At 47.3% G+C, this 72,089-nt stretch overlaps 3 protein-coding genes across 3 annotated transcripts; all 3 read right to left on the minus strand.

Annotated features, from left to right (window-relative positions):
• Positions 1-20,921: 20,921 nt before the first annotated feature.
• LOC125538223 (G-type lectin S-receptor-like serine/threonine-protein kinase At2g19130) lies at positions 20,922-25,655 on the minus strand. The gene is made up of 3 exons (XM_048701497.1): positions 25,509-25,655; positions 24,382-24,787; positions 20,922-23,827 (listed from the first exon to the last, which is right to left on the minus strand). Exon 3 carries the CDS (start codon positions 23,594-23,596, stop codon positions 21,155-21,157), a length of 2,442 nt encoding a protein of 813 aa, XP_048557454.1. The 5' UTR covers positions 23,597-23,827; positions 24,382-24,787; positions 25,509-25,655; the 3' UTR covers positions 20,922-21,154.
• An 18,625-nt stretch (positions 25,656-44,280) lies between these two features.
• Positions 44,281-46,933, minus strand: LOC125538224 (G-type lectin S-receptor-like serine/threonine-protein kinase At2g19130). The gene is made up of 2 exons (XM_048701498.1): positions 46,762-46,933; positions 44,281-46,474 (listed from the first exon to the last, which is right to left on the minus strand). The coding sequence occupies exons 1-2, from the start codon at positions 46,795-46,797 to the stop codon at positions 44,489-44,491; spliced, it is 2,022 nt and encodes a 673-aa protein (XP_048557455.1). The 5' UTR covers positions 46,798-46,933; the 3' UTR covers positions 44,281-44,488.
• A 2,315-nt stretch (positions 46,934-49,248) lies between these two features.
• Positions 49,249-50,036, minus strand: LOC125541724 (chemocyanin-like). The gene is made up of 2 exons (XM_048705070.1): positions 49,787-50,036; positions 49,249-49,661 (listed from the first exon to the last, which is right to left on the minus strand). The coding sequence occupies exons 1-2, from the start codon at positions 49,986-49,988 to the stop codon at positions 49,453-49,455; spliced, it is 411 nt and encodes a 136-aa protein (XP_048561027.1). The 5' UTR covers positions 49,989-50,036; the 3' UTR covers positions 49,249-49,452.
• Between the last annotated feature and the right edge of the window lie 22,053 nt (positions 50,037-72,089).

A 72,089-nucleotide genomic window follows, 5' to 3' on the forward strand; every position in this document is an offset into this window, starting at 1 on the left:
TCCGTCCTTCTCCTGGCAATCTTCGCCTATTACTGTGAGGCTCACGTTGGGGTGCATCCCTCAGTGGCCTTGCTGCGCCACTACTTCTACCTCCGGACCTCTCGCGGTCCTACTTCCGCGTGCGCGAGCTTCAACGCGTACGGTGGCGCCATTGCCATTTCGAACCCCGGGAAAAGGATTGAGGGCTTCAGGAGCAAGTGGGTCTTGGCAGATGTTGGGCGCATCCTGTTGGAAATATGCCCTAGAGGCAATAATAAATTGGTTATTATTATATTTCCTTGTTCATGATAATCGTTTATTATCCATGCTATAATTGTATTGATAGGAAACTCAGATACATGTGTGGATACATAGACAACACCATGTCCCTAGTAAGCCTCTAGTTGACTAGCTCGTTGATCAATAGATGGTTACGGTTTCCTGACCATGGACATTGAATGTCATTGATAACGGGATCACATCATTAGGAGAATGATGTGATGGACAAGACCCAATCGTAAGCCTAGCACAAAGATCGTGTAGTTCGTATGCTGAAGCTTTTCTAATGTCAAGTATCATTTCCTTAGACCATGAGATTGTGCAACTCCCGGTACCGTAGGAATGCTTTGGGTGTATCAAACGTCACAACGTAACTGGGTGACTATAAAGGTGCATTACAGGTATCTCCGAAAGTATCTGTTGGGTTGGCACGAATCGAGACTGGGATTTGTCACTCCGTGTAAACGGAGAGGTATCTCTGGGCCCACTCGGTAGGACATCATCATATGCGCAATGTGACCAAGGAGTTGATCACGGGATGATGTGTTACGGAACGAGTAAAGAGACTTGCCGGTAACGAGATTGAACAAGGTATCGGATACCGACGATCGAATCTCGGGCAAGTACAAATACCGCTGGACAAAGGGAATTGTATACGGGATTGATTAAGTCCTTGACATCGTGGTTCATCCGATGAGATCATCGTAGAACATGTGGGAGCCAACATGGGTATCCAGATCCCGCTATTGGTTATTGACCGGGGAACGTCTCGGTCATGTCTGCACGTCTCCCGAACCCGTAGGGTCTACACACTTAAGGTTCGATGATGCTAGGGTTATAAAGGAAGTTTGTATGTGGTTACTGAATGTTGTTCGGAGTCCCGGATGAGATCCCGGACGTCACGAGGAGTTCCGGAATGGTCCGGAGGTAAATATTTATATATAGGAAGTCCTGTTTCGGCCATCGGGACAAGTTTCGGGGTCATCGGTATTGTACCGGGACCACCGGAAGGGTCCCGGGGGCCCACCGGGTGGGGCCACCTACCCCGGGGGCCACATGGGCTGTAGGGGGTGCGCCTTGGCCTACATGGGCCAAGGGCACCAGCCCCAAGAGGCCCATGCGCCTGGGGAAACCCTAAAGGAAGAGTCCCAGCAGGGGAAGGCACCTCCTAGGTGCCTTGGGGGGGGGAGGACTCCTCCCCTGGCCGCCGCCCCCTTGGAGATTGGATCTCCTAAGGGCTGGCGCACCCCCCCCTTGGGATCCCTATATATAGTGGGGTAGGAGGGCCTCTCAAACACACCTTTTGCCTTTGGTGCAGCCCCTCCCTCTCTCCCAAGTTCTTCTCCTCTTCTGCGGTGCTTGGCGAAGCCCTGCAGGATTGCCATGCTCCTCCATCACCACCACGCCGTTGTGCTGCTGCTGGATGGAGTCTTCCTCAACCTCTCCCTCTCCCTTGCTGGATCAAGGCATGGGAGACGTCACCGGGCTGTACGTGTGTTGAACGCGGAGGTGCCGTCTGTTCGGCACTAGGATCATCGGTGATTTGAATCACGACGAGTACGACTCCATCAACCCCGTTCACTTGAACGCTTCCGCTTAGCGATCTACAAGGGTATGTAGATGCACTCTCCTTCCCCTCGTTGCTGGTTTCTCCATAGATAGATCTTGGTGATACGTAGGAAAATTTTGAATTTCTGCTACGTTCCCCAACACATCCACCCTCGGCTAATCTTTCCCATGGAGCAACCCACGAGCTCCAGCGATTGGGGTCGAGCGGAGCTCGCGGACCCCCGCGCGAAGCTGGAGTTGGAGAAGATGGATGCGGATCTGAGGTCGGCCAACATGGCGGCGGCGAAGCTGACCGACGCGTCGCTGTTGAGGGAATTCCTGGAGCACCAGCTGGCTCCGCTTTGGCAGTACTCACTTCCGATGTGGAGGCCCCATCCGAGCCCCGCGGCCTTGGCCGACGAAGATCTGGCTGCGGTCCTCCAATCTCTGGTCGGGGGCGATGTGGCGAGGTTGGAGGGCGCTCCTACGCCATTGTTCCTCCGCGACGACTGGGAGCAGGTAGTGGAGTCCATGCCCGTCTTCAACGGGGACGGGCCCGTGCCCATGGAAACTCCCGGGGAATCGGTGGACATGTCCTCCGACGACTCCAGCAAAGGGGAGGAAGGAGGGGAGCGAGAAAAAGGGCCTGACTCCGAGGCGACTGACAGAGAGTCGAGGGCTCCCCTCCCCCGGAGCAGGTCCTGCGCTCTCCGCCTCTGTCCGAACGATGATGACGAGGATGATGATGAGCAGGGCGGCGGGAGCTTGCCCCCGAACCCGAAGAAGGACAGGACCGGGCTGATCTCCCGCGGGTCTGCCCTGGCCTCGAGGAAGACCGCAGACGCGCCTTCCGCTCCCGAGCTTCCCAAGGTTGACCCTTCCAGCCGGCTTTCAAGCTTCAAATTTGGCCGGAGACTTCCTGAGCTCACTGGCGATGACTCATAAGCGCTTGATTCTTGTCTTTATTTCTTGTTCTGCTGCTGAGGCTTGACGTCCACATCTTTTGGACAGGCTGGCGCCCGCAGCAAAGAAGCCGAAGGGAGCTCCTGAGGTTCCATCCGTGGCAGCGCCTCTGCCCGCAGAGGAAGGTGACCGCGACGCACGGGCTTCTCCTTCCCGGTCGTCCTCGCGAGGCCTGGCTGAGCCGGTTGGGGCGAGCTCAGCCCCCATGGCCCAAGTGACTCCCGAGGTGCTTTTGCCTGCTGCCGCCACTACAGCCGTTGGGGCACAGCAGGCTCTGCCTCAGGATGCTGTGGTCGCGCTGCCGCCTTCTCCTCCTACTCCACCGACTGTTGTTTCTCTGACTCCTCCTGCCGTTCTGGATCGTGCTGCTGCTGAGCTGGACCGGCTGCGGCAGGATCTTCTTGGCGCCGACCCTCGCTTGGTGGCCGGGCGCTTGGAGCTGGCTTCAGGATGGATTCGCTCCGACGCTTCGATTCGGGCGGCGCTGGTCTAGGCCTCGACGGCTTGCAATGAGGAGAGGCAGGCCGTCCTTGAGGCGAAGGCTGCTCGTGACGCAGCCCTGGGGGAGGTGGTCGACGTCCGTGGTCGCTGCAAGGCGCTGGAGGACGAGCTGCAAGTCCTGTGGGACCAGCTCGCGAAAGAGGCCCGCCTTCACCAGGAGCAGGAAGAAGGCGTGAAGGCTCGCGAGGCGGCCGTCAAGGAGAGGGAGGTCAAGCTCAGGAGGCGCCATGACCGCCTAGGCACGCTGGAGCAGGAGTTGGGGGCGAGGAAGGTCGAGCTAGACGACAAGGCCCAGGTTCTTGCCGAGGACCGCGTGGCCTTCACGGAGATGGAGGCGAAGGCTCGCTCCTTGCTGAGGACGCTTTACAACAGCGGCCTGGAGAGCCCGCTGGCTGGCGCCGAGGACGGCCCTGCCAAGCTGCTTCCCTTCCTGATTCGCGCTCTTGAAGATGTCGCCCTTGTCCTTGGCCCCACGGCCGAGGCCGAGGCGTGTGTCCTGTCTTCTGCAGCGCTGACGCGGGTCCTCACCCACATCTACCTTCGCGATCCTGGCGTCGACCTCGACAGCCTGCTGGAGCCAGTAAGCGGCGAGCGTGCCGCTGCCGCTGCCGAGGCCGTGAAGGGTCGCGCAGAGGCTCTGCTGGGGAAGTTCCGGGCCTTCAGCACCAAGCCGAAGCAAGGCGTTGCCGACCCCGCTGCTCCATGAGGCGAACCCACTCCGCGCTGCTCCACCACCGACAAGTGACTCCGTTGTGGCTCCTGTCCTGCCTTTAATTCCTGCACATGTATCATGCCTTGGGGAGGCGTTTAAACTTGCGTTTGTCATTGAGATAACAGTGTGGACTTTAATATTTGCTTTTGAATTCCTTGAAATTTATGCTTTTCCTTCCTACTTGCTTATGTTCTACGCCGGCAGAGCCCGGCCCCGCGCATACCTCAGCCGCCGTTAGCCCCGACCGGAAACTAGGGCGGGACCAAGGAGTGAGGGGCTACGTGACAAGTTAGGCTCCTGAGTCGCGATGCTCAGGAGTCCCCCTTGGCGCACGAACAGCAAGTAGGGAGGTGTGATGTAGGTGGATCTACCGTTCTACATCTACAGAGCCCGGCCGCGCGCATACCTCAACCGCCGTTAGCCTTTCGGAACTAAGGAGTGAGGGGCTACGTGACCAGTTAGGCTCCTGAGTCGCGATGCTCAGGAGTCCCCCTTGACGCTCAAACGGCCTTCGTACCTTGGCTCCGCTCGGGGAGAGACGCGCGATGAACCAGGCCCGGGGGGCCTGGCTAGGTGGCGTGCGTCTGGGCGTGACCCAGGCGCAGCCCTCGTGCCCAGCCCCCTCGCGCGGCACTCCCGAGGGGAGGCATTACAATGAGGCTAGACACTGAGCTCTGGGCTCCCTGAGGTTGATGCGGCCCGGGGGGCGCCCTCAGTTGTTTATCACCAGCGCGGAGCATAGCGCTTTCGTATGTGTACGGGCATAGCCGCTCCTCGGCAGTGTCGTCAGCCAGCGCGGAGCATGGTGCTTCCACTGGTACGTGGGAGGGGGCTCCCCTCTGGGAGGAGCCCCCGAGGCGTGTACAACCCCGCCCTGACACGTGGCTGGCACGGTAGGGCATGGCGAGGTGTATCTGGGCACCCGTGAGCCAGCGCGGGACTCACGGGGCCCTACCTCTAGGCGGGTTGCGCCTGGCACTGGGCCTTATCTTGTGATGTGTCCCTGCAAATTTGGTTAGATGCCGGCACTCTACGTCCTCGGGTCCTGGCCCTCGAGCTGGTCTCAGCCGTCGCTGGTATGCCAGGTCGCGATGCCGTGGACAAGGCCAGAGGGTGAGGGCTAGAGAGCCAGTAAGAGCCCTGAGTCGCGATGCTCAGGTACCCCCCCCCCTTTAACGTGCAAGTGGTCGGCATGGAGAAGAAGAGGTGCCGTGGACAGGCATCAAATAATCAAGCATGCTGGGTCGAACGCATAGCCGGAAATAAACGCAAAAGGGGATACATGCCGCCGGGTCTGTCCCGAGCGACTTGGGGGATGATGCAGCCCGAGGGGCGCCCCCAACAAGGTAAGCTAACAACATAAAATAAAAGGGATACATGCCGCAGGGACGGACCCACGCGGCCTGGGAATAATGCAGCCCTGGGGGGCGCTCCCAGCTGGAAATGAAACTTGAAAGATGACACCTGATGATGTTGAGGATGAAGGAGTGTTGGCGTAGCAGACTCGGTGGGCTGCGGAAGCCGATCCTCACGCCCCCGGGCCCAGGGGCCTCGGGAGGCTCTGGAGGCGCTGGTGGCTCCTCGTGAACCATCTCCATCTCTGCCAGGGCTGTGGAACGCCTGGCCTCTTGAGCCTCCATGATGCCCCTCATGAGGCGCTGGTACGTGGCAGCCGCGTTCGGCAAGCCGTAAGGCATGCGAACGTAGCTGTGGGGTGGACCTTCGCAGCGCCCCACTCGCGAGGGCCAGAGGCGCTCCAGAGAGGCGACTCGATTGAGCCCTGGTATGTCGATGCAGACGCGCAGCCCACCATCCTCGCCTAGATGGGGAGCCACGGCTGGTAGACGGCGGCCGCCTCTCATGACTCTTGACTCCTGTAGCTCCTGAATGGCCTTGCTGACGAACTCCTGAGGGTCTGGCCCTCCTTGCCTTACTCCTTATTGAGGGAAACGTGCTTCGAAACACGCCTCCATGTGGTGCCCAAGCGCCTCCCTCGTGACCTTAGCCAGGTCGGTGGCCCTCCAGGGGAGAGCCCCCGAGCCCTGCCCGAGGAGGGCGTCGGGCGCACTTTCCTATGTGATGGAAGGAGGTTCCCCCTGGGCAGGCGCGGGCCCTGAGGGGCCTGCCTCCTGAGGGGCCGGGCCGGACGATGTCTTCTTCTTCTTGGGGGCGGTCTCGGGAAGCCTCCTGCTTCCGCGATCCGGGTCTTCCAGCGATGCGGCCTGAAAGGCTCGTTCCAGGGAACACACCGCGTCCTTCTCTTCATAGGGCACCGTGATGACTCCGCCACTTCCTGGCATCTTGAGGACGTTGTAGCCGTGGTGAGTTATGGCCATGAACTTGGCCAGCGCTGGGTACCCAAGGATGGCGTTGTACGGCAGGCGAATGTAAGTGACGTCGAAGTCGATGAGCTCGGTGCGGTAGTTGTCGCGTGCCCCGAAGGTGACAGGGAGGTGGACCTGCCCAATTGGGACCGTGGAGCCGTCGGTGACTCCGGAGAAAGGCTTGGTTGGCTGAAGCTGGTTGTAGGGCACTTGGAGATTGTTGAATGTTTCCACGGACAGGACGTTGAGCCCTGCCCCGCCATCGATGAGGGTCCTGGTGACCACCAGTTGCTGATGATTGGGGAACAAAGCATCGGGAGGACTCCGGCTGTGGACGCACACTTGAGCTGAACGTGATGGCGCACGCCGACCACCTGAGAGGGCGCGTGGCTTCGAGCTTGGGGAGGACTGCATTCACTTCGCGGGTGAACTGCTTGAAGATGCGTTGAGAGGCTGGGGCTTGAGCCCCGCCCAGGATGTAGGCGATCGCGTGCGGCTCCTGGAAGCCCCCAGCCCCCTCGTCCTGATGGCGGTCCTCGTTTCTCCTTGGCTGCAGCGGCAGCAGAGGGAGGCCTGCGTTGCCTGGCGGGCGATCCTCATGAGGCTGATCCCTCTAGTCTCCCTCACGAGGCGGGTCTTGCCAGCGATCCTCGCGAGGTCGATCGCGCCACCCGTGGCACGGGCAGCAGTCTTCCCAGCGTCCTGCGTTCCTTCCTCCTCCTCGACCGTAGCCCCGGTCACCGCGGTCGGGGCGACGGCCGATCCTTCCTTCTCGCACGGCTCGGAGCTCTTGACATTCGTTGGTGTTGTGGGTGTGGAGGTCGTGGTACACACAGTACCGACTGCCCTTGGAAGATTTGGGCTGATCTCTGCCCCGCTTGGTGTCTGGTTCTGCGCGAGCACGGCAGCCCCCTTGCGCTTCACATCCTTGGTCTTGGGCTTCTTCTCTTCTGGGTCCGCGGCAGGCAGCTCGAGGAGGGAGAGACGCCTTTCTTCATCCCTGGCGCACTTGGTTGCCAAGTTGAACAACTCCAAGGAAGTGCACAGGTCTTCATGCATCGCCAGCTCCTCCTTCATCTTGACGTCGCGCACGCCGTCGGAGAAGGCTGAGATGATGGCCTCCTAGGTCACCTTGGGAATCTTGAGGCGTGCGTTGTTGAAGCGCTGGATGTACTTCTGCAATGTCTCTCCAGGTTGTTGCTTGATGCGGCGCATGTCGCTCACGGCGGGTGGCCGGTCGCGAGTACCTTGGAAGTTGGCGATGAAGCAGGTGCGCATCTCGTCCCAGGAGGACATCGTGCCTGGAGCCAGGTAAAGGAGCCAGGTGCCGGCCCCGTCCTTGAGCGCCATGGGAAACCAGTTCGCCATGACCTTCTCGTCTCCGTTGGCAGCTTCGATGCCCAGCTCATAGAGCTGGAGAAACTCCGCAGGGTTGGCCGTGCCGTCGTAACGAGGAGGCAGGTCTGGCTTGAACTTGCCGGGCCACGCGATGCTGCGTAGCTCGGTGGTGAAGGCACGGTAGCCTGCTGTGGCCACGGGAGGCCTTGGGTGACGGAGAGCTTGGTCTTGCATGTCCCCATGCGCTGCGGCTGGGAGCAGCGCGGGGTATTGACGTGCGGGAGCAGGAACATGGTCGCGACGTGCTGGAGCAGGGAGCGTCCGGGCAGCTTCTTGCATGCGAGGGACTTCTTGGCAGCTCTGCTCTTGCCGCGCTGGCACCTGATGGAGCCGGTTCCGCCCAGGGGCCATGCGCCTTGGAGCCATGGTGCCTTCTTGAGGAGGAGGCGGCTGGGGCGCCCCCGGAGCTTCGTCGCCCGCACGGGGCGGGGTGCGGTGCAGCGGAACGGACGGCGCAGGAAACCCCCCCTGCGGCGCGGACGAGCTCGGCGACGCGGTCGAGCCATTCTTCGTAGACGTCGTCGACGGGACGGTAGTGCAGGAGCTCGTTTGCCGTGATGAGCGCAGCTCGAGCCTCCATGGGTGGGCAGAGCGCGCGGGACGAAGAACCAGCTGGGGTGAGCGAGGGAGTAGCGGTGCGGCCGTCTTGCCACACGGACGGATGCTGAGACGACGCTTGCTGCTCGTCCCCCGCCGGGCCGGTGGCGGCGTTGATGGCAGGTGACGGGGAACGGCGAGGACGCCCGCCGACAGGAGCCGTCTGGGCGATGCGGGAAGCGAGAGCGGCCCGGCGCTCGGCGCGGGCCCGATGAGCGTCAGACATGGACGCGATGGTCAGAGGAGAACGGGGTGGTGGAAGACGAATTCCGGCACACCCCTACCTGGCGTGCCAAATGTTGGATTTTGGGTTCCGGCAGACCCTTGAGGTTCGAACACTGAGGTGCGCGCAGAGATTTCGCCTTCTACCTACCTGCACCCCTCCGCCTCGCTAAGATCTAAGCTATGGAAAGAACAGCACAAGAGACACAGGGTTTATACTGGTTCGGGCCACCGTTGTGGTGTAATACCCTACTCCAGTGTGTGGTGTGGTGGATTGCCTCTTGGGCTGATGGTGATGAGCAATACAAGGAAGAACAGCCTCGCGAGGGTCTGTTCTTGGCTGGGGCAATGAACTGCTGGGAGGAGTTCAATCACCCTTCTCTCTCTCTCTCTCTCTCTCTCTCTCTCTTCTTGATTCTCTCTCCGATTTCGATCCGATCTCCGATCTCCCTCTACCCTGTGGGTGGCTTGTCCTATTTATAGGCAAAGGCCCTGGGCCTCTTCCCAAATATTGAGCGGGAAGGGCGCCAACAATTGGCCATTTTGAAGGGGAACATCTGGTACACTTATCCTGACTAAAGTTGGTCCTCGCCTGCCAAAGGCTCTGGTGGTGACGCTGGCTTGGGCTCCACAATGACTTCCTCCCTGCCGTTGGACTGGTCTTGGTCTCGTTGCACCGAAATGGGTGCCTTTGCTTGATGCTCTCACATGCGCTTGCTCCCTTTGCACCAAAGAGGAAAGGAGGACACTACGCGGCTGGCGCCTTTGGTCGTCATGGCTTGCGTCACGGGCACCTCGTGAGGTACCCCGCCTTGATCTCTCCGCCTCCTCGCAAGCCAGCCTGATGAGGCCGTGCCTGAGGAAGATCCGTGTCGTCCGCCCCGCGAGGCTTGGCCCCTCGCGAGGGTCTTGGGTCTGTGTTGATGAAGATGGGCCGTGCTGGGCCCCCTTTTGAGCCACGCCGCGGGCCGCAGGCAGGCAAGTCTGGGGACCCCCGTTCCCAGAACGCCGACACTCCGTTCTCCGAAACAATGGAGCGAGCAACAGAGTTATTGGAAATCATACATACTGATGTATGTGGTCCAATGAACATTGAGGCTCGCGGTGGATATCATTATTTTCTCACCTTCACAGATGATTTGAGCAGATATGGTTATATCTACTTAATGGAACATAAGTCTGAAACATTTGAAAAGTTCAAAGAATTTCAGAGTGAAGTGGAAAATCATCGTAACAAGAAAATAAAGTTTCTACGATCTGATTGTGGAGGAGAATATTTGAGTTACGAGTTTGGTCTTCATTTGAAACAATGTGGAATAGTTTCGCAACTCACGCCACCTGGAACACCACAGCGTAATGGTGTGTCCGAACATCGTAATTGTACTTTACTAGATATGGTGCGATCTATGATGTCTCTTACTGATTTACCGCTATCGTTTTGGGGTTACCCTTTAGAGACAGCTGCATTCACATTAAATAGGGAACCATCTAAATCCGTTGAGACAACACCTTATGAACTGTGGTTTGGCAAGAAAACCAAGTTGTCGTTTCTTAAAGTTTGGGGTTGTGATGCTTATGTGACAAAACTTCAACCTGATAAGCTCGAACCCAAATCGGAGAAATGTGTCTTCATAGGATACCCAAAGGAGACTGTTGGGTACACCTTCTATCATAGATCCGAAGGCAAGATATTCGTTGCTAAGAATGGATCCTTTCTAGAGAAGGAGTTTCTCTCGAAAGAAGTGAGTGGGAGGAAAGTAGAACTTGATGAGGTAATTGTACCTGCTCCCTTATTGGAAAGTAGTTCATCACTGAAAACAGTTCCAATGATTCCTACACCAGTAAGTGAGGAAGCTAATGATGACGATCATGAAACTTCTGATCAAGTTACTACCGAACCTCGTAGGTCAACCAGAGTGAGATCTGCACCAGAGTGGTACAGTAATCCTGTTCTAGAGGTCATGTTACTTGACCATGACAAACCTACGAACTATGAGGAAGCGATGATGAGTCCAGATTCCGCAAAATGGCTAGAGGCCATGAAATCTGAGATGGGATCCATGTATGAGAACAAAGTGTGGACTTTGGTTGACTTGCCCGATGATCGGCGGGCCATAGAGCATAAATGTATCTTCAAGAAGAAGGCTGACGCTGATGGTAATGTTACTGTCTACAAAGCTCGACTTGTTGCAAAAGGTTTTTGACAAGTTCAAGGAGTTTACTACGACGAGACCTTCTCACCCGTCGCGATGCTTAAGTCCATCCAAATTATGTTAGCAATTGACGCATTTTATGATTATGAAATTTGGCAAATGGATGTCAAAACTGCATTCCTTAATGGATATCTTAAAGAAGAGTTGTATATGATGCAACCAAAAGGTTTTGTCGATCCAAAAGGTGCTAAAAAAGTGTGCAAGCTCCAGGGATCCGTTTATGGACTGGTGCAAGCCTCTTGGAGTTGGAATATACGCTTTGATAGTGTGATCAAAGCATATGGTTTTATACAGACTTTTGGAGAAGCCTGTATTTATAAGAAAGTGAGTGGGAGCTCTGTAGCATTTCTGATATTATATGTAGATGACATATTGTTGATCGGAAATGATACTAAATTTCTGAATAGCATAAAAGGATACTTGAATAAGAATTTTTCAATGAAAGACCTCAGTGAAGCTGCTTATATATTGGGCATCAAGATCTATAGAGATAGATCAAGACGCTTAATTCGACTTTCACAAAGCACATACCTTGATAAAGTTTTGAAGAAGTTCAAAATGGATCAGGCAAAGAAAGGGTTCTTGCCTGTGTTACAAGGTGTGAAATTGAGTCAGACTCAATGCCCGACCACTGCAGAAGATAGAGTTCTGTCATTCCCTATGCTTCATCCATAGGTTCTGTCATGTATGCAATGATGTGTACCAGACCTGATGTGTGCCTTGCTATTAGTTTAGCAGGGAGGTACCAAAGTAATCCAGGAGTGGATCATTGGAAAGCGGTCAAGAACATCCTGAAATACCTGAAAAGGACTAAGGATATGTTTCTCGTATATGGAGGTGACAAAGAGCTCGTCGTGAACGGTTACGTCGATGCAAGCTTTGACACTGATCCGGATGACTCTAAGTCACAAACCGGATACATGTTTTTATTAAATGGTGGAGCTGTCAGTTGGTGCAGTTCCAAGCAGAGCGTCGTGGCAGGATCTACATGTGAAGCGGAGTACATAGCTGCTTCAGAAGTAGCAAATGAAGGAGTCTGGGTGAAGGAGTTCATATCCAATCTAGGTGTCATACCTAGTGCATCGGGTCCAATGAAAATCTTTTGTGACAATACTGGTGCAATTGCCTTGGCAAAGGAATCCAGATTTCACAAGAGAACCAAGCACATCAAGAGATGCTTCAATTCCATCCACGATCAAGTCAAGGAGGGAGACATGGAGATTTGCAAGATACATATGGATCTAAATGTTGCAGACCCATTGACTAAGCCTCTCTCATGAGCAAAACATGATCAGCACCAAGACTCCATGGGTGTTAGAATCATTACAATGTAATCTAGATTATTGACTCTAGTGCAAGTGGGAGACTGAAGGAAATATGCCCTAGAGGCAATGATAAAGTTGTTATTTATATTTCCTTATATCATGATAAATGTTTATTATTCATGCTAGAATTGTATTAACCGGAAACTTAGTACATGTGTGAATACATAGACAAACAGAATGTCACTAGTATGCCTCTACTTGACTAGCTCGTTGAATCAATGATGGTTATGTTTCCTAACCATAGACATGAGTTGTCATTTGATTAATGGGATCACATCATTAGAGAATGATGTGATTAACTTGACCCATCAGTTATCTTATCACGATGATCGTTTAGTTTGTTGTTATTGCTTTCTCCATAACTTATACATGTTCCTATGACTATGAGATCATGCAACTCCCAAATACCGAAGGAACACTTAGTGTGCTATCAAACGTCACAACGTAACTGGGTGACTACAAAGATGCTCTACAGGTGTCTCTGATGGTGTTTGTTGAGTTGGCATAGATCAAGATTAGGATTTGTCACTCCAAGTATCAGAGAGGTATCTCTGGGCCCTCTCGGTAATGCACATCACTATAAGCCTTGCAAGAAAGTGACTAATGAGTTAGTTGCAGAATGATGCATTACGGAACGAGTAAAGAGACTTGTCGGTAACGATATTGAACTAGGTATTGAGATACCGACGATCGAATCTCGGGCAAGTAACATACCAATGACAAGGGAACAACGTATATCGTTATGCGGTTTGACCGATAAAGATCTTCGTAGAATATGTGGGAGCCAATATGAACATCCAAGTTCCGCTATTGGTTATTGACCGGAGACGTGTCTCGGTCATGTCTACATAGTTCTCGAACCCGTAGGGTCCACACGCTTAACGTTCGGTGACGGTCGGTATTATGAGTTTATGTGTTTTGATGTACCGAAGGTAGTTCGGAGTTCCGGATATGATCACGGACATGATGAGGAGTCTCGAAATGGTCGAGACATAAAGATTGATATATTGTATGGCTATAGTCGGACACTGGAAGTGTTCCGGGTGATCTAATGGGCCAACATGGTCCTTGTGAGAGAGAGGAAGGGGCCATACGGCTGCCCCCCCCTTGGGAGTCCGAATTGGACAAGGAGGGGGCGGCGCCCCTCTTTCTCTCCCTCTCTCCCTCTCCTTCCTCCCCCTTCCTCCTCCTAGTTGGACTAGGAAATGGGGAGTCCTGCTCCTACTAGGAGGAGGACTCCTCCCCTCCTTGGCGCGCCCCAAGGGCCGGCCGGCCTCCCCCTTTCTCCTTTATATACGGGGGCAAGGGGCACCCTAGGACACACAAGTTGATCATTGATCCCTTAGCTGTGTGCGGTGCCCCCCTCCACCATAATCCATCTCGGTCATATCGTCGTAGTGCTTAGGCGAAGCCCTGCGCCGGTAGCTTCATCATCACCGTCATCACGCCGTCGTGCTGAAGAAGCTCTCCCTCGACACTCAGCTGGATCGAGAATTCGTGGGATGTCACCGAGCCGAACATGTGCAGATCACGGAGGTGTCGTACTTTCGGTAGTAGATCGATCAGATCGTGAAGACGTACGACTACATCAACCGCGTTGTCATAACTCTTCCGCTTACGGTCTACGAGGGTACATGGACAACACTCTTCCCCTCTCGTTGCTATGCATCACCATGATAGATCTTGCGTGTGCATAGGAAATTTTTTGAAATTACTGTGTTCCCCAACACGTTACTCCTGGCGGGATCTAGACTGGCCCCACAGATCAATACTAGTCTTTTCTGCGCACTTTGTCCTCACTCGTGCGCAACCAGGAGCAACTTCCCAATCGGTCACCCATCCTGAAACTATTCCAAGCTGAGCACGCTTAACTTTGGAGTTCTATCCAAATGGGCTGCCGGAAAAGAAGGAATTCCTTATTGATATGAGTAGTCTATCATCCCTAATAAGCCAGGCTATCACACAAGGCCAGATTGGTTGTGAAAGGTTTCAGTCGGAAAAAGGGCATCGATTATGATGAGATATTCTCTCTAGTGGTCAAGATTTCTTTGATCCGAGTTGTGCTTGGCATGGCTGCCACCATGGATTTGGAAATTGAACAACTTGATGTGAATACAACATTCTTGCATGGTGAACTAGAGGAGGAAGATATATATGGAGCAGCCAGAGGGTTTCATGGTTGCAGGCAAGGAGCACTTAGTTTGCAAATTGAAGAAGAGCTTGTATGGCTTGAATCAAGCTCCTCGGCAGTGGTACAAGAAGTTTGAGTCTTTTATGATTGGGCTTGGTTACAATAAAGCACAACCTGATCATTGTGTCTTTATGAAGAGGTACCCCGAGGGTGACTTCATTATTCTCTTACTATATGTTGATGATATGTTGATTGTTTGGAAATGGCACACAGAGGATTGCTATCCTCAAGAAGGCATTGAGTAAATCATTTGCCATGAAGGATTTAGGACCAACTAAGCAAATACTTGGCATGAAGATCTCCCGTGATAGATCAAAGAAGCTACTTTGGCTCTCAAGGGAAAGATACATCAAGAAGGTACTTGAAAGTTTCAATATGAAAGATGCAAAATCTGTTATCTCTCCACTTGCAGGCCATCAAAAATTGAATTCAAAACAATGTCCTACAAGCAAGAAGGAGAAAGAAGAAATGAGGAAAGTACCTTACCAATCTGTTGTGGGAAGATTGATGTATGCTATGGTATGCACTAGGCCTGACATTCCCTATGCAGTTGGATTTGTTAGCCGGTTCATGACAAATCCAGGTAAAGCTTACTGGGAAGTAGTGAAAGTGGATTCTCGGGTATCTCAATGGTACTTCTACATTTGTTTATGCTTTCGAAACGATGATCCGGCATTGCAGGGCTATACAGATGTAGATTATGCAGGTGACAAGGATCGTAGGAAGTCCACATGTGGATACCTGATGATTTATGCAGGGGGAGCAGTGTCATGGTAATCAAGATTGCAGAAATGTGTTTCTATGTCGACTACAAAAGCTGAGTACATAGCAGCAGTTGATGCTGGCAAGGAAGTTTTGTGGATGAATAACTTCTTGCAAGAGCTCGGCTGAAGTAAGAGAAGTATGCTCTATTTTGTGACAGTCAAAGTGCTATTCATCTTGCCAAGAATTCAAGCTATCACTCTTGAACCAAGCACAATGATGTGAGGTATCATTGGATTCGAGATGTTGTGAGTTCCAAGTTGTTGAAACTCGAGAAGATCCATACTGACGATAATGGTTCGGATATGATGAGCAAGATATTGCCAAATGAGAAGCTACAAGCATGTTGCAAGGTAGCGGGCATGGCCCTATCATGAGTCGGAGGGGGAGATTTGTTGGGATATCCTCCTCGATTGTGAGGAGATGACCATTTGAAGCCTTTTAGGCAGCCTAAAGAGGTGCAGAAGTCTACTACCCATTAGGGTTATGACCTAGGGTCATTTTGGACTTTGCACGTGAGTGGATGGGGATACTTTACCCTCCATCTAGCAGCCACCACCAAGAGTGAAAAAATCGGTTCATCCTCCATGGGAGAACAAAGAAAAACTAGAGAGAGAGAGAGAGAGAGGGGGGGAGAAGAGGAAGATTGAAGGAAGAAGCAAAGGGAGCTCCTCCCCAAGGTTGTGATGATCCAGATCCACTACCTTGTCTTCTTCAAGCTCTGCTTCCACCAACTTTGGTGAGATTATTCCAATCCCTAGCTCTTGAGCCCCAAATCTTGTTGTGTTTATCCAAGATTCAGAAATCTTGATGTATGAGATCCTCTAGTGCTATCTAGAGAACTTGTTGTATCCCATATTTGATAATAGCATGCCCTTTTCTCCTACTCCTCTAAGTCTTGTGTGATTTCTAAGTGTGAGAGGAGTTCGTCCCCTTGGATGGTTTCAGTCCTCCCCTTATATAGTGTTGGGGCACCACAATGGCCGTCCTTACTCGTGTGAACACACATAAAAATGGGTGGGCTTGGAACCCATATGACGTCTTTGACTAAGCGAACCACAGTGGCCGTCCTTACTCGTGTGAACACACACAAAAATGGGTGGGCTTGGAACCCGTATGATGTATTTGCAAGTGTTATCTTGATATGCTTCATATCTTATCATCAATGCCACATCATATTTTCACCGTCTAGAGCCCATAGGCCTGCGGTGGCCTACTACCAATAGCCTGAGACCGCATTTAATGTTAGGTCACAGGCGTGGCCATACCTGCTGTCCTTGGTGCCCGGCATGAGCAGTGATCGTGCTTGTGCATGCCTTGCTCAGGAAGCGAGCACCCTTCTCCTAACGTCATGGGCGGCGTTTCCCTCCCTCGGAGTTGGATCTTTGACAAAGATCTGTGTGCTGATGGGCGGCACACTGGAGAGTAGACTCCTTCTCGATGTTGTAGTAATTTTAGCACATTTTATCTCATAATTGGAGATCAGCGTGACCCTTGGGCTGGGACGTGTGGTGTGGGGGAAGTATCAAGTGATACAACCCATAAATACTCCCATGCTACCAACTTAAAAATTCAAATTTAGGCGTTTTAAAAAATTCTGAAAAATGTCATGGATGTTCACAACATATATGTAGACATCCCTAAAAAATTCAGATCCAAATTCAAAACATACACCGAGAAACAAAAAGGACAAAATCTTCAATGAATATTGTCAAAAGAAGACAAAAGCAAAAATGACACTATTCACATTTGATTTTGTCATTTTTGTTTCTTTATGTGTATTTTGAATTTTGATCTGAATTTTTTAGGGGATGTTTACTTATGTTTTGTGAACCTCCATGATTTTTGTGAAAGGTTTAAATTTGGATATTTTAAGTTGGTATCATGGGAGCATGTGAAGGCTGGTATCACTGCATATTTTTTCGTGTGGTGTGCTTGAGATACCCCCTTTCCCGTTACATCGACATCGGAAAACCATAGATGACGCTCTTTGTGTCCAATTGTCGACCGAATGCACAGGGCAATACCCCGCATCGCTAGATATGGGCCGGCCCATTGTAACAGAGCTAGCCAGCCAGTTTTAGGAACCTTTTAGAAGGTTCCCTAAACCGTTTTTTCCTGTTTCTTTTTTGGTTTTTTCCGTTTTTCTGTTTCGTTTTCTTCTTTCTTTTCCTTTTTTCTCTGTTTTCTATTTGTTTTTTTGTTTCTTTCAAAAATTGGTTGGAAAGTTCAAAATTTTGTTTGTGTTTCTCAAAAATGTTCGTGTTTACAAAAAATGTTAACAAATTCAAAAAATGTTCGGGCATTTCAAAAAATGTTCTTGTTTTACAAAAATTGTTTGGAATGTTTTTGTTCAAATTTTCACAATTTTTAAAAATGTTCCCATTTCAAAAATTGTTCATGTTTTCATTTTTTTCAGGAGTTTCAAAAAATGTTCCTGTTTCCAAAATTGTTCGGGCATTTCAAAAAATGTTCTTGTTTTACAAAAATTGGATTGTTTTTGTTTAAAATTTTCACAATATTTTAAAAATGTTCCTGTTTTCAAAAGTTGTTCAAAATTCCAAAATTGTTCATGTTTTTTCATTTATTCAGGAGTTTCAAAAATTGTTCACAAGTTTTTATAAAATCATGTATGCAAATTTTGTTCAGGAATTTCAAAATATGTTCATGTTCCAAATTTTGTTTTGAAATTTGAAAAAATATTCTCGTTTAAAAAAAATTGTTCAAGATTTTCAAGAAATGTTCTTGTTTTTCAATAATATTATAGTTTTTTTTAAACTTATGAATTTTTTTGGAAAGTGTTTACGTTTCACACAACACTCTGTTTAAAAAAATTGCTTTCGAAATTCGTAAACTAATTCGGCACTGTGCATCGTGTTTGGTTCTTTAAGTTTGATGCTACTCTTTTAACCAGATAGAACTGATAGGTTAGCTGGTAGGAGCACGTATTGTATAGTATAGGAAGGAGGTCTCGTCGACATCGCCCACCTCCAGGTTTGTTTCGAGGGTGCCTCTCACGCAGAAACAGGCGACATGCACGGGCCCCAGCAGCCCCAAGAGCCACGTGTCGCAGACGCGCACGCGTGCCACTGCACCAGCCCACCAGGCCAGAACGCGCGACCCAGCGACGCCGCTCGCGCACCAGGACCAACCACCCGGCCACCACCGTCACCGGAGCCTGCTGGTCTTCGCTGGCTGGCGGCCCTAGGGTTTGGACCCCCGAGTCATCACGGAGGGCGACGCGGGGCAGTTCCAGGCCCCAGCCAGCAAAAGGTTCTCACAGCTGAGCCACTGATTTCTTACTACAAAATGTTTCAGTTGCAAGCACAATTAAATCTGAGAAAAGTTTAAGAACTAAACCATATCTCAACCAAACCTGCACGAATAAACGTGGCAACCCAAACCAAACTAAACTCAGTTTATATATATGTCAGCTCAACCAAAACCAAACCAACTTGACTTTCCACCCAAATTGAACTGAAACCGAGTGCTTACCTGTGGTTGAAGGCAGTTGCCGAAATAGTTTGAAAACCATTCTAGTAGTAAATAATAACCATTGTCCTATGACACACCCCGCCTCTTCTTCAACTCCCTTATCGCCACCGCCACCGCCTCCTCCTCGCACCCATGCCTCCGCTCCCTCGTCCCCCCGCCCTCGCGCTCGCGCAACGCGGCCCCTCCGCCGCCGGCCCGCTTGACTCCTACACGCTCTGCTCCGCCACGCCTCCGCGGCCCAAGCGGTTCCCCTAAGCGTGCTCGCCGCGAGGTCCGAGTGGCTCGGCCGCGTCTTCGTGTCCTACGCGCTCGCCGCATCCTACGGCGGGTCCGACTCTAGAGTTCGTGAGGAGGTTTCAGGAGTTTGGGCTATCGGCTGACGGGTACACGATGACGGCCGTGGGGAGGGCCTGCGGAGAGATGGCGAATGCTGATCTGGACGGCGGGCGGCCGCCAGTCTAATGAGTGGCGCGGCGACGGCGACCGCAGAGGCTGGGCCGGGGGGCTGCACACGAGCGACGCTTGACGGTAGCGGCTTTGGAGGCCAGTCCGGCAAGCTACGCGCGACGATGGCGGCAACGGAGGCAGGTCCAGAGAGCCGCGCGCGAGCGGCGCTCGACAGCAGCGGCCGCGGAGGCAGGTCCAGAGCCGCACGTGAGCAGCGCTCGACGACAGTGGCCGTGGAGGCCAGTCCGGCACTAGAAGTCTTAGAACTTGCCTGTGACGGTCAGTTTGGTGCACAAACTTGCAAAATACGTGTTTCTGGTCATCTAACTTGCGCGGGCGTGTAAATACGGTCACATTATCCGTACAAGGGTGTATTCGCAGCCTACGTGGCACGCCAACATGGCCAGGGCCGATGTTTTTTTTCAGAAACACCCTCATTTTTTTTACTTTGTATAAAAGCACTTCAACAATAGTTGCCCGCTGGATCCCACCGTCAGTGTACGTTGTAAATATATTGGGCCTATCGTCAGTGGCTAGTGCACGTGATGTTTTTTTTTTCTTTCAGAAACACGCTTGTTTTTTTTTTTACTTTGTGCAAAAGCACTCCAACAATAGTTGTCCGGTGGGTCTACGGTCAGTGTAAGTTGTAAATATATTGGGCTGGAAAAATGGGACGAGCGCGACCTATTGTAATGGAGCCTATCCACCGCAACTGATCGTACTTGGTATTTTATTTCGACTACTAAGGTATATCACCCTTAAAATAAAAGTGCACATTCTGAATATATTTTCATTTCTTTAGATTTTCAAATTTAAAATTATTTGGATTCAAACCAATTTTTAGATGAATTGTTCGGAACAAAATTACGTACATTCATTCTGCGCTATATTTTCTTTTCTCTAGATTTTTTAATCTAAAATTATTTGAATTCAAATAAAATTTATTTATTTATTCCGGAAAAAATATACATACATTCATTCCGACCTATGTTTTCTTTTATCTAGATTTTCCAATTTAAAATTATTTGAATTTGAACAAAATTTCCGTTGATTTGTTCGAAAGAAATTACGTACATTCATTCTGCGCTATATTTCTTTTATATAGATTATTCAAATTCAAATAAAAATTAGTTGATTTGTCCGAAAAAAGATTACGTACATTCATTCTGACCCATATTTCTTTTATCTAGATTTTCAAATTTAAAATTATTCGAATTCAAACAAAATTTTGTTGATTTGTCCCAAAAAATACGTACATTCATTGGGCACTAATTTTCCTTTTATCCTTATTTTCAAATTTTAAATTATTTGAATACAAACAAAAAATTAGATGATTGGTCCAAAAAACTATATTCCGCTTTTCTCGTTTGGTTTCTACTTTAACTTGTACGGTTTATCTTATATAAAAGCTAATTGTGCTCTATAAACATCAACAGTAAGGAGGTCAAGTGGCTATCTAAGCGAGGCTAATCATAGAAGGTCGTGTGTTTGAATCCTGCTGCCGCTCTAGCACTTTTCATTCTATTTGAGGATTTCCTGCATAAATAAATAAAATGCAAGGGTGCTTTTTGAAAAAAAAAATGCATGCAGATTACCCACTGCGTCAGCCACTGATAGTGGGCCCCTGCCATGTTGGTATGCCAAACGTGCACATGATACAGTAGAAAAGCACCGTTTATGAACGGAAAGACAAGTTAGATGACCAGAAACACGTATTTTACAAGTTTATGCACCAAACTGACCGTCGCGTGCAAGTTCTGTGACTTATGATGTATTTACCTCTAAATTTAAGGTATATATGGTTCCATCCAAATCATTAGCAACACTTTGCACAGTTAAAACTGGTCAGGTCCAGTGACCACTAACTGTCAGATTAAATAGGGCAAGGCAGCAAATCATGAAACGATGCACACATACATTCCAGTGAAGAAGCGAACAAAGTCACCACGAAGCAAAGCAAAAAGAGCAGCCAGAACAAAAATGTATTCCTTTGCATTGACAAAATCAATCATACAAGAGGTCGCACTGAACTTCTGACGAATTTTATTTCATATCTGTGAAAGATTAGAACGACTAGACTGATGATTTACACACCTGGTACAGAGTCAAGCTTAAATTACACAGCTATTGGGTATCATTCTTCTTGCTCCCTCTCAGACTTTCTTACTATGTTTCACATACAGATAGATGTTTGCTTCTTATGTATGCCATGCTGCATCTTCATTATTCTGATTCATTACAGAGGTAGGAGTACTCCTTGTAATAACCTGAAGTAGTCTTGGAATGGGAGGCATGTCAAGATCAGATAGACCCTCTAGAGCACGAACAACTTCTCCCATTGTCGGCCGATCAAACTCATCATCCTGAATGCACCAACAAGCAACCTTGCATAACCGTTCAGCCTCCTCTAGATTCACATCACCAGATAATTTGTCATCCACCAAGCTTGCCACATCTCCCTCGAGAAGCATATGTGCAGCATGCACAGGGAAGAAAACATCACAATCACCACCTGCAGTGTATTGTTCAAGTGAATTCGGTCTTCCTGATATGATTTCCATTAGCACCATCCCATAGCCGTAAACATCGACTTTTGGTGTGATAGCAACCCCGCTTATCCATTCGGGAGCAAGGTATCCTACGGTTCCTCTTGCTGTAGTCAGAACCCGGCTAAAATCCCTCCCTATTAACTTGGCCATACCAAAGTCAGCAATTTTAGCAACAAACGACTTATCGAGGAGTATATTTTGTGGCTTGATATCACAGTGTATGATCAAGTCTTGGCAGCTCTCATGCAGGTAAGTCAGCCCCCTAGCAACTCCCAGAGCTATTTTATACCTGGTACACCAGTTTAAAACTGTGTTGTTGTTCTGAAATAGATGGATGTCAAGAGAACGATTTGGCATGTGCTCATATGCAAGTAACCTTTGTTCACCCTCGCAGCAGAAACCGATCAGTCTAACTAAATTGATATGTTGTATAACCCCGACTGAAGTCACCTCGGCCCTAAATTGTTTTTCTCCTTGACAAGCACCATCAAGCCTTTTCACTGCCATCGTAGCTGAGTCAGTCAGATATGCCTTGAACACAGAACCAAAGCCGCCGGCACCTAGCTTCTCGGAGAAATTTCTTGTTGCCCTCTGCAAATCAGTGTATCTAAATGCAATAATTCCACCACCATCTTGAGGATTTTTCAGTGTACCACCAGACCAGCCTCTATTGTTCCTCCGAATCATCAGTAGAACAACTAGCAATATAAGTGCCAGCAACCCCAGGGCACTGACAATGGTAACTGCCAAAATCCGAATTGTCACTCTTCTGCCAGGTTTCTGATTTTGCATCTCTTTTGCAGCAAGGCGAAGATAAACTGCACTATCGTTTGTATCAGTAGTGTCAGCATGCTGCTGTTTTACATTGACGAGTTCCTCATGCCAAATAGAGCATGTACTGTAGGTGAAAGAATATGCAGTGCAAGAGCAATTTCTTAGGCAAACTTCTGCACATTCTCTATCACTGGTAGCAGCGCCTACGTTGCCGGAATTCCGAGGCAATTTCACATTGGACAAGGAGTAGAATTTATCGGTCATTCCTGCGGTACTCCTATTACTGCCACAATTTAAAGGAGTATTTCTCACACATCCACCGCTTCTATCATTTAGCTCCCAATCCTCCGGGGATCTTATGGAGAAGCCCTTCATACAGCTACAATATGGAGCTGAGTTGTCATCGCACACAGTGAATGGTCCACACAGAGCATAGACATCACACTGAGCTCTGGGGTTGGAGTAGGAACCTAACCAATCCTGTGAGACCTCATCCCAGATTAAAGTCTTCAGTTGACCAGAAACATCAAGTAGATGATGCATGATCATCGTGTCGTTCAGTAAGCTGAATGTGAAGTACTCTTCATTTGTGTTGTTGACAAACTTGAAGTCTATCAAATTGTGGCTTAACATCTCCGGAATGGTGCTAAAATACTGTCCATTCCATTCCCCGCTAGACCAGTATACTATGGATGAGTTCAAAAGCGTAAGGATCAACCTGTTAGGAACTAACTCGTTACAGTAACGACCACGAGCTGGGTCAATTGAATTCTTACTGGAAACAAGACGGCGAGTCAAACCAGTGACCTTGTCTCGGCCGATCTTAGCATCAGGGAGGAAAGTATTTGTTGGGTGATCAAAACTTTGCCATAGAATGTCGGATGAGTTTGAGGCATTTTGTAGGACAAGATTTCCATTGTTCATGAGCAGGGCAATGGTGGTGTTAGTTCTAATACTAACTCCGCTGGACCAGATCATGGAATTGGTGGCTTGATCTAAGATGACAAGATTGCCATCTTCAGAAATTATGAACCTAACCAAAGCGGGTTGAGTGATTGGATCATCACGGTTTGCAAGCCACACGGGAGTTATCTTGGGGACTTTATTGAACCAAATGCCTAGGTACCAGTTCAAGGTGTCGTGGGACTTACTGCCAGTTTGGAAGAAGCCTGCCGCGAACTTGCCATTCAGGGAGACAAGCTTGTCACTGACACCGCAAACAAGTCTTTGGCCAGGTGCAATTGAGTCGATGGCAGCAGAGGATGCATGGATGTGTAGGGTGAAAATAAATCCAAGAAGTAATGGGTGAAGAAGCATATTGAAGTTGAGCAGACGGGGAAACAATCTGCCACTGATAAGAAGCACAGAATGGGTAGCGCTGCTAGGAGGCAACGAAAACAAAGTACAAGACACTAAGAAAGGTCAAGAATAGGCATGGTGGAGACTGGAGAACGCGGTAGGTACCCTTGCCGTGGGGGCACAGCTGAAATGGTAACCACAAAACTGTTGAGTGAAACGTCCTGACAATGACATGAGCCTTGAGTGCACCTGCCAGGAAACAACCATAAAGCGGCCAGGTTCAGTCAGGATCAAGGAAAGATTTTTTTTTAGGCAAAGCATCAAGGAAAGTGAGAAACCTGAACAGCGACAGAAGCGTTAGAAGGCCCTAGATTGGGCCGTCTATTGTACAGAAATAGTCCACGGGAAATATCACTACGGAGAAAAAAGAAACAAATTGAAACTTCGTCACGTTCTACAAAAATCACAAATAGCAAATTCTCGATGTCGAGATTTAGTTGTTTTACTACTCGAACGACCTAATTGAGGATGCTCCGGCGAATTTCAAACAACTTTTGTGGCTACAACTGTACCATCACATGCTGTAATTCAGATAATCCCGCATGCATACAGAAGTGCATCAAATCTTGAAAGAACAGACATTTTCACAAAGCAGTGAAGCACCAGTAACATTGCATTGAACAATCCAGAGTCGATCCATTGCTACACGATAGTAAGCAACAAGTGACAAACCAATCTAAATTCTAACATACCAAGAACATCAACAGCAGCAAAGACCAAATTCAAGGTGTTGCGAGACTTACTGCCTGGTTGGAAGAAGCCAAGTGCAAACTTGCCACCTAGGGAGACAAGCTTGTCACCGACACGGCAAACAAGTCCTTGGCCAGGTGAAATGGAGTCAATGGCAGCAGAGGATGCAGGAATTTATAAGGTGAAAACATGGCCAAGAAGCAGTAGGTGAAGAAACATGTTGAAGTTGAGCAGACCAGGAAACAAGCTGCCACTGATAAGAAGCACGGAATGGGTAGCGGTGCTTTAATATTAAGAAGCAACGAAAACATGGCGAAGTAACACAGGACAAGACTAGGCATGGTGGAGACTGGAGAACGCGACGGGCACCCTTGCTGTTGGGCACGGCTGTAAAAAAAACTTGAGCGGTCACCTGCCAACAAACATCCTGACAATTACCATCAGACCTTGAGTGGTCACCTGCTAACAAACAACCATAAAGTGGTTAGGTTCTATCAGCATCAGGGAAACAGAGATACCTGAACAACAGCTAACTAACATAAAACCTTGAGTGATCACATGCCATCAGTCTTCGGAACCCTTGGAGGTCTACCGTAAGTACTACAATTCCACGGTCACATCAAATTACCTTCAGCCTTTGCTAGCGGTAACTAGTAAAGATCACTGGCACTATACTGCTTGGTACTCAGGGAACTACATCATTGGTGGAGCTTCAGATTTCGCGATGCCAACTATCTTGACACCAGAATGCATTGCCCTCTCCAGGCTAGCAGCATGCGTTTTCGTCAGCATATTATCCTATACTCATAGAAGGGCATAACTCCTGACGTCCTTTGAAATTTCAAAAAAAAAATTTGCTTGAACAAAATCCATCTTAGCAGAACAATTCAAACAACTAGAATGGGTCCGTCATCTATATTACACAAAGTCCAGGCCTCCGAGTCCTGGTACTCAGCTCAGTGACTCAAAGCGTCGCATTCAATATTCAGAGAAGTAGAAGTAAACAAATCTGCTCGAATCTTCAGAGAAGACACCCTCAGTACTACTTCCGTTTTAGGACCGCCCTACCAAAATTTCTTGAACAAGAACCTTCTTGAAGCTTGGGGCTGTATCTACCAGAAATTTAGGCTCAAAATAACTAGAGACTAGTAAGGCTAATCTGAATAATGATTTCCTTTACCGAGGGATAGGCTGCGGCCTGCGCTGCGGGGAACGAGCTCGATCTACCGAGGCTCCCGCCGACTCGCCGCCATGTGGGGCACTGGGAGAGCGGAGCCATCCCCGAAATGCTCACCGTTTGCTGATGGGTCGGATCGTGGACGAGCAAGGGGCCTAAGCCGGCCTTGTTGTTCGGCTGTCACGGAGAAGGCCCAACACCAAGAACAAACCTACAGAAATAAGCCCATAGAAGAGTTTGCTAAAACAAAAAGATCAGAAAAAACAGAGGGAGACTGCTCGCTCACGGAATGGTTATGTCTGCTACTCGTGTAGACAACTGAAGATGTTCCACTAGATTCCACACAAATGCCAAATCACAATGCTTTCAAAGAACAAAATTCAGATGATCCCACATGCGTAAAGAAATGCATTGAACACAACCGTTCACAAAGCAATGAAGCAGGAGTAACATTTCAATGAACAATTCTGAGGTAAACCATCGCTATCAGATTGTACTTCCTCCGTTCACGAATCTAAGATAGTACCTATGTGCGCAGATTTCGTGTTTGATGTGCGCATATTTTTATAGTTGCTAGAAAGGTAGCAAGACGAGTGAGAATGCATGACTAAGGCATCTCCAACGCCGAGCCTGAAAACGCCCGTAACCGTTTGGACTGTGTGAATCGGACATGTTGTGCCGTTAAACACGGTCCTGCACCGGTCCGTAGGACGGTCCGGACGCACTTTCTCCCGCAAACCAGACAAAAACATGGGGCCTTTGCGGGCGTCCACACAGCACCCACGCCCGCTTCTGACCATCTTGATCCAGCTGCCCGCATTCATGTCATTGTAGAGCGGCCACTCCACATTGAAGTTAACCCAGAGCAGACGCGACCTTTCACCGCATCCGCCATTGAAGTGGCGCACCGGCCGAGGGCGCCGCCCGCGACGCGTCCCCAATGTCCGCGCCTGTTCAATGCTAGAGACGCGCTGCTGGATGGGACGGGACGGATATCTACCACACCCGTTCAATGCCCCATCCGTCCGTATGCCGCCATTAAGCAGGCTCGCAGGTCGAGAAAACAACTCCGGCGATGCGCATTGACGCACCTGGACGTCTGGCCTCACCAGAATCCGCTATTTAAAGGCGGTTACACGTAAGAAATCTCTCTCCCGCGACCGCGTCGCCCCCGCGGGCGGCCGGTCGCGACCAACCTCCTCCCCGCGCGCCTCTCCCTCCCCCTTCCTCCCTGTCGCCGGCGCCCGCTGCGGGCCTGGCCCGGGCGACGCTGGTGGCGGCGGCCCCCTGGCCTTTCCCCTCTCAGGTGTCCGCCGGCGCGGGACGGGGCGGCCCCGGGCGTTGTTTCTAGGCGACGGCGGTCAAGCGCGGCGGCGGGGGTTCCTAGCGTGAGCGGGGGCGGACTTCTGGACGGCGGCATCGCCGTTGGCGGCGGGGCGACGCGGCGGCACGGTCTGGCAGCGCCCGCTCAGCCCAGATCTGGGCCCTTCGGGCCTCATCTAGGCCTGGGCGGGCCGGCGGCGGGGTGGGTCTGCTTCGTGGCTTCCGGGAGGCAGGGGAGAGGCGATGAGCGGCAGGGTGCTGGCAGCGCCATCGCCGGCTTGCTACAGCGTGGCGGCGGGGCTTAGCAGGCCCGTTTCGGGCCTGGCCAAGCCAGGGGTGGCCTGGCATGCCCTGCTGCCGCGTCCGGACGGCTACCGCGACGGTGCCGGAGGTTCTGGCCTCCCGCACGACAGCGGTGGAGGTGGTTCCCTCCCGTTCGGCTTTGGTGCTGCTTCTCCCTCCGCGGGGCGCTTCTCTCCAGTCCTCTTGGCCTTGTGTTGGTGTTCGCAGTGAGGCGGCGTGGGTGGCGGCGCAACTGCGATGGCGCATGGTGGTTGGCGGTTGTAACACCCTCGATGCGGCTATAGCTCCCACGTGTCGAGGCACGACTTAGAGGCATAACCGCATTGAAAGCAATGTCGCAAGTCAGGCAATCATTACAACATCCCATGTAAAGCATAATAAAAGGGGGAGATACATAGTTGGCTTACACTCGCCACGTCACATCAGAGTACATAAATAACATCCATCAAACAATCACTCATGGCCCGACTACGGCGCCAAAATAGAAGAAAACCCAACATGCGACAAGGCCCTGAATCAAACCCCAACTAGGCACCACTACTAATCATCGGGAAAGGAAACATAATAACGCTGAGAATCCTCGTCGAACTCCCACTTGAGCTCGTACTCGTCACCTGGAGCGGGATCACCTGGACCTGCATCTGGAATTATAGTATCTGTGAGCCACAGGGACTCAGCAATCTCGCACCCTCGCGATCAAAACTATTTAAGCTTATAGGAATGGATGAGGCAAATATATGTGGAGCTGCAGCAAGCGACTAGCATATAGGGTGGCTATCTTATTCGCAAAAGAGAGCAAGAAGAGGAGGCAAGGCGCGAGCAAGAATTTAGAGGAACAACCTGCGCAAGCATTACTCCAACACCGTGTCCACTTCCCGGACTCCGCCGAGAAGAGGCCATCACGGTAACACACTCAGTTGATTCATTTTAATTAATTAAGGTTCAAGTTATCTACAACCGGACATTAACAAATTCCCTTCTGCCCATAACCGCGGGCACGGCTTTCGAAAGTTCAATCCCTGCAGGGGGTCCCAACTTAGCCCATGACAAGCTCTCACGGTCAACGAAGGAATAGACCTCCACCCGAGACACACCGATCAGACTCGGTAACCCGGTACAACAAGACAATTCGTCAGGTTAAAACAAGACCAGCAACACCGCCCGAATGTGCCGACAAATCCCGATAGGAGCTGCATATATCTCTTTCTCAGGGCACACTCAGATGAGACTAGCTACGAGTAAAACCAACCCTCGAGTTTCCCCGAGGTGGCCCCGCAGGCAGCTCCGTTCGGACCAACACTCAGAGGGAGCACTGGCCCGTGGGGGGCTAAAATAAGATGACCCTTGAGTCTGCAGAACCCAAGGGAAAGAAAAGGGTAGGTGGAAAATGGTAAAACCAAGGTTGGGCATTGCTGGAAAAGCTTTAATCGAGGCGAAATATCAAGGGGTTCCCATTATAACCCAACCGCGTAAGGAACGCAAAATCCGGGAACATAACACCGATATGACGGAAACTAGGGCGACAAGAGTGGAACAAAACACTAGGCGAGAGGCCGAGCCTTCCACCCTTTACCAAGTATATAGATGCATTAAGATAACATAGCAATATAGTGATATCCCAACAAGTAAATAAATGTTCCAACAAGGAACGGCCTCCAATCTTCACATGCAACTAGCAACGCTATAAGAGGGGCTGAGCAAAGCGGTAACATAGCCAATCAACGGTTTGCTAGGACAAGGTGGGTTAGAGGTTCAACATGGCAATTGGGAGGCTGACAAGCAAATGGTAGGCATCGTAGCATTGGCATAGTAAGAGCGAGCAAACTAGCATAGCAAAGATAGTAGTGATTTCGAGGGTATGATCATCTTGCCTGCACAGTTGTCAGAGTTGACTGGATCCTCACAAGCAAACTCAACGGGCTCCTCGGTAGCGAACTCGTCTCCCGGCTCTACCCAACAAGACAAACAAGCAACAAGGATACAATCAACCACGAGCAAGACCAAGCAATATGATGAAATGATGATATGCTATGCGGGATGCGATGCGGGATGCAAAATGTAAGATACAACAGGAAATGCATGAACCTGGCCTCAACTTGGAATTCCAAGGGTGCCACTGGATAGAGGGGATGAAATCGCTTGAAAACGATATAAAGATCATTGGAATCGGAGTTACGGTTTGGAAATTGCAAGCGTTTTAAGATATGACACCGGTCTGCGATTTACAGCAAGTAGGCATCTAAGTGCGACGAAATGAACATGCTACAGCCACCAAATAAGACAACAAAATACATGGCAGGGATTCCCAAAGGATGCTTAACAAAATACTAGCACTGAGCCACGGCCAATTCATCCATTATGAGGTTCAAACAAGCATGGCAAAAACGCAAATGCAAAACAGATTCCAGACTTAGTGAAATTAACACTAGTCTGAAATTTCAGATCACGAAGCCCTCTTCGGAGCAGCAAAACAACATGTTACATGATCTTATTAAGACAAGTAAGGACATGGAATGGAGCTACTCAACAAGCTTAACAAAAGTCCCAAAGTGACCTGAGGCCAAAAGGGATCACAAAATATATTAACGGGCACACGAACATAGCTAAAACACAATCAGTTTTCAGACTTAGTGAAAACTGAGACATGCTGAAATATAACTCACGAAGGCATGTAAACGAGCTCGATGCACTCACCACGGTGCAAGTCAAGGCAAGGCAGGCATACATCCATTAAGAAGGCACAAAATACAAGCTAGACATGGCAATAACAATGGCATAGCATGCACGGATCAACTACAGCAACGCCGGCAAAATCGCAAACGAGTTGACGATCTGCCCAGATTCACCACGAAGAAAAAGTAGAGCTCGATTGACTCGAGCTAGGGTGCTCCATAATTACAAACAAAGACATGGATGGATAGATCATAATATGATTAACAAAACTCCTTTACTGATCATCCTCAAAAGAGGCACGGATCACTAGGAAACAAGCTGAACATGTGGCATCATGAACTAAAATATCCCAGACTTAGTGAAAACAACTAAGTCCGTGAAAACAGATTTCCCGGGTGCCTCACTTTGCAAGCTTGCACAAGTCACCACACACATCCTAAAAATGCATGTGTTGCACCTCTGGAAATAAGACAAAATGTTTAACAAAACATATGAAGGACTCACAGGCATAGCATGCACACAATAATCATGGCAAAAATGACAAAAGTCTAAGATGAACTAGCAGATCTGACAATTAACTCACGAAGCCTCCTTCTAACAGCATTTTGGGTATCAAGATGAGCTCAAATGAAAAAGACGCAATGGAATGAAATGATGTACTCGTCGAGACGAAGATTTTGATATATCATATGCCCAAAACGGAGCTACGGATGCGGAGATATCAACAGTCAAAGATTGCACAAAAATTAAGGGGGAGAGGAAAAAGTCAACCCTCAGTTTTTTAGATCTCAGATCTAGGGTTCGGGCACTGTTCACGGCGGCACTGTAGCAGCGCACGGTGGACGAGGTTCGTCGGCGCCGGACCCGGGGATGGCCGGCGACGGCGAAGGGCGGCGGGGTCGCCCGCGGCGGGGGCCGAGCGAGGCGGCGCCGACAGCCCGCGAGGCAGCGACGGGAGGCGAGGGCCGGGGCGGTCCGGCGAGCCTCACGGCCGAGGCTCCCGGCGGAGGTAGCCGGCGAAGGTCGCCGGAGCCGGGCGACACGGCGGCGGGCGGCGGCCGGTCGCGGAGGAGAAGGCAGGCGGCGGCGGGCGCGGAGATGGGCTCGCGGGGGCTCCTCCTGGGCCTCCCGGGCCGGCGGCGGCGGCGGATCTGGGGCGCCACGTGGCGGCCAACCACTGGTGCGGGGGCGGCGGCGCGATTTGTCCGGCCGGGTCGGACGTGTCCGGCTCGGCGCGGGGGTTTTTTTTTTAGAACTAGGGTTCGATGAGGAAGACGAGATCCGAAAATGGAGGGGGGTATAAATAGGCATAAGTGGAGCTAGGAGAGTCCAAATGAGGTGCGGTTTTCGGCCACGCGATTGTGATCGAACGCTCTAGGACATGGAGCAGAGTTTGGTGGGTTTTTGGGCCAAATTGGAGGGGTGTTGGGCTGCAACACACACGAGGCCTTTTCGGTCCCTCGGTTAACCGTTGGAGTATCAAACGAAGTCCAAATGATACGAAACTTGACAGGCGGTCTACCGGTAGTAAACCAAGGCCGCATGGCAAGTCTCGGTCCAATCCGGAAATGTTTAATCCCCACACACGAAAGAAAGGTAGAAATGACCATCGGAGGAGAACGAAGCGCCGGAATGCAAAACGGACAACGGGGAAAAAGTTCGGATGCATGAGATGAACACGTATGCAAATGCAATGCACATGATGGCATGATATGAGATGCATGAAAACGAAAACAACACACGGAGACAAAGACCCGAACCCGAGAAATAAATATAACTTAACGCCGGAAACGGCAAGAGTTGGATACAAATAGGGAAAGTTACATCCGGGGTGTTACAGCGGTGGTCTGGGTGGTCGGCTTCGGTCTGTTGGGCGGTGGGGATTGGAGTGCGGGAGAAATCCTTGCCGGTTCTTCGGCTCTGATGCGGTGACACCCGCGGGTGCTACCATTCCTTCCTAAAGGGTGTCGGTGTTGGGGAACATAGTAATTTCAAAAAATTTCCTACGCACACGCAAGATCATGGTGATGCATAGCAACGAGGGGGGAGAGTGTTGTCTACGTACCCACGCAGACCGACTGCGGAAGCGTTGACGCAATGTAGAGGAAGTAGTCGTACGTCTTCCCGATCCGACCGATCCAAGCACCGTTACTCCGGCACCTCCGAGTTCTTAGCACACGTACAGCTCGATGACGATCCCCGGGCTCCGATCCAGCAAAGCGTCGGGGAAGAGTTCCGTCAGCACGACGGCGTGGTGACGATCTTGATGTTCTACTGTCGCAGGGCTTCGCCTAAGCATCGCTACAATATGATCGAGGTGTTGGGGAACGTAGCAATAATTCAAAAAATTTCTACGTGTCACCAAGATCAATCTATGGAGTCATCTAGCAACGAGGGAGGAGTGGATCTACATACCCTTGTAGATCGCGCGCGGAAGCGTTCAAGGGAACGGGGTTGATGGAGTCGTACTCATCGTGATCCAAATCACCGATGATCCTAGCACCGAACGGACGGCACCTCCGCGTTCAACACATGTATGGAGCAGCGACGTCTTCTCCTTCTTGATCCAGCAAGGGGGAAGGAAAGGTTGATGGAGATCCAGCAGCACGACGGCGTGGTGGTGGAAGTAGCGGGATTCCAACAGGGCTTCGCCAAGCGCTGCGGGAGGAGGGAGATGTGTCATGGGAGGGAGAGGGAGGCGCCAGGGCTTAGGTATGGTTGCCCCTCCCTTCCCCCCGCTATATATAGGGCCAAGGGAGAGGGGGGCGCAGCCTTGGCCCTTCCTCCAAGGAAGGGTGCGGCCAAGGGAGGAGTCCATCCCCCCCAAGGCACCTAGGAGGTGCCTTCCCCCTTTAGGACTCTTCCTTTCTTGCTCTCTTGGCGCATGGGCATCTTGGGGCTGGTGCCCTTGGCCCATGTAGGCCAAGGCGCACACCCCTACAGCCCATGTGGCCCCCCGAGGCAGGTGGCCCCACCCGGTGGACCCCGGGACCCTTTCGATGGTCCCGGTACAATACCGGTGACCCCGAAACTTGTCCCGATGGCCGAAATAGCACTTCCTATATATAATGCTTTACCTCCGGACCATTCCGGAACTCCTCGTGACGTCCGGGATCTCATCCGGGACTCCGAACAACTTTCGGGTTACCGCATACTAATATCTCTATAACCCTAGCGTCACCGAACCTTAAGTGTGTAGACCCTACGGGTTCGGGAGACATGCAGACATGACCGAGATGTTCTCCGGTCAATAACCAACAGCGGGATCTGGATACCCATATTGGCTCCCACATGTTCCACGATGATCTCATCGGATGAACCACGATGTTGAGGATTCAATCAATCCCGTATACAATTCCATTTGTCTAGCGGTACGATACTTGCCCGAGATTCGATCGTCGGTATCCGGATACCTTGTTCAATCTCGTTACTGGCAAGTCTCTTTACTCGTTCCGTAACACATCATCCCGTGATCAACTCCTTGGTCACATTGTGCACATTATGATGATGTCCTACCGAGTGGGCCCAGAGATACCTCTCCGTTTACACGGAGTGACAAATCCCAGTCTCGATTCGTGCCAACCCAACAGACACTTTCGGAGATACCTGTAGTGTACCTTTATAGCCACCCAGTTACGTTGTGACGTTTGGCACACCCAAAGCACTCCTACGGTATCCGGGAGTTGCACAATCTCATGGTCTAAGGAAATGATACTTGACATTAGAAAAGCTTTAGCATACGAACTACATGATCTTGTGCTAGGCTTAGGATTGGGTCTTTGTCCATCACATCATTCTCCTAATGATGTGATCCTGTTATCAATGACATCCAATGTCCATGGTCAGGAAACCGTAACCATCTATTGATCAACGAGCTAGTCAACTAGAGGCTTACTAGGGACATGGTGTTGTCTATGTATCCACACATGTATCTGAGTTTCCTATCAATACAATTCCAACATGGATAATAAACGATTATCATGAACAAGGAAATATAATAATAACTAATTTATTATTGCCTCTAGGGCATATTTCCAACACGAGGTGGAATATGGTGGCAGGGGGCACCGCACACGGCTAAGGAACGATCTCAAGGATCAACTTATGTGTCTAGGGGTGTCCCCTGCCTCCGTATATAAAGGATTCAAGGGGAGGGGCTGGCCGGCCAAGGGGGGCGCGCCAGGAGAGTCCTACTCCCTCTGGGAGTAGGATTCCCCCCCCCCCCAATCCTAGTTGGAATAGGACTCCTTGAGGGGGGAAAGAGAGAGAGGGGGGCCGGCCACCTCTCCTAGTCCTAATAGGACTAGGGGAGGGGGGAGGCGCACGGCCACCTTGGGCTGCCCCTTTCTCCTTTCCACTAAAGCCCACTAAGGCCCATATAGCTCCCGGGGGGTTCCGGTAACCTCCCGGTACTTCGGTAAAATACCGATTTCACACGGAACACTTTCGATATCCAAACATAGGCTTCCAATATATCAATCTTTATGTCTCGACCATTTCGAGACTCCTCGTTATGTCCGTGATCACATCCGGGACTCCGAACTAACCTTCGGTACATCAACTCATAATAACTGTCATCGTAACGTTAGCGTGCGGACCTACAGTTCGAGAATAATGCAGACATGACTGAGGACACATCTTTGTCAATAACCAATAAGCGGGAACCTGGATGCCATATTGGCTCACTACTTACAAAGATTTTATCGGTCAGACGCATACAACATACGTTGTTCCCTTTGCATCGGTATGCTATTGCCCGAGATTCGATCGTCGGTATCCAATACCTAGTTCAATCTCGTTACCGGCAAGTCTCTTTACTCGTTCCGTAATACATCATCTCGCAACTAACTCATTGGCTGCAATGCTTGCAAGGCTTATGTGATGTGCATTACCGAGAGGGCCCAGAGATACCTCTCCGACATTCGGAGTGACAAATCCTAATCTTGAAATACGCCAACCCAACATGTACCTTTGGAGACACATGTAGAGCTCCTTTATAATCACCCAGTTACGTTGTGACGTTTGGTAGCACACAAAGTGTTCCTCCGGCAAACGGGAGTTGCATAATCTCATAGTCATAGGAACATGTATAAGTCATGAAGAAAGCAATAGCAACATACTAAACGACCGGGTGCTAAGCTAATGGAATGGGTCATGTCAATCAGATCATTCACCTAATGATGTGATCCCGTTAATCAAATAACAACTCTTTGTCTATGGTTAGGAAACATAACCATCTTTGATTAATGAGCTAGTCAAGTAGAGGCATACTAGTGACACTCTGTTTGTCTATGTATTCACACATGTATTATGTTTCCGGTTAATACAATTCTAGCATGAATAATAAACATTTATCATGAAATAAGGAAATAAATAATAACTTTATTATTGCCTCTAGGGCATATTTCCTTCAGTCTCCCACTTGCACTAGAGTCAATAATCTAGTTCACATCGCTATGTGATTAATACCAATAGTTCACATCTTTATGTGATTGGTTCACATCTCCATGTGACTAACACCCAAAGGGTTTACTAGATTCAAAAATCTAGTTCACATCGCTATGTAATTAACACCCAAAGAGTGATCATGTTTTGCTTGTGAGAGAAATTTAGTCAACGGTCCTGCCAAATTCAGATCCGTATGTATTTTGCAAAATTCTATGTCTACAATGCTCTGCACGGAGCTACTCTAGCTAATTGCTCCCACTTTCAATATGTATCCAGATTGAGACTTAGAATCATCTGGATCAGTGTCAAAAACTTGCATCGACGTAACCCTTTACGACGAACCTTTTTTGTCACGTCCATAATCGAGAAACATATCCTTATTTCACTAAGGATAATTCTGACCGCTGTCCAGTAATCTACTCCTAGATCACTATTGTACTCCCTTGCCAAATCAGTGCAGGGTATACAATATATCTGGTACACAGCATGACATACTTTATAGAACCTATGGCCAAGGCATAGGGAATGACTTTCATTCTCTTTCTATCTTCTGCCGTGGTCGGGCTTTGAGTCTTACTCAACTTCACACCTTGTAATACAGGCAAGAACTCTTTCTTTGACTGCTCCATTTTGAACTAATTCAAAATCTTGTCAGGGTATGTACTCATTGAAAAAACTTATCAAGCGTCTTGATCTATCTCTATAGATTTTGAAGCTCAATATGCAAGCAGCTTCACTGAAGTCTTTCTTTGAAAAACTCCTTTCAAACACTCCTTTATGCTTTACAGAATAATTCTACATTATTTCTGATCAACAATATGTCATTCACATATACTTATCAGAAATGTTGTAGTGCTCCCACTCACTTTCTTGTAAATACAGGCTTCACCGCAAGTCTGTATAAAACTATATGCTTTGATCAACTCATCAAAGCGTATATTCCAACTCCGAGATGCTTGCACCAGTCCACAAATGGATCGCTGGAGCTTTGCACATTTTGTTAGCACCTTTCGGATTGACAAAACCTTCTAGTTGCATCATATACAACTCTTATTTAATAAATCCATTAAGGAATGCAGTTTTGTTTATCCATTTGCCAGATTTCATAAAATGCGGCAATTACTAACATGATTCGGACAGACTCAAGCATAGATACGAGTGAGAAGCTCTCATCGTAGTCAACACCTTGAACTTTGTCGAAAACCTTTTGCGACAATTCTAGCTTTGTAGATAGTAACACTACTATCAGTGTCCGTCTTCCTCTTTGAAGATCCATTTATTCTCAATTGCTTGCCGATCATCGGGCAAGTCAACCAAAGTCCAAACTTTGTTCTCATACATGGATCATATCTCAGATTTCATGGCCTCAAACCATTTCGCGGAATCTGGGCTCATCATCGCTTCCTCATAGTTCTTAGGTTCGTCATGGTCAAGTAACATGACCTCCAGAACAGGATTATTGTACCACTCTGGTGCAGATCTCACTCTGGTTTACCTACGAGATTCGGTAGTAACTTGTTCTGAAGTTACATGATCATCATCATTAGCTTCCTCACTAATTGGTGTAGTAGTCACAAGAACAGATTTTGTGATGAACTACTTTCCAATAAGGGAGAAGGTACAATTACCTTATCAAGTTTTCTACTTTCCTCCCACTCACTTTTTTCGAGAGAAACTCCTTCTCTAGAAAGTTTCCGAATTTAGCAACAAAAGTCTTGCCTTCGGAACTGTGATAGAAGGTGTATCCAATAGTTTCCTTTGGATATCCTATGAAGACACATTTCTCCGATTTGGGTTTGAGCTTATCAGGTTGAAACTTTTTCACATAAGCATTGCAACCTCAAACTTTAAGAAACAACAGCTTAGGTTTCTTGTCAAACCATAGTTCATACGGTGTCGTCTCAACGGATTTAGATGGTGCCCTATTTAACGTGAATGCAGCTGTCTCTAATGCATAACCCCAAAACGATAGTGGTAAATCAGTAAGAAACATCATAGATTGCACTATATCCAATAAAGTACGGTTATGACGTTCGGACACACCATTATGCTGTGGTGTTCCAGGTGGCATGAGTTTGTGAAACTATTCCACATTGTTTTAATTGAAGACCAAACTCGTAACTCAAATATTTGTCTCCGCGATCAGATCGTAGAAACCTTATTTCTTGTTACGATGATTTTCCACTTCACTCTGAAATTCTTTGAACTTTTCAAATGTTTCAGACTTATGTTTCATCAAGTAGATATACCCATATCTGCTCAAATCATCTGTGAAGTTCAGAAAATAACGATACTTGCCGTGAGCCTTAACACTCATCGGACCGCATACATCAGTATGTATTATTTCCAATAAGTCAGTTGCTCGCTCCGGAGAACGGAGTCTTAGTCATCTTGCCCATGAGGCATGGTTCGCAAGCATCAAGTGATTCATAATCAAGTGATTCCAAAATCCCATCAGTATGGAGTTTCTTCATGCGCTTTACACCAATATGACCTAAACGGCAGTGCTACAAATAAGTTGCACTATCATTATTAACTTTGCATCTTTTGGTTTCAATATTATGATTATGTGTATCACTACGATCGAGATCCAACAAACTATTTTCATTGGGTGTGTAACCATATAAGGTTTTATTCATGTAAACAGAACAACAATTTATTCTCTTACTTAAATGAATAATCGTATTACAATAAACATGATCAAATCATATTCATGCTTAACGCAAACACCAAATAACATTTATTCAGGTTCAACACTAATCCCGAAAGTATAGGGAGTGTGCGATGATGATCATATCAATCTTGGAACCACTTCCAACACACATCGTCACTTCACCCTTAACTAGTCTCTGTTTATTCTGCAACTCCCGTTTCGAGTTACTAATCTTAGCAACTGAACTAGTATCAAATACTGAGGGGTTGCTATAAACACTAGTAAAGTACACATCAATAACATGTATATCAAATATACTTATGTTCACTTTGCCATCCTTCTTATCTGCCAATCACTTGGGGTTGGTTCCGCTTCCAGTGACCAGTCCCTTTGCAGTAGAAACACTTAGTCTCAGGCTTAGGACCAGACTTGGGCTTCTTCACTTGAGCAGCAACTTGCTTGCTGTTCTTCTTGAAGTTCCCCTTCTTCCCTCTGCCCTTTTCTTGAAACTAGTGGTCTTGTCTACCATCAACACTTGATGTTTTTCTCGATTTCTACCTTCGTCAATTTCCGCATTACGAAGAGCTTGGGAATCGTTTCCGTTATCCCTTGCATATCATAGTTCATCACGAAGTTCTATTAACTTGGTGATGGTGACTAGAGAATTCTGTCAATCACTATCTTATCTGGAAGATAAACTCCCACTTGATTCAAGCGATTGTAGTACTCAGACAATTTGGGCACATGCTCACTAGTTGAGCGATTCTCCTCCATCTTTTAGCTATAGAACTTGTTGGAGACTTCATATCTCTCAACTCAGGTATTTGCTTGAAATATTAACTTCAACTCCTGGAACATCTCATATGCTCCATGACGTTCAAAACGTCTTTGAAGTCCCGATTCTAAGCCATTAAGCATGGTGCACTAAACTATCAAGTAGTCATCATATTGAGCTAGCCAAACGTTCATAACGTCTGCATCTGCTCCTGCAATAGGTCTGTCACCTAGCGGTGCATCAAGGACATAATTCTTCTGTGCAGCAATGAGAATAAACCTCAGATTACGGATCCAATCCGCATCATTGCTACTAACATCTTTCAACACAATTTTCTCTAGGAACATATCAAAATAAACACAGGGAAGCAACAACGCGAGCTATTGATCTACAACATAATTTGCAAAATACTACCAGGACTAAGTTCATGATAAACTTAAGTTCAATTTAATCATATTACTTAAGAACTCCCACTTAGATAGACATCCCTCTAATCCTCTAAGTGATCACGTGATCCAAATCAACTAAACCATGTCCGATCATCACGTGAGATGGAGTAGTTTCATTGGTGAACATCACTATGTTGATCATATCTACTATATGATTCACGCTCGACCTTTCGGTCTCCGTGTTCCGAGGCCATATCTGTATATGCTTGGCTCGTCAAGTATAACCTGAGTATTCCGCGTGTGCAACTGTTTTGCACCCGTTGTATTTGAACGTAGAGCCTATCACACCCGATCATCACGTGGTGTCTCAGCACGAAGAACTTTCGCAACGGTGCATACTCAGGGAGAACACTTCTTGATAATTAGTGAGAGATCATCTTATAATGCTACCGTCAATCAAAGCAAGATAAGATGCATAAAAGATAAACATCACATGCAATCAATATAAGTGATATGATATGGCCATCATCATCTTGTGCCTGTGATCTCCATCTCCGAAGCACCATCATGATCACCATCGTCACCGGCGCGACACCTTGATCTCCATCGTAGCATCGTTGTCGTCTCGTTAATCTTATGCTTCCACGACTATCGCTACTGCTTAGTGATAAAGTAAAGCATTACATCGCGATTGCATTGCATACAATAAAGCGACAACCATATGGCTCCTGCCAGTTGCCGATAACTCAGTTACAATACATGATCATCTCATACAATAAAAATCAGCATCATGCCTTGACCATATCACATCACAACATGCCCTGCAAAAACAAGTTAGACGTCCTTTACTTTGTTGTTGCAAGTTTTACGTGGCTGCTACGGGCTTAAGCAAGAACCAATCTCACCTACGCATCAAAACCACAATGATAGTTTGTCAAATAGACTCCGTTTTAACCTTCGCAAGGACCGGGCGTAGCCACACTTGGTTCAACTAAAGTTGGAGAGACTGTCGCCCGCAAGCCACCTATGTGCAAAGCACGTCGGGAGAACCGGTCTCGCGTAAGCGTAATGTCGGTCCGGGTCGTCTCGTCCAACAATACCGCCGAACCAAAGTATGACATGCTGGTAGGCAGTATGACTTATATCGCCCACAACTCACTTGTGTTCTACTCGTGCATATAACATCAAACCATAAAACCTAGGCTCTGATACCACTGTTGGGGAACGTAGTAATTTCAAAAAAATTCCTACGCACACGCAAGATCATGGTGATGCATAGCAACGAGGGGGGAGAGTGTTGTCTATGTACCCACACAGACCGACTGCGGAAGCGTTGCGCAACGTAGAGGAAGTAGTCGTACGTCTTCCCGATCCGACCGATCGAAGCATCGTTACTCCGGCACCTCCGAGTTCTTAGCACACGTACAGCTCGATGACGATGCCCGGGCTCCGATCCAGCAAAGCGTCGGGGAAGAGTTCCGTCAGCACGACGGCGTGGTGACGATCTTGATGTTCTACTGTCGCAGGGCTTCGCCTAAGCATCGCTACAATATGATCGAGGTGGAATATGGTGGCAGGGGGCACCACACACGGCTAAGGAACGATCTCAAGGATCAACTTGTGTGTCTAGGGGTGTCCCCTGCCTCCGTATATAAAGGATTCAAGGGGAGGGGCTGGCCGGCCAAGGGGGGCACGCCAGGAGAGTCCTACTCCCTCTGGGAGTAGGATTCCCCCCCCCCCCAATCCTAGTTGGAATAGGACTCCTTGAGGGGGGAAAGAGAGAGAGGGGGGCCGGCCACCTCTCCTAGTCCTAATAGGACTAGGGGAGGGGGGAGGCGCATGGCCACCTTGGGCTGCCCCTTTCTCCTTTCCACTAAAGCCCACTAAGGCCCATATAGCTCCCGGGGGGTTCCGGTAACCTCCCGGTACTTCGGTAAAATACCGATTTCACACGGAACACTTTCGATATCCAAACATAGGCTTCCAATATATCAATCTTTATGTCTCGACCATTTCGAGACTCCTCGTTATGTCCGTGATCACATCCGGGACTCCGAACTAACTTCGGTACATCAAAACTCATAATAACTGTCATCGTAACGTTAAGCGTGCGGACCCTACAGTTCGAGAATAATGCAGACATGACTGAGACACATCTTTGGTCAATAACCAATAGCGGGACCTGGATGCCCATATTGGCTCCTACATATTCTACAAAGATCTTTATCGGCCAGACCGCATAACAACATACGTTGTTCCCTTTGCCATCGGTATGCTACTTGCCCGAGATTCGATCGTCGGTATCCAATACCTAGTTCAATCTCGTTACCGGCAAGTCTCTTTACTCGTTCCGTAATACATCATCTCGCAACTAACTCATTGGCTGCAATGCTTGCAAGGCTTATGTGATGTGCATTACCGAGAGGGCCCAGAGATACCTCTCCGACATTCGGAGTGACAAATCCTAATCTTGAAATACGCCAACCCAACATGTACCTTTGGAGACACATGTAGAGCTCCTTTATAATCACCCAGTTACGTTGTGACGTTTGGTAGCACACAAAGTGTTCCTCCGGCAAACGGGAGTTGCATAATCTCATAGTGATAGGAACATGTATAAGTCATGAAGAAAGCAATAGCAACATACTAAACGATCGGGTGCTAAGCTAATGGAATGGGTCATGTCAATCAGATCATTCACCTAATGATGTGATCCCGTTAATCAAATAACAACTCTTTGTCTATGGTTAGGAAACATAACCATCTTTGATTAATGAGCTAGTCAAGTAGAGGCATACTAGTGACACTCTGTTTGTCTATGTATTCACACATGTATTATGTTTCCGGTTAATACAATTATAGCATGAATAATAAACATTTATCATGAAATAAGGAAATAAATAATAACTTTATTATTGCCTCTAGAGCATATTTCCTTCAGTCGTGATATCCATCCCCCACCTTCCTCCGCGTGCCGGGGAAAACCCTAGGACATGTCCGGGCAGCAGCGTCGTCGGCATCGCTTTCCTTCTTGGAGGTGCTGCTTAGTACGCGGCGGGTCGGAGCCTCGGGTTGTGGTGGTTTGTTTCTGGTGGGCGTAGCGGTGGCGGGTCATCCGCGCTTTGTCGAGCTGCCATTGTTGGCATTTGTTTCTTCTTCTTTTTCTTTTGGGCTTGATGTGTTGTTCGCCCCAGCGATCCTTGTATCAGTGTTGGTTGCTTTGGAATACAAAGCGGGAGGAAACCCTTTTTCGGAAAGGTGGTTACACCCGGCTAACCCCACGCCACAACACAAGCCGCTCCACATCCTCCTCCCTTTGCACCGCATCCGCCATGACTGTAGGCGGCGAAGCTTTGTGGTAGAGCCTTTCCACAGAGATGAAGCACGAGGTGGCCGCCCTTGCGGCCGCCTGGCAGAGTCGCCGTGCCAGGCGGATCGAGGCCGGCTTGCCGGCCAGCTCGCCCGAGGTCTTTGACAGTGAGGATGACCCCATGATGAAGACGGGCTCCTACTACACCGCACCGACGCCCATGCCTGTGACGTCTGCTTCACAATGGAACAGGCGCAAGCGCACTACAACCCGCCATGGCGGAGGTGCAACCTGCGCCGACGCCTATGTCAGCGTTCCAGCAGGCGCATGAGGAACAATGGTACAACCTGTTCCTCCTGGAGCGGCATCGGCTGGCGGAGGGCGAGATCGATAGCGAGTGCGCGAGCGAGGAGGCCGTGACAAACCCCAACTTTGTCGTGGACACGAGGTCGTCCGTGCTCAAGCCGCCACTCGCCAGGAAGCGGCCGCCGCAGAGGCCTAGCTCCAGGTGATCGCGGAGGAGAACAACGCCATTTGTGCCGCCAACGAACTATTCGGTGGGACGACGACGGAATGGGCGCCAGCATTTCCATCATGGACCTCATGTCCACCGGTGACGGACAGGTCGCAAACTCCTCCGAGGATGGGTAGGGCACGGGAGGCGGCAGGGCCTTGTATCCCATGTGGGTCGATCTGTCTCCCGTGTTCTACTCTGTTGGAAATATGCCTTAGAGGCAATAATATTTGTGTTATTATATTTTCATATTCATAATTAAAGAGTTTATATTCTATGCTATAACTGCTATGATCCTGGAATATGCAATTCAGTGAAAAACTCAACTGCACATGTGGAATGTTAAACGGTTAAATAAAAGGTTCCTAGTCTTGCCTCTAGGACTAGCCCAAGTATTGTTGGTGATCACGTTTTCCGGATCTTAGGTCATCGATAAATGTAAACGATGATCCTAAAACAACATTGAAGATTATGACATTGGAAGAACGATTGTATTAAATCGACCTAAACTTTTCTGTTATGAATTGAGTTTATATCGTATGTAATCAATTGTAACAACACGGAGTATTAACATGTGATTTTGCTCCTAAGACCATGAGAGTATCGTAGTCACTTACTGTACGATGGATTTTGGGGTTGCTCAAACGTCACCTGTAATATGGTGATCATAACGACAACTTACAAGCTTATCAGGAAGTTTGACAAGGGACTAGATAGCTCAAGAGTGGGATTTGCTCCTCCGATGATGGAGATATATTCTTAGGGCCCTATCGGTGTGAGGGCATACATCATCGTCTGGCCAGACATAGGTGACTTCATCGTGGGGATGCCGGAACACGATAACGAGAAATAAAAACAAAACCAAAAATGAGGATAACGATATAGTGAGTATGTGATGACTTAGGAGGATACCGATGCATCCCGGATTTTGTGAAGTATCGCAAAGCAAAGGGAACATCACATGAGAACCAAAGGTTCACTCGAATATCATTCGTGCACTCATATAGATCAATATGAACGTCCACTGTTCCGCTGTTGGTCCTTGAACAAAGGGGTTTCGTTCATGTCTACGAGTTACCAAACCTATGGGGTCACAAGCTTAAGGCAATCACGATCTGCTGAGTGTTAGTAGGACGGGAGTGATGAGAATATATTTGTGAAATTGTTTCATTAATATTCGGAATAGCTCCAAGAGGATCTGGAAGAGTTTTGGGGTCACCAGAAGGGTTTCGAAGAGTATCGGGTAATACCGGGTATTACAGATCATGAAATTCATGATGCACACATATATTCCAGTGAAGAAGCGAAAGACGTCACCACAAAGCAAAGCAAAAAAGAGCAACCAGAACAAAAAATATTCCTTTGCATTGACAAAATCAGTCCTGCAAGAGGTTGCACTGAACTTCTGACAAATTTTATTTCATATCTGTGGAAGATTAGAATGACTAGACTGATGATTTACACACCTGGTACAGAGTAAAGCTTAAATTACACAGCTATTGGGTATCATTCTTCTTGCTCCCTCTCAGACTTTCTTACTACGTTACACATATAGATAGATGTTTGCTTCTTATGTATGCCATGCTGCATCTCCATTATTCTGATTCATTACAGAGGTAGGAGTAGGTGGATGGCGGGTGCAAGCTCCTCCTTGTAATGACCTGAAGTAGTCTTGGAATAGGAGGCGTATCAAGATCAGATAGGCCCTCTAGAATACGAACAACTTCGCCCATCGTCGGCCGATCAAACTCATCATCCTGAATGCACCAACAAGCAACCTTGCATAGTCGTTCAGCCTCCTCTAGATTCACATCACCAGATAATTTGCCATCCACCAAGCTTGCCACATCTCCCTCGAGAAGCATATGTGCCGCATGCACAGGGAAGAAAACATCACAATCACCACCTGCAGTGTATTGTTCAAGTGAATTCGGTCTTCCTGATATGATTTCCATTAGCACCATCCCATAGCCATAAACATCGACTTTTGCTGTGATAGCAACCCCACTTATCCATTCGGGTGCAAGGTATCCTATGGTTCCTCTTGCTGTAGTCAGAACCCGGCTAAAATCCCTCCCTATTAACTTGGCCATACCAAAGTCAGCAATTTTAGCAACAAACGACGCATCGAGGAGTATATTTTGTGGCTTGATATCACAATGTATGATCAAGTCTTGGCAGCTCTCATGCAGGTAAGCCAGACCCCTAGCAACTCCCAGAGCTATTTTAAACCTGGTACCCCAGTTTAAAACTGTGTTGTTCTTCTGAAATAGATGGATGTCAAGAGAACGATTTGGCATGTACTCATATGCAAGTAACCTTCGTTCACCCTCGCAGCAGAAACCGATCAGTCTAACTAAATTGATATGTTGTATAACCCCGACTGTAGTCACCTCGGCCCTGAATTGTTTTTCTCCTTGACAAGCACCATCAAGCCTTTTCACTGCCATTGTAACCGAGTCAGACAGATATGCCTTGAACACAGAACCAAAGCCGCCGGGACCTAGCTTCTCCGAGAAATTTCTTGTTGCCCACTGCAAATCAGTGTATCTAAATGCAATAATTCCACCGTCTTGAGGATCTATCAGTGTACCACCAGACCAACTCCTATTGTTCCTCCGAATCATCAATATAAGAACTAGCAATGTGAGTGCCAGTAACTCCAGGGCAGTGACAATGGTAACTGCCAAAATCCGAGTGGTCACTCTTCTGCCAGGTTTCTGAGTTTGCATCTCTTTTGCAGCAAGGCGAAGATAAAGAACTGCACCATCATTTGTGTCCGTAGTGTCAGCATCCTGTTGTTTTACATTGAGGAGTTCCTCATGCCAAATAGAGCATCGACTGTCGGTGCAAGAATATGCAGTGCAAGAGCAACTTCTCAGGCAAACTTCTGCACATTCTCTAGCACTGGTAGCAGAGCCTATGTTGTCAGCATTCTGAGGCAATTTCACGTTGGACAAGGAGTAGAATTTATCAGTCATTCCTGCAGTACTCCTGTTACTGCCACAATTTAAAGGAGTATTTCTAACGCATCCACCGTTTCTATCATTTTGCTCCCAATCCTCTGGGGATCTTATGGAGAAGCCCTTCATGCAGCTACAATATGGAGCTGAGTTATCATCGCACACAGTGAATGGTCCACAGAAAGCATAGACATCACACTGAGCATTGGGGTTGATGTAGGAATGTGACCAATCCTGAGAGACCTCAACCCATATTAAAGTCTTCATTTGACCAGAAACATCAAGTAGATGATGCATGATCATCGTGTCGTTCAGTAAGGTGAATGTGAAGTACTCCTCATTTGTGTTGTTGACAAACTTGAAGTCTATCAAGTCGCGGCTTAACATCTCCGGAATGGAGCTAAAATACTGTCCATTCCATTCCCCGCTAGACCAGTATGTTATGGATGAGTTCAAAGGCGTAAGGATCAACTTGTTAGGAACTAACTCATAACAGTAACGGCCATGAGCTCGGTCAATCAAGTTCTTGTTGGAAACAAGACGGTGAGTCAAACCAGTGACCTTGTCTCGGCCGATCTTCGCACCAGGGAGCAAAGTATTTGTTGGGTGGTCAAAACTCTGCCATAAAATGTCGGATGAGTTTGAGGCATTTTGTAGGACAAAGTTTCCATTGTTCATGAGTATGGCAATGGTGGTGTTGGTTCTGATACTAACTCCGGTAGACCAGATTATGGAATTGGTGGCTTGATCTAAGATGACAAGATTGCCATCTTGGGAAATTGTGAATCTAACTAAAGTGGGTTGTGTGATTGGATAATCACGGTTTGCGACCCACACCGGAGTTATCTTGGGGACTTTATTGAACCAAATGCCTAGGTACCAGTTCAAGGTGTTGTGGGACTTACTGCCTGGTTGGAAGAAGCCAAGCGCAAACTTGCCATCTAGGGAGACAAGCTTGTCACCGACACCGCAAACAAGTCCTTGGCCAGGTGCAATGGAGTCAATGGCAGCAGAGGATGCAGGAATGTGTAGGGTAAAAACAAGTCCAAGAAGTAACAGGTGAAGAAACATATTGAAGTTGAGCAGATGGGGAAACAAGCTGCCATGAGTGTTGCTTAAATATTACTAGGAAGCAAGGAAAACATAGTACAACACAGGATAAAATTAGACATGGTGGAAAATGGAGAACGCGACAGGTACCCTTGCCGTTGGGGCACAACTGAAATGGTAACCACAAAACTTTTGAGTGAAACATCCTGACAATGACTATAAGACCTTGACTGATCACCTGCCAGCAAACGACCATGAAGTGGTCAGGTTCTATCAGCATCAAGGAAACACAGAAACCTGAACAACAGCTACCAAACATAAGACCTGCCACTAGTCTTTGGACCCTCGGACCTCTGCATCAAGTACTACGATTTTTGGGTCACATCAAATTACCTTCAGCCTTTGCTAGCGGTAACTACTTAGTAAAGATCACTAGCACTATACTGCTTGGTACTCAGGGAATTACATCATTGGTGGAGCTTCAGATTTCGCGATGCCAACTATCTTGAGACCAGAATGCATTGCCCTCTCCATGCTGGCACAACATGCATTTTCCTCAACTTATTAGTACTCCCTCCGTCCGGAAATACTTGTCATTGAAATGGATGTATCTAGATGTATTTTAGTTCTAAATACATCCATTTTCATCCATTTTGTTGACAAGTATTTCCGGACGGAGGGAGTAGTATCTTATATTCATAGGGCATAACTCCTGACATCCTTTGAAATTTCAAAAAAAAAAAATTGCTTGAACAAAATCCATCTTAGCAGAACAATTCAAACAACTAGAATGGGTCCGTCATCTATATTACATAAACTCCAGGTCCAGGCCTCCGGGGCCGGGGTAATCAGCTCAGTGACTCAAAGCCTCGCATTCAATCTTCAGAGAAGTAGAAGTAAAGCAATGTGGTCGAATCTTCAGAGAAGACACCCCTCGGTACTACTCCAGGTCCAGGACTCAAAGCCTCGCATTCAATCTTCAGGAAAGTAAAGCGATCTGAAACTAGTAAACTACAACAGGTGGGCTAGATTACCGTCCGAAACGCGTGGACTCTGAATCTTCAGATGCAGACATCCGGGGTACTACTTCCGTTTTAGAACCGCCCTACCAAATTTTCTTGAACAAGAACCTTCTTGAGGCTTGGGACCGTATCTGCCAGAAATTTAGGCTCAAATAACTAGAGACTACTGTGCCATCACTCTAGTCGCCAACGGAGGGAGTAAGCAACAGGCGCCAACCCAACAGTTAGAATATCTTATTTGCTAACAGAGGGAGTAAGCAACAGGCGCCAACCCAACACCCACTAGAGAATTGTCTTTCTAATTCCAGGGACCACGTGCAAGGCCTACTTGACAAAGAAAAAAACTTGGCAAGTCAGAGTTGGCGCTCGATAAACTTGAAGGAGATTCCAAACATTTGTTTTGGATTATGAGAAGTTATTGTCCCAGAGTTTGATTTTGACTACAAATAACCAGAAATTTAGGCTCAACTGCGCCAACTGTACCATCACTCTAGTAAAAGACAAATGTGTTTTAAATGTGATACTTATTGCCTGCTTGATAGAGAAACAAACTTGGCAAGTCACAGTTGGCGCCCCGTAAACTTGAAGGAGATTCCAAACATTTGTTTTGGCTTCGGTTATTGTCCTAGAGTTCGATTTTGACTACTATACTAGAGTGATGGTACTAACAATGAAACCACATTTGTCTCTCCACAATTTATTAGTTTGTCCAAATATTGTTTGAGCACAACATCTATGTGCGCAGACTTCGAGTTTATGTCCAAAAACTTGAATCAACTAAAGATGTTGTTGGAGCACTTGCATATTTTTATAGCTGCTAGAAAGGTAGGTAGACTAGTGAGAATGCCTGATTAATGGTGCCAAGACATTCACAAGAAGAATATGATCTACTGGGTCCAAGATGAATTTCCTTGCACGTGCGTTGCTCTGGCGGATGGTGGCACATTTCTTCTTTGGGTTTGTCTTACGGCCGGGTTTTGATCCTTCTCAAGTTCGTCTATCATGACGTAGTCGATGGAGTTTCGGTGTAGATTCATGTCGGCTCTTTGGGGCGACGAGGTAAGTGTTTCTCGTCATGCGTGTGTGACGACGAGATTTGATGTCAATTGCTCCAGATTCATTCAAGGGTTCAACGATGACGACTGCGGTTCCAGAGCACTTGTCCTTTGCGCATATGCATGAAGACTTCCTAACTGTCATTGACAAGATCAAGCCGGCTCTAGTAGAAGAGTGACGACGACAACAACTCGTTTGGGAGGCAGTAGTGGTTGTCAGGTGATCTGAAGATCTTGACGTAATTTTTATTATGTTTGAGGTGTTTTGTACTTTCGACGAACTTCTATAATAGATCTGCGGATCTTTTTCTGGAAAAAAAAACTTAAGATCAATGGAGTAATGAGCTACCACGCGCATAAATCATTCCATTATTTTCATTCCCGAGGAAGAACGTGACAAAATGGAGCGTACGCGGTCCACGACGATGAATCGATGCACGACATGGACACAGTCGATCGACCTGGTTGGTCACGGCCTGACGGTGAGTGAGATCTTGACGCCGCCCTTGTAGCAGTTGTCCGAGACGCCGCTGATGAAGTTGATGAGGCCGCGAGAGAGCCTGATGCGGTCGTTGCCGGAGTCGTACACCGTGGCGTTGGCGGGGTGCCTGGTGCAGGTGCCGAACCCGAAGTCGTCCGCCTGTAGCACGTTCTGCGCCGCGCGGTCGTACTTGAAAACTGCAGCCGGGACGAAGGAACCACGCGTACGTTTTCAATTGTACTACATATATATTGTACAGACAGAGTGAAAAACATCCGGGCCAACAGAAACTATACGAGTCGAAGGGCCTGGCCGTACGTACCCAGCACGTCGCCTTCCCTGAAGGGCTTGAAGGTAGGCGAGTTGGGCCACCCCATGACGCCGAAGGTCCAGCCCTTCTGGTCGCCGACGTACCACTCCCGCGGCCGCGCCGCCGCCTGCTCCACGCCACCCTGCAGCAGCATCAGGAAAACCAAGAGGAGGCCGTGCTCAGCCAGCTTTCCGCTGCTGCTTCCCCGTGCCATTTTCAGCGAGCCAGCGCCTGAAAGCTGTTCTCTTTGCGGAAGATGAGACTAGCGCTCGTTGGCTGGCTGGCTGGCTACTTATTGTTGTATTTAGTTTGCCTTAGAGATATCCTTGCGGTCGTATGGGTATGCCACACTGTCATTAATGCATTTATTTATTCAAGTTTTGCTACAAAGCACATATAGATGTGTCTTAATTATTGACATCTAAATCATATATATGCCATTGATTTTACGTGAAGACTTGTGCAATCATTTTCTTTTGGCATTTTTCTTTTTCTTTCAAGTTTGATTGAGCCACTTGGATGTGCAATAAATATAGCATATCTAGATGTGTGGTTAATGCATTTATCATACACACAATATACAAAACATACAAGGCTACTCATAGTGGGGAGTATCATATACTAGTATCATAATATGATACAGTATCTAGCTATCTATATTATTCTAACCCTCTCTCTTCTTTAATTCTCTACCACATCAACTTATTTGCTATTCCCGAATGCATGATACTACTGCTTAAGATACCACCACTATGGCCAGCCTAAGGCTTGGAGTGACATTGGGATGAGATAGGAACAAATATCGCTTTTGGATAACAAATTTATGAACTAAGAGCCAGATCTGAAGAAACTCTTATGTAAGGGATTTCCTTAAATGATACTCCCTCCGCCTTAAAATAAGTATCTCAGCCTTGTACTATGAAAAATTATCAGGTGCTATCAGCTCTTACATTATGTCGTGATACGGGCTCTGCCGTGATACGGGCTCTTGGGAGTTGTAGAATCTCACATCCGATGTCATCTAAGAAGCTATTGTAGTTGTGCGCAATTTTGAGACTCTCGAATGACTTTTTTTGCAAAATGTTCAAGAGCTCTCGGGAGCCATCGGATCTGCGATCCAACAGCCTAGGAGCACGTATCACGGTATCATGTAAGAGCCGGTAGCACCTGATATTTCCCTCCTTTACTAACATTAGTACAAAGTGGTACTAAAGTTGAGAAACGTATTTTGAGACGGAGGAAGTACTAGGTTATATCTCTTAGTTTTTTCTATCATATCTTTCACATCAAGTGAACATACGAATACAAAATATTCCTTTTCATTTCTCTATTTCCAACTCAATGTCATTCTATTGACATTGCCAAGATTGTACGTGTTCTAAGAGTGCTCACACATCATCCAAATTTCTGAGTCGCACATTGATGAGGACATTATTACCATGGATACAACCACAACTACTATTACTTCCTACATATTTGATAAAAAAAACAAATGGTCAAGTGAAGAGACATAATGAGGTGATGTAAAACTCGTTCTCTCATGCCACTTTGGGTCCAAGAGATGTTAGAGAGCAAGTTTCAACAAGTCATTGACTCAAATTCAAACTGGTCAAACATACCTAACTTGAAACCACACTATCATTCACATACGGACTTCGAATTGGATGACCTTAGATTTATTTTTTGGAAAGCGTGTCTCATCTACTTTTGAACGGGACCAAACCATGCCTCCAAATTCCTTATGGGTGTGAAGCAATTGCAAAAAGAAAACCCCCCACACAATCATAGAAACCAAGTCAAAGGATGTTGCACCACCTCCACTTGGACCCGTGTGCCTTGTACAACCTAGGTTTGGATTTTACTTGCCTTGGGGCCTACATCCACCCTTTTGACTGCCACCGCCTGGTCCTCTTATACAGATAGATCAACCTCGTAGTGTATTTTATGAGTTTTGTTAGGTAATACTTAGCGGCTAGGCCAACTTCATGTACTTCATATGATTCCAATGACTAGGCCAAGACGTCTATCAGAGTCCGAGCTTTCTCATCTTTATGAGATATTTGATGTTCATCTATACTCACAGTATCCATATTCTTTTATCAGTCCTTGCATGTTCTTCGATTACATGCAGGAATTACACGTTTATGCTTAGGATGGCTGGTTGTGCTTCCTGCATCATTAGTGACCTCTAGGTGATTGGTTTAGCGTTACTAAGATGCCTTGATGTAGCATGTTTGTTGTTGGATCGCCAACTTCGTTCTCCGCCCAAATCGGTGGAGTGTTTGTCATTGAAAAATTAAGACACCCCATAGTGTTATCACACACAGTACACGACTTATGGCACATTATTGGAGAGATTTACCTATGGCATGGATAAACCGAGTTAATGCCTACGATTATCCAGGGACCCTCGGAACTGTCCACAGTCCTGCCGGAGTAGACACTCGGTAAGGATAAGTTTAGCCTTTCAAGGATGCCTAAAATATTTGTGAGGCTCTTGATGTGATATATGTTTACATAGAGAGAGCCAAGAACGATGACCTCATTCCTAGACCACCCCCATTTTGGCCGATCAACATTAGTATTCAAAACTACCGTCACTAGGTTTTGTCTGAAATTAGCCGGTTAATGTTGTCACTTCTCTCCATCCTATGAAGCTACACTACCAGCTTCTGTATGCCAGTTTTTGAACAATATTTCCATCACCCTTAATGAAGCATCTTCTTGAAAATCAATATGTCACCGATTACCTACTACCAACAAATACAAAGATTTGGTCTTAAGCTGACCAAACAGATAAGCAGTGTTTGGGACTAATTTCCTATTGAATGGATAGATTCATTATGAATCTTGCATGTTCACCCCACTATATCTTGGCACGTCGCTCATCCTGTTTCAAGATCCATGTTAAACCTCTATAGATTATGTATTTCCAGCCCTCTTTTCTGCATAGGTCTATAGACTCTTGGTCATCTCACCATCTGATATTTCCTTCTCCTGTTAACCCCTCACAATTTTCTCGAAGTCCTCAACACTGGTATTTATCATCCTATACATTGACATATAAATAAAGGTATATTTGTCATACATGAACTAATTGTAGTAACTCTTCATCTCCCATTGAGAGCCTCCTGCCCCACCACTCCAAACCATTTAATATTTGTTTAAACTTTTCTTCCAATGACAACGAATCCGCAATGCCCAATCTACTAGCACAAACAAGAAAACCTCATTATTTACTTAGCAACATAGCTTTGACCATTCTATCATGCAACACCAACATAACCTCATTTTCATGAAAATGTTTTTTTAGGCCTGACATCTACTTAAACATGTACATAAGTAGTTTTAAGTTCATATATACCTATGTATCATCTCGAACAAAAATGTTATCATTATCGTATTGCATGATTTCAACCCTATTATCCACTAAGTGTGGTACTAGACCGACTATATTACCACTTCTCTGTGTCATTCCCATCATCTTAAGGTGTAGCATGAATATTGCAGCGGACTGGAGACAGTGGGTCATCCTGCCTCAACCCTTGGTGACTACAAAAATATGAACATACCTAATCATTCGGTTGTCACTAAGGGTGCCATTCTATACTTCTTTTCTACATCTACCCATCCACTTGTTATTAAATCATCTTGCTTGTTAGAAGTGAAAAAGAAAATCTAGTTGGCCATGTCGTAGTATTTTTTAAGTCACTTTTCAGACCACCCCTAGTTATTGCTTCCTTCAAGATTCATGTAGTGGCGACACTCCATCATAAATGTTTTCCCTTTTGATGAAAGCATTTTGACAATGAGCTATCAACATAGAGTAATCACATATGCAAAATGCTCCTTTTGGAATTAGGCTGATGATCCCATAATTAATTTTGCCTATATTTACTATGCGAACATAGAAGTTAGCGAACAACTACATCACATAATGACTGGCCAGCAGACCTGACATTTGAATAGGGAAATTATTAAGTCATGCGGCCTTATTCGTTTCCATGCTATTTGCTAGTAATCGTACGTGCAAATGCATATAAACATTAAATAAGGATATACAATATATAATACTCAAAGCAGCAAAGAGAAATAAGAATGGCCCATATGACGGTATGTAAATGATTAAGTGGAGGTATACCAACAACATATTCTAGAAAGTTTTAAGAAGCAACAAATTCTAGAAGCAATATTTTCATATTTAAACCCACTTACAACCATGAATAATTTTTCTTTATATTAACATTTTGTGTACTGACAGTGAGGAGAGAACACATGAGTGAGAACCCTCTTTACGTACTAAATAGCATGAGAGAGAATGCAGGATGAAAAGATTTATTCCTTTAGGGTGGGCCATGCAAAACTTTGAAATAACAAATGCATGAGACAACATACGCCAATGCCTGCCTTACCAACCATTAGACTTAATGATTCAAGGGTTAGTTGATGTCCAATAATGTGTCCAAAGTGCGAACCACTCAATGGAATTAATATAACAACTGTCATTCATCTATATTGGTACTATATGGTAGTATATATTATATCCTTAACATCATTTTGAATGAAGGGCCTACTAAGGTCAACATTATGTTTTGTTGTAAGCTTTTCAATAAGTTGCTGCTCATCATTAAAATGCATTGGATGTCACTAGTTCACCCAAAATAATCCACTAGTCCATTGAATCAGTATGCCCCCCTTTGAAATAAATTTTACTCGTTTCGTAAATAAATATAAGGCATCTTATATCACTACTTCAGTGACCTAAAACATCTTATATTTGTTCAAAGAGGGAGTAGTGTTTCCCCTGCATTAGCAAACTTATGGAAGTACTCCCTCTGTAAAGAAATATAAGAGCATTTAGAACACTACTTTAATGATCTAAACGCTCTTATATTTGTTTATAGAGGGAGTAGCTAGTATTACTGTCCCTTTTTAGAAGTCAATTCTCTCTAGATCTTCATTTCTAGAAACTCTCTTATTCTTCATAAATACTACATGTCATGCTTTTAGTGTATCTTCTCATCTCCATTTATGCATTTGTGAGGGGTCGAATTTTTTCAAATCCTGCAGCTCTGCGATTTTTCTTTTGCCTTTTTAGGTTCGCCTCAAATTTACTTCCCAATATTTTAAGGATTACTTGAGATTCATTAGTTTACTTGTACCAAATCCCAAGAATCAGCACCCCACATTGGCTCCAACTATATACCTACCTCGCTCTATCAAATAACCCACCAATACTTAATCAAGTAAGCTCAAACTGGAAATCTCTTGGTTTATGATTTTTCCACCTCTTTTGTGTCTAAAAGAAGTTCTTATGAAACAATTCTCGTCAATTTTTGAGCAATAGTCTACTCCGAACCGTTACTTTTCAAGGTCAAGATCATTTTTCCATAAATTGAGGATACATGTGATTCTATTATTGAGCATATATCCATTACGTCGCACTGATATATGTTTGGTTTCTATGAGGTCTAGTCCTCTACAATCTCTCATATAAAGGATATGGGTGTCTCGGACTAACCTCCTCTCACACTGGATTTATTAGAATCCCCCTGGTTTATATCCTCCAAACGTGTATCGCAACATATTTCATAACCCTTTGTTAGGGAAACATATTTCTTAAACTAGCTAAACATTGCTCCTGAATGGAGTAAACATTCCTTCACTTCATGTTTTTTCCTAATCCATTAATTTAACCTCGTAGAACATAAGCCCATGATCCACCACAACAACATCATTAGACCTTGAGATGTTGTCCTATATAGCATTCTTGAAAGAACACGCCTATAAGTGCCTGACTATTAAATGTTGCAGACTATGAGACTTGGATGATGTGTACTAATGTCGTGAAGAGACCATGGTGTATGATGTATATCCTCCACCTCTGGGGTAGACTACTAGTACCCGGCTAATGCTGATGACTTTGATTGAAATCTATTCGCACAAAACTTGCAATTCAATGCATAGTCCATTGTTCAAGTTATGGATGGATGTAGCTTAAAGCTTTAGGCGCAACTCCAACTTAACATTATGTGCTAAAACACTAGTATAGTAGACTGTTGGGGAACGCAATATTTCAAAAAAATTCCTACGATCACGCAAGATCTATCTAGGAGATGCATAGCAACGAGCGGGAAGAGTGTGTCCACGTACCCTCGTAGACCGAAAGAGGAAGCGTTAAGTAACACTGTTGATGTAATCGAATGTCTTCGTGATCCAACCGATCAAGCACTGAACGCACGGCACCTCCGCGATCTGCACACGTACAACTCGATGACGCACCTCGTACTCTTGATCCAGTTGAGGCCGAGGGAGCGTTTCGTCAGCACGATGGTGTGATGACGGTGATGATAGAGTTACCGAAGCAGGGCTTCGCCTAAGCACTGCAACGATATGACCGAGGTGTGTTTCTATGGAAGTGGCACCACACACGGCTAAGAGAAACTTTGGTGTGCCTTTGGGGTGCCCACTCCCACGTATATAAAGGGGGAGGGAGGACGAGGCCGGCCAAGGGGAGGAGGCACGCCAAGGGGGGGGGGCAATCCTACTCCAAGTAGGATTCGGCCCCCCTTTCCTATTCCAACTAGGAGAAAGGGGGAAGGAGAGGGAGGAGAGAAGGAAAGGGGGCCATCCCCCTAGTCCAATTCGGTTTGGGCTAGGGGGGCGTGCGCCACCTCTTGGCCTTCCTCCTCTCTTCCACTACTATGCCCATGAGGCCCAATAACCCCCCGGGGGGTTCCGATAACCCCCCGGTACTCCGGTAAATACTCAATACACCTCAGAACCATTCCGGTGTCCGAATATAGTCATCCAATATATCAATCTTTATGTATCAACCATTTCGAGACTCCTCGTCATGTCCATGATCTCATTCGGGACTCCGAACTATCTTCGGTACATCAAAACACATAAACTCATAATACCGATCGTCATCGAACGTTAAGCGTGTGGACCCTACGGGTTCGAGAACTATGTAGACATGACCGAGATTCATCTCTGGTCAATAACCAATAGCGGAACCTGGATGCTCATATTGGCTCCTACATATTCTATGAAGATCTTTATCGGTCAAACCGCATAACAACATACGTTGTTCCCTTTGTCATCGGTATGTTACTTGCGCGAGATTCGATCGTTGGTATCATCATTCCTAGTTCAATCTTGTTACTGGCAAGTCTATTTACTCATTCCGTAATGCAACATCCCACAACTAACTCATTAGTCACCTTGCTTGCAAGGCTTATAGTGATGTGCATTACCGAGAGGGCCTAGAGATACCTCTCCGACAATCGGAGTGACAAATCCTAATCTCGATATATGCCAACTCAACAAACACCACCAGAGACACCTGTAGAGAACCTTTATAATCACCCAGTTACATTGTGATGTTTGATAGCACACTAAGTGTCCCTCCGGTATTCGGGAGTTGCATAATCTCATAGTCATATAAACATGTGTAAGTTATGGAGAAAGGAATAGCAATAAACTAAACGATCATAGTGCTAAGCTAACGGATGGGTCATGTCAATCACATTATTCTCTAATGATGTGATCCCGTTTATCAAATGACAACTCATGTCTATGGTTAGGAAACTTAACCATCTTTGATTAACGAGCTAGTCAAGTAGAGGCATACTAGTGACACTCTGTTTTTCTATGTATTCACACATGTGTACTAAGTTTCCGGTTAATACAATTCTAGCATGAATAATAAACATTTATCATGATATAAGGAAATATAAATAACAACTTTATTATTGCCTCTAGGGCATATTTCCTTCAGTCTCCCACTTGCACTAGAGTCAATAATTTAGATTATATTGTAATGATTCTAACACCCATGGAGTCTTGGTTTTGATCATGTTTTGCTCATGAGAGAGGCTTAGTCAACGGGTCTGCAACATTCAAATCCGTATGTATCTTGCAAATCTCTATGTCTCCCTCCTTGACTTGATTGCGGATGGAATTGAAGCATCTCTTGATGTGCTTGGTTCTCTTGTGAAATCTGGATTCCTTTGCCAAGGCAATTGCACCAGTGTCGTCACAAAAGATTTTCATTGGACTCGATGCACTAGGTATGACACCTAGATCGGATATGAACTCCTTCATCCAGACTCCTGCATTTGCTGCTTCCGAAGTAGCTATGTATTCCGCTTTGCACGTAGGTCCCGCCACGACGCTTTGCTTAGAACTGCACCAACTGACAGCTCCACCATTCAGTAAAAATACGTATCTGGTTTGTGACTTAGAGTCATCCGGTTCAGTGTCAAAGCTTGTATCTACGTAACCATTTACAACGAGCTCTTTGTCACCTCCATAAACGAGAAACATGTTTGTAGTCCTTTTCAGGTATTTCAGGATATTCTTGACCGCACTCCAGTGATCCACTCCCGGATTTCTTTGGTACCTCCCTGCTAAACTAATAGCAAGGCACACATCAGGTCTGGTACACAGCATTGCATACATGATAGAACCTATGGTTGAAGCATAGGGAATGACTTTCATTTTCTCACTATCTTCTGTAGTGGTCGAGCATTGAGTCTGACTCAACTTCACACCTTGTAATACAGGCAAGAACCCTTTCTTTGCTCGATCCATTTTGAACTTCTTCAAAACTTTATCAAGGTATGTGCTTTGTGAAAGTCCAATTAAGCGTCTTGATCCATCATTGGTGCTTTCACTGAGAGTTCCACTGTGTCGTCCTCAAAAGGTTTGATGGCTCCTTCAATCATCTACAATGATGCTGTCCAAGGGGAGGTCTTCCTCCCCGGACAGATCTTCGTGTTCGGCGGCTTGGCACTGCGGGCCAACTCGCTCGGCCATCTGGAGCAGATCGACAGCTACGCCCCTGGCCGTCAGGTCAGATTCGGGAGCTTGAACTATGTCGTGGGTATCCACGGAGACTTGATCTTCGATGGATTCGATGCCATGGCAATCGCTCCCCATCGCCTTGATGAACATGACTTAGATCTGTCATCGGGCCATACCCAGGAAATTGCACCTGTAGCCGCTCTGGCCTTAAATCCAGAGCATGGCGCGCCATCCGAGGACAGGAAGCTCAACCCCGCCACGGAGGCTGCAGACTCCACAGCATTGGAGCCGCACACAGACTTAACCTCAAGTAACATCTATGTCTCCGGAGCTACGAACTCGTTTCCGGTTATAAGTTCCGAACTATGCGTGTCCGCGCACGTCGAGCATGATCGGTTATCGATCGCCGAATTCAGCGCCGCGGACATCTTCCAGCACTCACCCTTGGGCAATGTGCTGAATTCTTTAAAAAATCTATCCTTAGCGGGGGATTCACAGCCGAACTATATCCGGTTTGAACTAGAAGCTGATGACAGGGAATTTCGCTCCCCACCTGCCACCCACTTTATAGCCACTATCGAAGACTTAACTGACATGCTCGATTACGGCTCCGATGACATCGACGGTATGGACGAGGATGCCGGAGAAGAAGAGGCCCGGAACCCGCCGTTCACCGGACATTGGATGGCCACTTCCTCATACGATGTGTACATGGTGGATGCACCAAAGGAGAAGAGCGATGATGACAAAGAAGATCCAGTTGAGGATAAACCTCCTGAGATACAATCGAAACGCCGGCGTTAGCGGCGCCGCTCTAAGTCACGCCGCAGTAAAGATAGCAACACCGACACAGGAGAAGATAACACTCCGGAAGGTGCCGAAGACAACGAAGACCCCGTGGACGTAGCTACCGAACAGGATGAACGGGAAGATGGGCAGGTTAGCCTGGTAAATAGGCCACGCATGAGGATTCAGAGGACAGTAATTATCTTCCGCTCTCCGAGGATGAGGCGAGCCTCGGCACCGAGGATTTCATCATGCCTGAGGAACCTCTTGAGCAGGAGTGCTTCAAGCGCCAGCTAATAGCCACTGCAAGGAGCCTGAAAAAGAAGCAGCAGCAGCTTCAAGCCGACCAAGATCTGCTCAACGATAAATGGACTGGTGTCCTAGCAGCCGAAGAATACGGCCTCAAGCGCCCGGCCAAAAGCTACCCGAAGCACAAATTACTACCTCAGTTCAACGACGAGGCGCCGGAACACATACCACCATTGCGCAATACGGCTGACCGACCACCACGTGGCTGGGACAAATCGGCAACTCAAGCCGAACACCAGCCCGCCCCGCCTCATCGCAAAGGCAGAGGTAAATCAGCTCACGGTCATACATATGACCTTTGACATGACCTGAACAATAAAGCGGGACATACTAGATCGATCTACGGATCGCGAGGACGTGCCCCGACACGCGGGGATGACCATCTGTTCGGACGTGACAAACCTAGTCATGCGCGGGCTGAAAGCCGCAGACGGACCCCATCAGAGCTACATCACGATACGGCCCGATATAGAGGCACCGCACATCCTCATTGCTTCACCGACGAAGTCATGGAACATGAATTCCCAGAAGGGTTCAAACCCGTGAATATAGAATCATATGATGGCACCACAGACCCCGCGGTATGGATCGAAGACTTCATTCTCCACATTCATATGGCCCGCGGCGATGACCTTCATGCCATTAAATACCTTCCCCTGAAACTCAAAGGACCAGCACGACACTGGTTGAACAGCCTGGCCGAAAACTCCATCGGCAACTGGGAGGACTTGGAAGAAGCCTTCCTTGATAAATTTCAAGGTACATACGTTCGACCTCCGGACGCCGATGACTTAAGCCATATAGTTCAACAGCCCGGAGAGTCCGCCAGGAAATTCTGGACCAGGTTCCTAACTAAAAAGAACCAGATAGTCGAATGTCCGGATGCCGAAGCCCTAGCGGCCTTTAAACACAGCATCCACGACGAATGGCTCGCCCGCCACCTCGTCCAAGAGAAGCCAAAGTCCATGGCGGCCCTCACAGCACTCATGACCCGTTTTTGTGCGGGCGAGGATAGTTGGCTGGCCCGTAGCAAAAACAATGCAAGCGACACCGGCACCCGTGAAGCTAAAAATAGCAACGACAAGTCTCGACGCAATAGGTAGAAGCGTCGAAATAACAATGATAACACCGAGGATACGGCGGTCAATGCCGGATTCAGTGGCTCTAAGCCTGGTCAGCGGAAGATGTCGTTCAAAAAGAACAATTTGGGCCCATCTAGGCTGGACCACATACTCGATCATCCGTGCCAGATTCATGGCACCCCAGACAAACCACCCAATCATACCAATAGAGATTGTTGGGTTTTTAAACAGTCTGACAAGTTAAATGGCGAAAACAAGGATAAGGGATCGCAAAGCAAAGACGGCGACGAGGAGCCCCGGCCGCTGAACACAGGGGGACAGAAGAAGTTCCCTCCTTAGGTCAAAACGGTAAACATGATATACGCTACCGATATTCCCAAGAGGGAGCGCAAGCGCATGCTCAGGGACGTCTACGCGATAGAGCCAATCGCCCCAAAATTTAATCCATGGTCGTCATGCCCGATCACTTTCGATCGCCGGGATCACCCGACCAGTATCCGTCATGGCGGTTCAGCCGCACTGGTCCTGGACCCAATAATTGATGGGTTCCACCTGACGCGAGTCCTGATGTACGGTGGCAGTAGCCTCAACTTGCTCTATCAGGATACCATGCGCAAAATGGGCATTAACCCATCGCGGATCAAGCCCACAAAGACTACCTTTAAAGGAGTCATACCGGGCATAGAGGCCCGCTGCACGGGCTCAATCACACTAGAGGCCCGCTGAAGCTTAAGATGCCCGGACCGCGCGGCGTCATAATAGTCAATGGAAATATGGAACGCTCCCTCCGCACCGAGGAGCACACCGCTGCCTTAGCAGCAGAGGTACAGGGTAGCCTTGTCAAGCAGAACCTCAATTCGGTGGTCGATCCCTCGGACACTGTCAAGAGAGTCCGAACCATTCCGCAGAAGGACAACTCGGCTCGTCAGGAGCTCGACTAGCAATTTGGCCTCCGTCCCCGTCCTGACCAAGTGGCGGCCATCGTACCACGCGTACATAATTACGCACTAAAAATACCATGGACCCGGATGGAGGCATAATCAGCTTGTGATCCGCAATATGGCTCGACCGCCCCGGACACTCATACTTTCACTATTTCCCTTTTTCTTTTGTTTTTCCTTTTTTAGGCCTTTCCTGGCGGCTTGGCCATTGATTCTTTTCGAAGGATAAAACACCAAGACAACAAGAAGCATGGACGTACTGGGAAACTCTTAGGTGGTCTCTTTAACGATCCCTTTACCTATCTTCAGGACCCACACGCAGCTCTCTCTTGGTGAAGGCATAGTAAATAGTCTTTCCGCTTATTGCATTACCTGTATAAATGCGCTTTAACACACCAATGAAATTATAATAGAAACAGTTTGTGGCCCAAATTTTCACGGTTCTAGCTTACCACTGGTTCTTCCTTTTTCTTTCTTTTTGCCTTTTCCTTTATGGTAATTCTAACAGATAACACATGTATACTCAGGTGCGTTTCAATTTGCCAGGGGCTTCATAGCGCCCCACAACATGGCAACAAAAGTCCGAACACTTTTACAGTACAGTTCGGCACCCTGAATTTAGCACTATATGCATTGGCTCTGAATCATGTCTTTTGTCAATAGTTGGGTTGCCCGGCTCCTGTGCTTGCTACCTTACGTTCCGCTATATCGGCTAGGGTAGTAAAGGGAGAACTACTGCGATTGTGCCTTGGTTTACCTAAGTGAGCACCTCAGTAGAGAAAGCCGAAAACTGACTGTCATGATGCGGCGAGAGCCGGTCAGCTCTTCGGAGGTCTCAAATCCTTAGAGATTTTTTCCACATTACGCGAGGGATTGGTACTTACCCGATCAAGTGTTTACAGCATCCTAGTCCGGATACTAGGGGTTGTGCATATATTTCTATTGTCAAACTCCTATGGCTAAGTGAGAGTGCTAAAGCCGCATAGTCCGATTTCTTGGTTCGTCGCGCTAAACACCTCCTTCAAGGACCAAACAATTGGATCAAGAGTGTTTAGATTACATCCCGAACACCCCCGTATTTCCTACGTGGGGCAGAAGCCGACGACTGGCCAACTCTCAGATTTCACATAAAACGGCCGCACATGAGGAGAAATTTTTTAAAGCATTATACTACATAAAAGTTTTGTTTCATCCTACAAGGCAAAGACAACATGAATGTATTCATTCAAAGATAATGTCTTGCCCACATTGTGTTGCTACAATGCGAGACCCCTCTAGGACATCTGCAAAATAGCGCTCGGGTGTGCGGTGCTCCTTGCATGGCTAGTTCGGCCACCCTATGCAGATCCACCAGTTGTTTCAGCTGATCGGTGAAGGGCACGGGATGCTCTACACAAGATATTGCGACCAGAACAATTTCTCCGTGGAGCTCCCTTCTTCGGCTTGGAAGAACTTTGCGGCCTCGGACACACTGCGTGGTAGATCTGCGAAGGCTCCTGGAAAACTCTGAATCCGGGTTAGTAAGAAATACTTCTTCTCCATATATTTGCTTTGCATACTAAACGCTTTACTGATACGTCTCCAATGTATCTATAATTTTTTATTGTTCCATGCTATATTATATCCTGTTTTGGACATTATTGGGCTTTATTATACACTTTTATATTATTTTTGGGACTAACCTATTAACCGGAGGCCCAGCCCAGAATTGTTGTTTTTTGCCTATTTCAAAGTTTCGCAGAAAAAGTATATCAAACGGAGTCCAAACGGAATGAAACCTTCGGGAACATGATTTTCGGAACGAACATGATCCAGAGGACTTGGAACCTACGTCAAGAAAACCAACCAGGAGGGCACGAGGTAGGTGGGCGTGCCTACCCCCCCCAGGCGCGCCCTCCACCCTCGTGGAGCCCACGTTGCTCCACCGACGTACTTCTTCCTCCTATATATACCTACGTACCCCCAAACTACCAGATACGGAGCCAAAACCCTAATTCCACCGCCGTAACTTTCTGTACCCGTGAGATCCCATCTTGGGGCCTTTTCCGGAGCTCCGCCGGAGGGGGCATCGATCACGGAGGGCTTCTACATCAACACCATAGCCTCTCCGATGAAGTGTGAGTAGTTTACTTCAGACCTTCGGGTCCATAGTTATTAGCTAGATGGCTTCTTCTCTCTTTTTGGATCTCAATACAAAGTTCTGCCCCTCTCTTGTGGAGATCTATTCGATGTAATCTTCTTTTGCGGTGTGTTTGTTGAGACCGATGAATTGTAGGTTTATGATCAAGTTTATCTATGAACAGTATTTGAATCTTCTCTGAATTCTTTTATGTATGATTGGTTATCTTTGCAAGTCTCTTCGAATTATCAGTTTGGTTTGGCCTACTAGATTGATCTTTCTTGCAATGGGAGAAGTGCTTAGCTTTGGGTTGAATCTTGCGGTGTCCTTTCCTAGTGACAGTAGGGCCAGCAAGGCACGTATTGTATTGTTGCCATCGAGGATAACAAGATGGGGTTTATTTCATATTGCATGAGTTTATCCCTCTACATCATGTCATCTTGCTTAAAGCGTTACTCTGTTCCTTTGAACTTAATACTCTAGATGCATGCTGGATAGCGGTCGATGTGTGGAGTAATAGTAGTAGATGCAGGCAGGAGTCGGTCTACTTGTCTCGGACGTGATGCCTATATACATGATCATACCTAGATATTCTCATAACTATGCTCAATTCTGTCAATTGCTCAACAGTAATTTGTTTACCCACCGTAATACTTATGCTCTTGAGAGAAGCCACTAGTGAAACCTATGGCCCCGGGTCTATTTTCCATCATATTAATCTTTCGTCAACAAGCTATTTCCTTTTCCATTTATTTTGCTTTCTTTACTTTGCATCTTTATCATAAAAATACCAAAAATATTATCTTATCATATCTATCAGATCTCACTTTTGTAAGTGACCGTGAAGGGATTGATAACCCCTTTATTGCATTGGTTGCGAGGATTTTATTTGTTTGTGTAGGTGCGAGGGACTCGTGCGTGGCCTCCTACTAGATTGATACCTTGGTTCTCAAAAACTGAGGGAAATATTTACGCTACTTTGCTGCATCACCCTTTGCTCTTCAAGGGAAAACCAACACAGTGCTCAAGAGGTAGCAAGAAGGATTTCTGGCGTCGTTGTCGGGGAGTCTACGCAAAAGTCAACATACCAAGTACCCATCACAAACCCTTATCTCCCGCATTACATTATTGCCATTTGCCTCTCGTTTTCCTCTCCCCCACTTCACCCTTGCCGTTTTATTCGCCCTCTCTCTCCGTCCTCCTTCTCTTTCTCTATTTGCCTCTTTTTGCCCGTCTCTTGTTTGCTTGTGTGTTAGATTGCTTGCTTGTCACGATGGCTCTACCTAGATTTGGTGATCATCACCTTAAAAGGTTAGAAGAGATCGAAAGCAACGTCAGGAGTTTTATGGTCTTACAATTTCAGCATAATAATTTCTTTTAGAATTTTTGGGGTTCCGGAACTTGCGTTAGCTATAGATTACTATAGACTGTTCTGTTTTTGACAGATTCTATTTTTCATGTGTTTTTTGCTTATTTTGATGAATCTATGGCTAGTAAAATAGTTTATAAACCATAGAGAAGTCGGAATACATTAGGTTTAACACCAATATAAATAAAGAATGAGTTCATTACAGTACCTTGAAGTGGTGTTTTGTTTTCTTTCGCTAATGGAGCTCACGAGATTTTCTACTTTAAGTTTTGTGTTGTGAAGTTTTCAAGTTTTGGGTGAAAGATTTGATGGATTATGGAACAAGGAGTGGCAAGAGCCCAAGCTTGGGGATGCCCTCGAAGGCATCCCCTCTTTTGTCTACTTCCATCGGTAACTTTACTTGGAGCTATATTTTTATTTACCACATGATATGTGTTTTGCTTGAAGCGTCTTGTATTATTTGAGTCTTTATTTGTTAGTTTTCCACAATCATCCTTGCTGTACACACCTTTTGAGAGATACACACATGATTTGGGAATTGTTAGAATACTCTATGTGCTTCACTTATATCTTTTGAGTTATATAGTTTTTGCTCTAGTGCTTCACTTATATCTTTTAGGGCACGGTGGTGGATTTGTTTTATAGAAACTATTGTTCTCTCATGCTTCACTTAGATTATTTTGAGAGTCCTACAAAACAGCGTGGTAATTTGCTTTAATTATGTTAGGCATTCAAGATTATTCTTTTTTCTTATGAGTGTGTCGAATACTATGAGAAGTTTGATACTTGATAATTGTTTTGAGATATGGAGATGGTGATGTTAGAGTCGTGCTAGTTGAGTAGTTGTGAATCTGAGAAATGCTTGTGTTGAAGTTTGTGATTCCTGTAGCATGCACGTATGATGAACCGTTATGTGAAGAAGTTGGAGCATGAATTATTTATTGATTGTCTTCCTTATGAGTGGCGGTCGGGGACGAGCGATGGTCTTTTCCTACCAATCTATCCCCCTAGGAGCATGCGGTAGTACTTTGCTTCGATAACTAATAGATTTTTGCAATAAGTATGTGAGTTCTTTATGACTAATGTTGAGTCCATGGATTATACGCACTCTCACCCTTCCACCATTGCTAGTCTCTCTAATACCACGCACCTTTCGCCAGTATCATACACCCACCATATACCTTCCTCAAAACAGCCACCATACCTACTTATCATGGCATTTCCATAGCCATTCCGAGATATATTGCCATGCAACTTTCCACCATTCCGTTTACTATGACACGCTCCATCATTGTCATATTGCTTTGCATGATCATGTAGTTGACATTTTAGTTGTGGCAAAGCCACCGTTCATAATTCTTTCGTACAAGTCATTCATGCATCATTGCTATCCCGGTATACCACCGAAGGCATTCATATAGAGTCATACTTTGTTCTAGTATCGAGTTGTAATCATTGAGTTATAAATAAATAGAAGTGTGATGATCATCATTCATAGAGTATTGTCCCAAAAAAAGAGAAAGGCCAAATAAAAAAAGGAAGGACCAAATATATATATATAAAGGGACAATACTACTATCCTTTTTCCACACTTGTGCTTCAAAGTAGCACCATGATCTTCATCATAGAGAGTCTCCTATGTTATCACTTTCATATACTAGTGGGAACTTTTCATTATAGAACTTGGCTTGTATATTCCAATAATGGGCTTCCTCAAAATGCCCTAGGTCTTCGTGAGCAAGCGAGTTGGGTGCACACCCACTTAGTTCTTTTTGTTGAGCTTTCATATACTTATAGCTCTAGTGCATCCGTTGCATGACAATTGTGACGCCCTCGATTCAATCGTACACTAATCATACACGCAAATGTGTACGATCAAGATCAAGGACTCACGGGAAGATATCGCAACACAACTCTAGACACAAAATAAAATAATACAATCTTGATATTACAAGCCAGGGGCCTCGAGGGCTCGAATACATAAGCTCGAATACACAAGAATCAGCGGAAGCAACAATATCTGAGTACAGACATGAGTTAGACAAGTTTGCCTTAAGAAGGCTAGCACAAAAGCAACAACGATTGAAAAGGCAAGGCCTCCTGCATGGGAGCATCCTAACTACTCCAAGTCGTCAGCGGTCGTCACGTAGTAGTAGACACCCTCGGGGTAGCAGTAGTCTTTAGTGGTGTCGTCTGGCTCCTGGGCTCCGACATCTGGTTGCATCAACCGGTAAGAAGAAGAAAGGGGGAAAAGGGAAAGCAAAGAAACCGTGAGTACTCATCCAAAGTACTCGCAAGCAATGATCTACAATACATATGCAACATTATCAAAGGAAGGTGGTATATGTGGACTGGGCTGCAGAAATGCCAGAACAGAGGGGAGAACCTAATCCTATCGAAGACTAGCATCTTATGGAAACCACCATCTTGCAACAACAGGAGGGAGTAGAGTAGCATAAAGTAAAGTAGTAGTAGTGTTATCAACCTCGGCCAGAGATCCTTTCTCGACTCCCTGTGAGAAAGCAATCCCAGACCATACTATCCGGTTATCATCACAATTCAATTCTCATCACCATCCAATTCTAGTTGTATCGATCGAGATACAACTCCAAGTGTCCGTTACCGTAGGTCAGGCTATCGATAGATGTTTTTTTCCCTGCAGGGGTGCACCAACTTACCCACCACGCTCGATTAACTCCGGCCGGACACACTTTCCTGGGTCATGCCCGGCCTCGGCCAAACAATACGCCGCAACCCGACCTAGGCTTAATAGAGAGGTCAGCATGCCGGACTAAACCTATGCCCCCAGGGGTCATGGGCCATCTCCCCAGGAACTCCTGCACGTTGCGTGGGCGGCCGGTGAGCAGACCTAGCTACCTCCTTCAACAAGGCAGGTGCTTACGCAGTCCAACCCGGCGCGTGCCGCTCAGTCGATGACGTCTATTAAGCTTCAGCTGATGCATACGACGCAGAACGCCCATACTATGCCCACGTGATGGTTAGTGCTATCAGGCCAGAGGCCCCTCGGATCAAATATCCAAATCGTAGTGGATTAGGAACGCGCGGTAACAAGCAGAGACTCACGAAAGATGTGACCCCGTTGCCCCGTCTCAAGGTCTTGCGGCAAGGGCTAGGAATGCCCGGCCACGCCTCGTAATTATCTCGCGGGCACCCTCCAGGTCAACCCGACTCCACATCACTCGCAAATATGCTCGCGCGGGTACCCCTCAGGGCCGACCCGTCTTTAGTAACAGGGTTCAGTGAAAAGTCATAGTAACCATAGTAGCCGTGTGTCCAAACATCAAAGGGAAAACCCGAGGAATCACCCCCGGTGAATTCCACTCGATGTAATCATCAAGGTGAACGTAAGAGGAACCACCCCCGAGGTTCACACTTGAGGGGTTGCACGACAGAGTCGTATCGGAAGTGGTTAAGGCAGAATCACCCTCGATGACCACCACCGAATAGCTACACTACAGGGTTAACATCAGAAGTGTTGTAGAGGTCTCACCCTCGGCACTCGATAGTAACCTAGTAGTGTGGAGCAACTAAGGGGAAAGTGATGTGCAGTGCCGGGGCCTGGTCTTCGATCCCGTTGATCGGGTCTTCAATGATGAAGCAGGGGCAACAAGGACAAGGTGGGGGTCACTGATGGATCACTAACCAACCTATGCTAAGCAGTTTAGGATAAGCAGGTAAGGTAACAATAAGCAGGTTACAAAAGCAGGCTATGCATCAGAATAGGAGCAAACAATAACAGTAGCAAAATCTAATGCAAGCATGAGAGAATGGAATGGGCGATATCGGGATGATCAAAGGGGGGGCTTGCCTGGTTGCTCTGGCAAGGAGGGGTCGTCGTCGACGTAGTTGATCACAGGGGCAGCATCGGTCTCGGGGTCTACCGGAGAGAAGAGGGGAAAGAAATAGTAAATATATAGCAAGCAAGTGCATAAACAGGAGAACAGGCAGAGCTAGATGTGTTCTAACACGGTGCTACACGTTACCGGCGGAGGGGATAACATCCGGGAATGTTTTCCCGGTTCCGGACCTGTGTCAAACAGATGACCGGAGGGGGAATGTTCTAAGTTAAACATGCCAGGGGCATGTGACAGATGAACGGACCGCATATTCGGATTTGTTGGATTTTTCTGAGCAACTTTCATGTAGAAAACATTTTCATCCGAGTTACGGTTTATTTTCTATTAATTTTATAAGAATTAAACATTTTCTGGAATTTAATCTAATTAAAAAAAGAGTGAAAAGGCTAGGTGCACCCAGTGCAGTGCACCAGAGATGCACCAGAGTGACTGACCAGTGGGTCCAGTCAACTGCTGACTCAGCAGTTGACTGGTCCATGGTTGACCAGTCAACTGGTCCGGTGGGACCCACGTGTCAGCAACCCATGGGCTAAATACATTTTCTTATTAAAACTAATAGGTTTTAGTTAGTGGCCTGGGGCCTGGTTGTCAGTGGGGGGTTAGGGGATTAAATGGGGGGTTTTATCCCCTAACCGAGGCAGGGGGCGGCTGGGCTCGTGCGCTCGTAGCGCCGGCGGCCAGGCCAGAGGGCAGTGGCGGGCGTCGGCCGGCGCCAGGGCGGGGCAGGCGCGGGCGGAGGTGGTGCAGCAAGAGGCAGCAGCGGCATCGCGGGGCAACGGCGAGCGACGGGTGCAGGAGGCGAGCATTTGCAGGGCGCAACGGGGACGAGCAGCGCCAGCAGCAAGCGGGCGCGCGGGCTAGGCGCGAGGCTGGCGCACGGCGAGGCGGCGCAGGCAGGGGCCAAGGCGCGCGGCGCGGTCGGTCGCAGCCGGACGCGGCTAGGGGACGCAGCGGGCGGCGCACGGGGCGTGCGTGCGGGTGGCTTTGGTCGTGCGTGGGCTGCAGCAGCAGCAGCAAGCCACATCACTAGCAGCAGCGGCGGCCCGCAGGCACGGCCAAGCTCCGGCGAGCTCCGGCGTGCTCCTGGGAGGAAGGGGCGACGACTACAGCGGCAGTCCGAGGCGGGGAGAGAGGGGAAAGGACGGGGACTGCTCACCGGGCCCTGTAGGTGTGCTCAAATGGGCTCGGGGAGGCTTGTCGTCGCCGAAACCATCGCCGGAGTCAAAGATGGCCGTAGGGGAAGAAGAGGTCGCCGGGCTCGACTCGGTGGCTCCCGGCTTGAACGGCTGGGCGCAGTCGACGGAGGAGACGATTGCGGAGCCTCACGACATCTCAGCAAGGCAAGGCGGTGACGGAGGGCGCGGAATCGACGAAGGACGACAACGAGCTCTCGGGCGAGATGGGGAAAAGAGAGAGGCGAGGCGCGTGCGAACGAGTGAGGGGGCTAGGGTTTGGCAGGGGCTTCGCCGGCGACCTTATCTGGGCGAGACGGCAGCGGATGGCCGGCCTGTGGCTACCCGCGGCCACGGACGGCGCACAGGCGTCCACCGCGCCTGGTATGAACATGGAAGGAGAAGGCGCCGGTGATGGGCTGGGCCGGCTCCTGTAGTGAGCAGGACTAAGTGCACCGTGCACTTAGGCCTTTTCTCTTTTCTGTTTTCCTTTTTTTAATAAACAGAGAAAGAAAGAAAGTTAATTGGGCAGCCAAATATCATAAATAAATTATGGAACTGGGCCCATAAAATCCAAGGATTTTTTTCGGACAGCTCCACAAAAAGTTTGGAGGCCAGGGGATGTCATTTACATTTTTGACAATTAAAATAACATTCAAAAATGCTGAAGTTGCAATGAAATAATTGCTACTGTCCATCTTAGCTCAATGGTGATGTTGTTTTCCTTAACAATTAAATGTTATGGAATTTTGGATAAATGATGATCATTTTTCTAGCAAGTTTTGTGCAACTTCAAATTTCACTTTGAATTTGAATAGAAGTCAGAGAAGGGACTTCAGTTGAGATATTATCCCAACATGATTAAGCTTTGTAAATCAAGATGACTTGGCACTGATCATAAGGGATTACTGTAGTGTGATGCTGGGGATGTTACAACAATCTCTACTGACTCACATTGATATCTATTAATGGGCATCTCCATAGCCCGTTGATACGCCTAGTTGATGTGAGACTATCTTCTCCCTTTTTGTTTTCTCCACAACCACCATTCTATTCCACATATAGTGCTATGTCCATGGCTCACTCTCATGTATTGCGTGAAGATTGAAAAAGTTTGAGAACACCAAAAGTATGTAACAATTGCTTGGCTTGTCATCGGGGTTGTGCATGATTCAAATACTTTGTGTGGTGAAAATGTAGCATAGCCATACTATATGATTTTGTAGGGATAACTTTCTTTGGCCATGTTATTTTGAAGAGACATAATTGCTTAGTTAGTATGCTTGAAGTATTATTATTTCTATGTCAATATTGAACTTTTGTCTTGAACCTTTCGGATTTGAATATTCATACCACAATTAAGAGAATTACATTGAAATTATGCTAAGTAGTATTCCACATCAAAAATTCTGTTTTTATCATTTACCTACTCGAGGACGAGCAGAAATTAAGCTTGGGGATGCTTGATACGTCTCCAATGTATCTATAATTTTTTTATTGTTTCATGCTATATTATATCCTGTTTTGGACATTATAGGGATTTATTATATAATTTTATATTATTTTTAGGACTAACCTATTAATCGGAGGCCCGGCCCAGAATTGCTGTTTTTTTGCCTATTTCAGAGTTTCGCAGAAAAAGAATATCAAACGGAATGAAACCTTCGGGAACGTGATTTTTGGAACGAACATGATCTAGAGGACTTGGACCCTACGTCAAGAAAGCAACCAGGAGGGCACGAGGGAGGGGGGCGCGCCTACCCCCAGGCGCACCCTCCACCCTAGTGGGGCCCATGTTGCTCCACCGACGTACTTCTTCCTCCTATATATACCTACGTACCCCCAAAC

The sequence above is a fragment of the Triticum urartu genome, chromosome 2, assembly GCF_003073215.2.
Source record: "Triticum urartu cultivar G1812 chromosome 2, Tu2.1, whole genome shotgun sequence".
NCBI classification, from domain to species: domain Eukaryota; kingdom Viridiplantae; phylum Streptophyta; class Magnoliopsida; order Poales; family Poaceae; genus Triticum; species Triticum urartu.

Coding starts and splice junctions, on each gene's coding strand:
- LOC125538223 (XM_048701497.1), bottom strand. CDS start 23,596: ATGCTTCTTCACCCATTACTTCTTGGATTTATTTTCACCCTACACATC.
- LOC125538224 (XM_048701498.1), bottom strand. CDS start 46,797: ATGGCAAGTTTGCGCTTGGCTTCTTCCAACCAGGCA. Junction 46,475..46,761: donor TGGCTTCTTCCAACCAGGCA/GTAAGTCCCACA, acceptor ATTTTATGGCAG/AGTTTTGACCACCCAACAAA.
- LOC125541724 (XM_048705070.1), bottom strand. CDS start 49,988: ATGGCACGGGGAAGCAGCAGCGGAAAGCTGGCTGAGCACGGCCTCCTC. Junction 49,662..49,786: donor CAGGGAAGGCGACGTGCTGG/GTACGTACGGCC, acceptor TCCCGGCTGCAG/TTTTCAAGTACGACCGCGCG.